This window comes from Rhinoderma darwinii, chromosome 6 (genome assembly GCF_050947455.1).
Source record: "Rhinoderma darwinii isolate aRhiDar2 chromosome 6, aRhiDar2.hap1, whole genome shotgun sequence".
Taxonomy (NCBI): domain Eukaryota; kingdom Metazoa; phylum Chordata; class Amphibia; order Anura; family Rhinodermatidae; genus Rhinoderma; species Rhinoderma darwinii.
In genome coordinates, this window is record NC_134692.1 from 70,715,669 (window position 1) to 70,787,757 (window position 72,089).

The following is a 72,089-nucleotide window of genomic DNA, read 5'->3' on the forward strand; positions in this document are numbered from 1 at the left end:
TATATTTTAGGCACCATGTCAGGTTTGAAGGGCTCTTGTGGTGCCAAAACAGTGAAAATCCCCCAAAAGTGACCCCATCTGGGAAACTACACACCTCAAGGAAATTATCTAGGGGTGTAGTGAGCATTATGACCGCACAGGTTTTTTTTACAGAAATTATTGGAAGTAGGCCGTGAAAATTAAAATCTAAATTTTTTCAAAGAAAATGTAGGTTTAGTGATTTTTTTTCTCATTTCCACAAGTACTAAAGGAGAAAAAGCACTGCAAAATTTGTAAAGCAATTTCTCCCGAGTAAAACAATACCCCACATGTGGTAATAAATGGCTGTTTGGACACACGGCAGGGCTTAGAAGTGAAAGAGCGCTATTTGGCTTTTGGAGCTCAAATTTAGCAGGAATGGTTTGCGGAGGCCATGTCACATTTACAAAGCCCCTGAGGGGACAAAACAGTGGAAACGCCCCACAACTGACCCAATTTTGGAAACTACACCCATTGAGGAAATTATCTAGGGGTTTAGTGAGTGTTTTGACCGCACAGGTTTTTTGCATAAATTATTGGAAGTAGGCCCTGAAAATGACAATCTAAATTTTTTCAAAGAAAATGTAGGTTTAGGTAATTTTTTCTCATTTCCACAAGGACTAAAGGAGAAAAAGCACTGCAAAATTTGTAAAGCAATTTCTCCCGAGTAAAACAATACCCCACATGTGGTAATAAATGGCTGTTTGGACACACGGCAGGGCTTAGAAGTGAAAGAGCGCTATTTGGCTTTTGGAGATCACATTTAGCAGGAATGATTTGCGGAGGCCATGTCACATTTGCAAAGCCCCTGAGGGGACAAAACAATGAAAACGCCCAAAAAGTGACTCCATTTAGGAAACTACACCTCTTGAGGAATTCATCTAGGGGTGTAGTGAGCGTTTTGACCCCACAGATGTTTCATAGAACTTATTAGAATTGGGCAGTGAAAATAAAAACAATCCTTTTTCTTCAATAAGGCGTAGCTTTAGCGCAAATTTTTTCATTTTCTCAACAAATAAAGGAAAAAAAGAAACCAACCTTTGTAAAGCAATTTCTCCCGAGTACGGCAATACCTCATATGTGGTCATAAACTGCTGTTTGGGCAAACGGCAGGGCTCAGAAGGGAAGGACCACCATTTGGAGTGCAGATGTTGCTGGATTGGTTTCTGGGCGCCTGTGGGCCCAAAACAGTGGAAACCCCCCAGAAGTGACCCCATTTTGGAAACGACACCCCTCAATGCATTTACCAAGGGGTGTAGTAAGCATTTTAACCCTGCAGGTGTTTTGTAGAAATTAGTGTGCACTCGATGTTGCAGAGTGAAAATGGGATTTTTTTCCATAGATATGCCAATATGTGGTGCCCGGCTTGTGCCACCATAACAAGATAGCTCTCTAATTATTATGCGGTGTTTCCCGGTTTTAGAAACACCCTACATGTGACCCTAATCTTTTGCCTGGACATATGACAGGGCTCAGGAGTGAAGAGTACCATGCGGAGTGGAGGCCTAATTTGGCGATTTACAAAGTATTGGTTTACAACTGCAGAGGCTCAGATGTGAAATAATAAAAAGAAATCCCTGAGAAGTGACCCCATTATGGAAACTGCACCCCTCAAGGCATTTATTAAGGGGTGTAGTGAGCATTTTCACCCCACAGGTCTTTTCCATAAATGAATGCACTGCGGATGGTGCAAATTAAAAATTTATATTTTTCCCTAGATATGCCATTCAGTGGCAAATATGTCATGCCAAGCTTATGACGCTGGAGACACACACCCCAAAAATTAATAAAAGGGTTCTCCCGGGTATGACGATGCCATATATGTTGAAGGAAACTGCTGTTTGGGCACGCTGTAGGGTTCAGAGCCGAGGGAGCACCATTTGGCTTTTGGAGAGCGGATTTTGCTTGGTACTATATTTGTTTGAGTATTGCTGGTGTTTCCATTTATAATGTGGGGGTACATGTAAGCGGGGCGGAGTATATAAGGGGCATAGTCAGGTGGTATAATAATGGGGTAAAAAAATAAAATAAAATAATCCATAGATGTGTGTTACGCTGTGAAGCAATCTTTTCTGCACAGGCCAGTGTCGCACTGATAAATGGTGTCATTTCTTATCCCCCTTTTGGTTCACACTCCGCACCTTTGTAGTTTGGGGAATTTTGCTGGGAAAGTGTTGTCCTGGTATAATACGGGCACCGTCGCTTCCAGCGGATATGTTTGGACTCTCCCCTTCCTGGTTCCCTAATTTTAGGTCCTTGATAAATCGCCTCTTGAAACAGAAGAAATGTTCCCCTCGGGCACAACTGCATATTTTTTTTATTTCCTGACTTATTGGAGCCATAACTAATTTTATTTTTCATAGACGTAGCGGTATGAGGGCTGGTTTGTTGCGGGACGAGCTGTAGTTATTATTGGTACCATTTTGGGGAACATGCAACTTTTTGATCACCTTTTATCCTATTTTTTGGGATGCCAGGTAAACAAAAAAACGCAATTCTGGCACAGCTTTTTTTTCGTTTTTTTTTATACAGCGTTCACCATGCGTTATAAATTACATGTTAACTTTATTCTGTGGGTCAGTACGATTCCGGCGATACCTAATTTATAGCACTTTTTTATGTTTTCCAACTTTTTGCACAATAAAATTACTTTTGTAAAAAGAATGTATTTTTTCTGTCGCCAAGTTGTGAGAACCATAACTTTTTAATTTTTTTATCGACGGAGGTGTATGAGGGCTTGTTTCTTGCGGGACGAGCTATAGTTTTTATAGGTACCATTTTTGGATACGTGCGACTTTTTGATCACTTTTTATTCTAATATTTGTAGGGCAAAGTGACTAAAAAACAGAAACTCTGGTAAAGTTTTTTACGTTTTTTTTTACGCTGTTCACCGCGTGCAATAAATAATATAATATTTTGATACCTCAGGTCGTTACGGTCCTGGCGATACCAAATACATATGGTTTATTATTAGTTTTCAATAATAAAGGACTTGATAAGAGTAAAAGGGGGATTGTGTTATATTTGATTACTTGAAACTTTTATTGTTTTCAAACTTTTATTTTTTGCACTTTTTTTTACACTTTTTTATACTTTTTTTTACACTTTTTCTCAAGTCCCACTAGGGGACTTGAAGGTCCAATGGTCCGATTTTTTTTTTTCTAATACATTGCACTACCTATGTAGTGCAATGTATTAGATCTGTCAGTCATTCACTGACAGCAAGCCGATTAGGTGACTTCCACCGCTGATGACGCCGGATCAGCTCCTGACCCGGCGCCATCTTGCCGGCAGCTACGGAAGCCGATCAGGCTCCGCCGCCGGCCGGATCTTGACCGGCTTCGGTGCTAGGCAAACCAGGAGGCCAGTATTAGGCCTCCGGTTGCCATTGCAGCCACCGGAACCCCGGCAATTTCATTGCTGGGGTTCCGATGAGCTGCAAACACCTTAAGTGCAGCGATCGCGTTTGAGCGCTGCACTTAAGGGGTTAATGGCGGGGATCGAAGCTAATTTCGGTCCCCGCCATTACAGTCGGATGTCAGCTGTCAGATACAGCTGAGATCCGGTGATTATGGCACCGACTCAGCTTCTGAGCCGGTGCCAAACATTTGGCGTAAGTATACGACATTTTGCGGGAAGCACTGGCTTTCCATGACGTATATTTACTGCAAATGTCGGGAAGGGGTTAACAACTAGGCACTCATGTAACTAACTTATAATAACTTTATCTTGCTCATTGCACTGTCACTTATTAAGCAGGACTAACATGCGATACTTCACCTACAGGCATGCAATAGTGCTGAACCAAGGAAGTCATGACAGAAAAGGTAATTTTTTTTAATATTTTTAAATAAATACTTGCAATTCTAATAACTAATACGCTGGTATAAGTAAACTTACTTTATACCGCAAAATACTATAACCAAAGTAGTAAACCAATAATAAAATAAGTGTATTTGTGGTGGTGAAGTGGGGGGTGGTACTCCATACAGTGCTTGAGGAGGCCACCACAGTGTGGAAACCACACAGTGAGTGAAAACTTAAAGGGGTTTGCGCATCTTGGACATTTATGGCATATCCACAGGCTATGCCAAACACGTCCTATAGATGCGAGTCCCACCTCTGGGACCCGCACCTATCTCTAGAACATGGGCCCCCTAAACCATGTTCTGCCTTTCTCGGCTCCCGACACTTCATTATTAGATGGTCGGGAGTTACGAAAACAGCAAAGCTCGCTGAGCTACGCTGTTTCCGTAACTCCCATAGAAGTGAATAGCAGTTACAGAAGCAGCATAGCTGCCATGCTACTCTGCTTCCTTAACTGCCATTCACTTCTATGGGAGTTACGGAAACAGCGTAGCTCAGCGAGCTTTGCTGCTTATGGATTAAAATATACCACTTTGTCTTTTTCACTTTAATATCCAGGAGTACTGCCTATTTTTTGCATTGTATATGTATATATATATATATATATATATATATTTTTTTTTTTTTCCAGCCTAGAGGATTTACTGATATATTTAGTGTCATTGTCATATTGCAAGGTCCCCTTTCGGTTAAGCTTCAAACTTTTGAAAGATTGTCTCATGATCCTCATGGTTCAAAAATGAATTTATAGTGGATTGTATAAGGGTATGTTCACACGCCCTATTTACGGACGTAATTCAGGCGTTTTACGCCTCGAATTACGGCTGAAAATACGGCTCCAAACCGTCTGCAAACATCTGCCCATATAATTCAATGGGTCTTACGGTGTTCTGTGCAGACAGGCTTTTTTTTTACGCGCCACTGTCAAAAGACGGCGCGTAAAAAGACGCCCGCCTCAAAGAAGTGCATGTCACTTCTTGGGACGTAATTGGAGCCATTTTTCATTGACTCCACTGAAAACCAGCTCCAATTACGTCCATAAAAGACGCCGCGAAAAACGCGTGCACTTGGCAAAACGTCTGAAATTCAGGAGCTGTTTTCGCCTGAAAACAGCTCCGTAATTTCAGACGTAAATGGCGTTGCCGTGTAAACATAACCCTTATGGTGAGCTGCCCAGGACTTTGACTCTTGAATCAAATGCATAGAAAAGGGAAGGTATTGGAACTCTAGATGACAAACTCTCCCTGGTTCGGCAGGCACGGCGCGCGGCAGAATAAAACATTTTTTTTTCATTAATGCAAGCAGTAACATCAGAAACACAGATACCTACCTAGGGGGGGGGGGTCAATCATTTGGTAGCAGAAAAATTACTGACAGGCTCCCTTTAATAAATTATTGCAAAGTAAATTTGTTACTGTTTTTCTTTATATGCACCGCGTTCCAAATTATTATGCAAATGTTATTTTTCGCTGATTTTCCTAAATAGTCGATGCAAATGACAGTCAGTATAATCTCCAAGCCATCAACCGTTGGAGTATCATATTTACAGAAATCAAAAGCTCTTTCAATCAAAAAAAACTTAGCAGGCCAAGTTACATGTTAACATAGGACCCCTTCTTTGATATCACCTTCACAATTCTTGCATCCATTGAATTTGTGAGTATTTGGACAGTTTCTGCTTGAATATCTTTGCAGGATGTCAGAATAGCCTCCCAGAGCTTCTGTTGTGATGTGAACTGCCTCCCACCCTCATAGATATTTTGCTTGAGGATGCTCCAAAGGTTCTCAATAGGGTTGATGTCAGGGGAACATGGGGGCCACACATGAGTTTCTCTCCTTTTATGCCCATAGCAGCCAATGACACAGAGGTATTCTATGCAGCATGAGATGGTGCATTGTCATGCATGAAGATAATTTTGCTACGGAAGGCACGGTTCTTCTTTTTGTACCACGGAAGAAAGTGGTCAGTCATAAACTCTACGTACTTTGCATAGGTCATTTTCACACCGTCAGGGACCCTAAAGGGGCCTACCAGCTCTCTCCCCATGATTCCAGCCCAAAACATGACTCCGCCACCTCCTTGCTGATGTCGCAACCTTGTTGGGATATGGTGGCCATTCACCAACCATCCACTACTCCATCCATCTGGACCATCCAGGGTTGCACGGCACTCATCAGTAAACAACACGGTTTGAAAATTAGTCTTCATGTATTTCTGAGCCCACTGCAACCGCTTCTGCTTGTGGGCATTGTTTAGGGGTGGCCGAATAATAGCTTTATGCACACTTGCAAACCTCTGGAGGATCCTACACCATGAGGTTTGCGGGACTCCAGAGGCACCAGCGGCTTCAAATACCTATTTGCTGTTTTGCAATGGCATTTTAGAAGCTGCTCTCCTAATCCTATTAATTTGTCTGGCAGAAACCTTCCTCGTTATGCCTTTATCTGAACGAACACGTCTGTGCTCTGAATCAGCCACAAATCTTTTCACAGTACGATGATCACGCTTAAGTTTTCTTGAAATATCCAATGTTTTCATACCTTGTCCAAGGTATTGCACTATTTCACGCTTTTCGGCAGCAGAGAGATCCTTTTTCTTTCCCATATTGCTTGAAACCTGTGGCCTGCTTAATAATGTGGAACGTCCTTCTTAAGTAGTTTTCCTTTGATTGGGCACACCTGGCAAACTAATTATCACAGGTGTCTGAGATTGATTACAATGATCCAAAGAGCCCTAAGACACAATACCATCCATGAGTTTAATTAAAAAACTAATAATTAAATGTTTATGACACTTAAATCCAATGTGCATAATAATTTGGAACACGGTGTAGTGTTTGAATGAATATCAAAATTTAATTTGTCCACACACAGTATATTAGAAAACAAAAAAATTTTCACGGGATATCCTTAGTGGGAAATGTGTCAAAAGTGGTGAAAATAAAAAGTTGAGGAGTTGCCCATGCATATCCCTCTTGTGGTGTTTTCTGCACTAAATTTATGTTAGTCATTAGATGCAAAATGTGATTACAAAGTTCTTATTTTTGTATTCTTTTGCAGTTCAATACCTGTATATTTACAATTTAGAGCAAACTAACAGCAATAGTAGATGCTAGTCTTTTGTGCATTTTTGTTTCTTAACTTTCTCAGACATTAAAATAAATAATAAAAATAAGATTAAAAAAAAAGTGGAAAGAAAAAAAATTCTCTTACAAAAGGTATTATTAAAGAAAAAAAAAACCTATAAAACTATACATAATTAGGATCACCGCAGCTGTAACAATCTGTATGGTGGGTGCCGAAGAAAAAACTATCAATACCAGAATTGCTGTTTTTTGTTCACCCCCCCTCACAAAAAGGTAATAAGAAGTAATTCAAAAGTCATACACTACCGTTCAAAAGTTTAGGGTCACTTAGAAATGTCCTTATTTTTTAAAGAAAAGCACAGTTTTTTTCAATGAAGATAGCATTAAATTAATCCGAAGTACACTCTATACATTGTTAATGTGCTAAATGACTATTCTAACTCCAAACGTCTGGTTTTTAATGCAAAATCTACATAGGTGTATAGAGGCCCATTTCCAGCAACCATCACTCCAGTATTCTAATGGTACATTGTGTTTGCTAAGCTAACTGTGTTAGAAGGCTAATGGATTATTAGAAAACCCTTGAAAACCCTTGTGCAATTATGTTTTGCTGTTTAGAGGAGCTATAAAACTGACCTTCCTTTGAGCTAGTTGAGAATCAGGAGCATTACATTTGTGGGTTCGATTAAACTCTCAAAATGGCTAGAAAAAGAGAGCTTTCATGTGAAACTCGACAGTCTATTCTTGTTCTTAGAAATGAAGGCTATTCCATGCGAGAAAATGCCAAGAAACTGAAGATTTCCTACAACAGTGTGTACTACTCCCTTCAGAGGACAGCACAAACAGGCTCTAACCAGAGTAGAAAGAGAAGTGGGAGGCCCCGCTGCACAACTGAGCAACAAGACAAGTACATTAGAGTCTCTAGTTTGAGAAATAGACGCCTCACAGGTCCTCAACTGGCAGCTTCATTAAATAGTACCCGCAAAACGCCAGTGTCAACGTCTACAGTGAAGAGGCGACTCCGGGATGCTGGCCTTCAGGGCAGAGTGGCAAAGAAAAAGCCATATCTGAGACTGGCTAATAAAAGGAAAAGATTAATATGGGCAAAAGCACACAGACATTGGACAGAGGAAGATTGGAAAAAAGTGTTATGGACAGACGAATCGAAGTTTGAGGTGGTTGGATCACACAGAAGAACATTTGTGAGATGCAGAACAACTGAAAAGATGCTGGAAGAGTGCCTGACGACATCTGTCAAGCATGGTGGAGGTAATGTGATGGTCTGGGGGTTGCTTTGGTGCTGGTAAAGTGGGAGATTTGTACAAGGTAAAAGGGATTTTGAATAAGGAAGGCTATCACTCCATTTTGCAACGCCATGCCATACCCTGTGGACAGCGCTTGATTGGATCCAATTTCATCCTACAACAGGACAATGACCCAAAGCACACCTCCAAATTATGCAAGAACTATTTAGGGAAGAAGCAGGCAGCTGGTATTCTATCTGTAATGGAGTGGCCAGCGCAGTCACCAGATCTCAACCCCATAGAGCTGTTGTGGGAGCAGCTTAACCTTATGGTACGCAAGAAGTGCCCATCAAGCCAATCCAACTTGTGGGAGGGGCTTCTGGAAGCATGGGGTGAAATTTCTCCCGATTACCTCAGCAAATTAACAGCTAGAATGCCAAAGGTCTGCAATGCTGTAATTGCTGCAAATGGAGCATTCTTTGACGAAAGCAAAGTTTGAAGGAGAAAATTATTATTTGAAATAAAAATCATTGTTTCTAACCTTGTCAATGTCTTGACTATATTTTCTAGTCATTTTGCAACTCATTTGATAAATATAAGTGTGAGTTTTCATGGAAAACACAAAATTGTCTGGGTGACCAAAAACTTTTGAACGTTAGTGTATGTACCCAAAAATGGTGGCAATAAAAAATACAATAACCCACTAAAAAACAAGTCCTCACAAAGCTCCATCGATGGAAAAATAAAAATGTAATGGTTTTTGTAAAGCAGTTACACCCAAAAAAAAATTGTAAAAGATTTTATTGTGTAAATGTAGTAAAACATACTACAAAAAAACTATATTACTTTGCATCGCAACCTGCAGAATAAGCTTGTTGTGATATATACCACAAAGCACTGGCGTAGCTATAGGGGTCGCAGCGGTCGCAATTGCGACTGGGCCCCGAAGCCATGGGGGCCCACGGCCCCCCGCACCACATCAATAAAAAGTTACTATAGTAACTCGGGCCGCGGGCCCCTGTTACTATAGTAACATACTTTACTTACCTTCCTGGTTCCGGATCGCAGCGGAGGTCCTGACGTCAAGCGCTGTGCGCAGCGCATGACGTCACAGCGCTATGCGCCGCGCACAGCATCGAGACGACAGAACTCCCGCCGCTGCCGAAGAGGAAGGTAAGGTTAGCCCTGACTGGCGGGTTCCGACTCCCGGGACCCACCAATCAGCTGTTTTGAAGGGCCCGCAGCACTCGTACGAGAGCGGCTCCCCTTCTTTCCTGTCACTTCATTCCGGTCACACTGTGAATCCGTGTTGGCGATTCACAGTGTGAGCGAGTAGTGAAATGAAGGGGAAGCAGCTCTCGTACGAGTGCTGCGGCCCCTTCAAAACAGCTGATTTGTGGGTCCCGGGCGACACATCAGCTATTGATGGCCTATCCTGTGGATAGGCCATCAATGTTTAGGGACTGCACAACCCCTAACCTACGAAGTATCAGGCTTAGGGGGCCCATGAGACAGGATCACAGATTGTGTGATCCTGTCTGCTGGGCCCTGTATCTAAGCCAATCACATGGTAGGCTTAGATATATGGCCCATGCGTGATCCTGTCTGCTGGGTCCTGTATATAAGCCTACCACACTGTAGGTTTAGATACAGGGCCCCAGCACACAGTAATCTTATACTGTATAAGATTACTGTCTGCTGGACCCTGTATCTAAGCCTACGTTGTGGTAGGCTTAGATACAGGGTCCCACAGACAGTATCACACATGGGCCCTGTATCTAAGCCTAACACATGTGTTACTAATCGTTTTTCTTGTGTGTTTTCTTACAGGTTCGGTTGTTGGACTACGGCGGATTCCAGGACTACTTCGATGACAGCTTTTTTTTTTATTATCAATAAAATGGTTAATGAGGGCTGTGTGTTTTTTATTTTTATTTCAATAAAATATTTTTTCTATGTCGTTGTGTTTTTTTTAAACTATATTACTACGGCCTTAGTAATGGGTGCCGGCTGATTGACAGCATCCATTGCTAAGGCGGGGCTTAGTGTTAGCCGATGCAGAGGCTAACACTAACCCCCTTTATTACCCATAATACCAGGGGTGCTGGGAAGAGCCGGGTACGATCCAGTACCTGACCATCTGTAGTGATGGTCGGCCACTGGGGTGGCCGCAGGCTGGTATTATCTGGAGGGGAAAGGCCAGATACAGTGGCCCTTCCCACCCTGGTAATACTAGGCTGCTGCTGCTTTATTGTATCTGGCTGGTTATGAAAAATGGGGGGGACCCCACGTCATTTAAAAAAAAATGTAATAAAAAATAATTGGAAAGAACGATGTGGGGTCCCCCCCAATTTTCATAACCAGCCAGATACAACACAGCAGCAGCAGGCAGCATTACAAGGGTGGGAAGGGCCACTGTTTTTGGCCTTCCCCAGCCTAATACTACCAGCCTGCAGCCACCCCGGTGCCTGCCCGTCACTACAGATGGTCGGGTACTGGTTTGTACCCGGCTCTTCCCAGTACTCCTGGTGGCGGTGGGTACCGGGGTAATAATGGGGGTTAGTGTAGCCTCTGTACCGGCTAACATTAAGCCCCGCCTTAGTAAATGGAGGTTGTCAATCAGCCAGCGGCCATTACTAAGGCGGTGATAATAAAGTTTAAAAAGATACAAGCACATAGAAAAAATATTTTATTGAAATAAAAAAACACAACCCTCATTAACCATTTTATTGAGAATAAAAAAAACGCCGTCATTGAAGTCCTCGAATCCGAAGTCCAACAACCGAACCTGTAAAAAAAACACAAACACACAAAAATATTCAGTAACACATAAAGAAGCAAAATTATTATTCTTACCTATCCTGGGTCCAGCGCTGGAGCCGCAATGTCAGCGAGCTGGGCCCTGTATCTAATCCAATCATGTGTGATACTGTCTGCTGAGCTGTGTATCTAATCCAATCATGTGTGATACTGTCTGCTGGGCCCTGTATCTAATCGTATCTTGTGTGATACTGTCTGCTGGGCCCTATATCTAATCCGATTATGTGTGATACTGTCTGCTGAGCCACTGTATCTAATCCTATCATGTGTGATACTGTCTGCTGAGCCACTGTATCTAATCCTATCATGTGTGATACTGTCTGCTGGGCCACTGTATCTAATCCTATCATGTGTGATACTGCCTTCTGAGCCACTGTATCTAATCCTATCATGTGTGATACTGTCTGCTGAGCCACTGTATCTAATCCTATCCATAGTTTATAGGGTCGTAGTGCTATAGATATGCTATGCTGTCTCATATACACACTTTTTTTTGGGCGGACACATATGTATTGGGGCTATTTCCCTGACATGAGAAGTTTGCGGGGGGGCCCAGCAAGAATTTTTGCATCGGGGCGCACAAATGTAACGCTGTCAAAGTAAATCCTAAAAAACAATGGGGGAATTGCTGAGGGTTTTTTTTTTTCCATTCCCGCCACCCATACAATACATTAATAAAAGTTAGTGAATACATTATGTGTATCCTCATATGGCTACATAGACATAAAAATAATAGTTACGGTTTTAGGAATGTGGTTATAATAACACAAAACTTATTAATGCTTACTTATGGCCCAAACTAGGCTGCACCCTAGTCCAAGAGGTTAAACATGTGGTAAAAATACTATGATGTTATAAAAATGTTTTAAAGGACAGCAAAAAATAAATACAAAAATGGCATTACATTCTCAGTTGAAGTTCCAGTACAAGCCAGCAGAGAGCATATAGTCCACATTAAAAGTTTATATAAGAAGGCCATGATACAGTACTAGGGAAGAAACCGTTACGGCAATCAATTCATTATTAAAGCAAAAAATAATTTTCCTTTCTAACAGTTACTTTGCATTACACCTGACAAAATCAAAACTAATGTTGTAAGAAAAAAAATATAACATTTGTGTTTTACTATATTATGCAAACATTTTACTACTATAGAACATTTCCATTGCAGTCAGGGGCGTAACTAAAGGCTCATGGGCCCCAGTGCAAAAGTCCTTCATGCCCCCCCCCCCCCCAGTTCTCTTCATGGCTGACGGCCCACAGCTTTCAGCTGAATCGCTGGGTCTCCTAAGTGACAAAACGATGCAGTACTAGCAGCCAGGGGCGTAGTTAAGGTCTTAAAATATCAGGGGCAATAACCCCAATATATATGCCCCCCGTAAAAAAATTCTGTCTGTGTGTATATACATATACACACACAAATATATAATTCTATATAGGAGACAGCATATCTGTAGCACTATGTTCTATACTATGACCTAGACTATAGCTATGGATAGGATTAGATACAGTGGCTCAGCAGACAGTATCACACATCATAGGATTAGATACAGCAGCTCAGCAGACAGTATCACACATGATAGGATTAGATATCAGTTGTTGGACTACATCGGATTCGAAGGACTACTTCGATGACTGCAGTTTTTTACTCTCAATAAAATGGTTAACAAGGGTTGCGTGTTTTTTTTTTTTTATTTCAATAAAGTAATTTTTCTGTCTTTGTATTTTTTTAAACTTTATTACTATCCCATAGTAATGGCCGCTGGCTGATTGACAGTGTCCATTACTAAGGCGGGGCTTAATGTTAGCCGGTGAAAAGGCTAACACTAACCCACATTATTACCCCGGTATCCTTCGTCACCAGGGATACCCGAAAGATCCGGGTACGATCCAGTACCCGACTATCTGTACTGATGGTTGGGCACTGGGGCGGCTGCAGGCTGGTTTTATTAGGCTTGTAAAGGCCAGAAACAGTGACCCTTCCTACCCTGGTAATGCTAGCCTGCTGCTGCTGTGTTGAATCTGGCTGATTTTGAAAATTGAGGGGGACCCCACGTCGTTTATTTTTTTTTAAATGATGTGCGGTACCCCTCTTTTTTCATAACCAGCCAAATACAACATAGCAGCAGGCTAGTATTACCAAGGTGGGAAGGGCCACGGTTTCTGCCCTTTCCCAGACTAATTGTACCAGCCTGCCCCAGTGCCCGGCCATCACTACAGATGGTCGAGTACTGGATTGTACCAGGCACTTCCCAAAACCCCTGGTGGCGGTGGGTACCGGGGTAATAATGAGGGTTATTGTTAGCCTTTTCACTGGTTAACATTAAGCCCCGCCTTAGTAATGGACACAGTCAGTCATTGGCCATTACTAAGGCGGTAGTAATATCAACATAGAAAAAATATTTTATTGAAATAAAACCCACGCACACAACCCTCGTTAACCATTTTATTGAAAATAAAAAAAGCCATCATTGAAGTAGTCCTCGTATCCGACTTAGTCCAACAAACAAACCTGTAAAATACACAAACACAAAAGAAAACATTAGTAACATTTAAAAAAGTAAAACAATTATTATACTTACCTTCCTGGGTCCCTTAACGAAGCAGTGACAGCTCTAAACTCATTGGTTAGTTTACATCACATGGTCCCAGATTATTAGAGCGGTCACTGCGTAGTTTATTGAGGCTTGTGAGAAGCGCATGATTATCCGACATGCGCCAGAATTTTGCCACATCACGGGCCTGTGCGCCACTAAAACAAAAACCTATTGCGGGGACTCCTTCAGATACAAAGGAGTGCCTGAAATAGAAGTTAATAGCGGTCATTCATCTACTTTCAAAAGTAGGTGAATGATCGCTAGTAACCAGGTAAGGCCCTGTTCACACCTGTGTTCGGCAGAGGAGCAGAACAACGTAAATGCTGGAAGTGCAAAAGACAACCGATGCCCAACGGAACCCGTTGACTTTAATGGGTTTCGTTGCAGTGTCTGTGGTTTTACCCGAAACAGTAGCGCAGCATGCTGCGTTATTGTTTTCAGTATTTTCATCAGAATCTGCGATGGAGGCCCCTAACAAAGCCTCCAATGCAGATGTAAATTAGGCCTGGGACCCTATGAGTGATGGATGCAACTGTATGGCAGCCATCACAGGTATGTTAAACTTATATCTCGGGGAGCTCCCAACATCACTGTCCATATATGGACAGTAATGACAGGAGCAGTGCTGGAGTCCCCGGGCAGAATGCTAGTGCCTAGTGGCAAATACGGGCCTGGATACAGAGCCCAGCCGACAGTATCACACCATATAAGATACTGTCTGCTGGGCCCTGTATCTATGCCTACCACTTGGTAGGCTTAGCTCCAGCAGACAATAATCTTATACTTACCCTCCTCTTCAGCTCTGGGGCAAGTGCAGGTCCTGATGCCATTCAGAGTCATGAGGCTGTGCGCGGCGCACATAGCACTTTGACACTGAAAGACATCCAAAGCAGCGCTGCGCTCAGGAACGAGGAGGGTAAGAATACTGTTACTGTAGTAAAAGATGCCCTTGTAGTTTATTACATAGGCCCCAGTTACTATAGTAACTATGAATAGACGTGGTGCAAGGAGCCTCAGTCCCCGTCACCGTGTGGTATAAATAACACAATAACTTTATTTAGCGGGTTGTTACGATTGCAACGATACCAAATTTGTATAGATTTTGTATGTTTTACTACTTTTACACAGTAAAAACGCTTTTTTTTCAAAATTATTTGTTTTTGTGTCTCCATATTTGAAAAGCCATAACTTTTTTATTGTTCCGCCGATGCAGTTGTAGTTTTTATTGGTACCATTTTGGAGTAGATGCGACTTTTTGATCACTTTTTATCACACAGGATTCACAGAAAACAGCAATTTTTACATTGTTTTTTATTTTATGGAGTTCACCCTGCGGTGAATAATGTAACAGCTTTATAGTCGGAGTCGTTACGGACGCGGCGATACCAAATATGTGTAACATTTTTGCTTTGTTTTTGTTTTTTTTAATAGTAAAGCATTTTGTAAGGGGAAAAAGTGGGTTTTTCATATTTTTTTCTTCACATTTTTTTTAAAATTAACTTTATGAAACTTTTTTTTTACTTTTTTACTAGTCCCACTAGGGGACTTTAATATGCGAACCTCCGATCGCTATTATAATACGCTGCAATACTTTTGTATTGCAGTGTATTAATGCCTGTCCGTTTAAAACGGACAGGCATCTGCTAGGACATGCCTCTGGCATAGCCTAGCAGGCATTCACTACAGGCAGACCTGGTAGCCTTTATTAGGCCCCCGGCTGCCATCGGAGACACAGACACTCAGCGATCTTATGGCCGGGTGTCAGTGGGATGAGAGGGAGCTCCCTCCCTCTCTCCAAAACCACTCATATGCGGCACTCGCTATTGAGCGCCGCATCTGAGGGGGTTAAACGGGTGAGATACTTATATCACCTGTTCGAGCAGGGATGACCCCAGCCCTCAGCTACATCTGGCAGCTTAGAGCAGGGAGATTTAATGTTCACTGCTCTGTTTATTTATTCTGATGCAGCGCCGTAAAAAGGCTTATGCATCAGAATAAAGCCCATTAGTGGCCGCCGTGAAAAGGCGTATTGGCGGTCACTAACAGGTTAATCAAGTAATAATTTAAAGAACTACTGGCTTCATTCTCCAGCGCTGACCATACTTATGTTTTCTTGCTACTTGCGATATTGGGATGTACCGTATTCACAGTGCGGTCAAATTGCGTTTTTTGCCACGGTTTTCACAAAATGATGTGATTTGACTGCACTGTGTGAATTAAGCCTAATGTTTTTATGCGTCTTGTACTACTTTTTTTAAGCAATCTTCGAATTTGTGATGAATGTTGTGGTTTCATCATTGCGCAAAACCGCGCCATTTTTGCCATGATTTTGAAAATCGCGGCACAAATGCACAGTGAATTAAAAAACTTAACAAACCCTACAGGAGTTGGGGTCAGGAGAGACAAGTAAAGAAGAGACAATGGGGGATGGAGGGAGAGAGGGGGTTAAGGAAGCACTCAACAGGACCTGAGAGGTGGACGTGCCTTCTCTTCTGCCGACTCTGCTGCTGCTATACTGTGGTAGAAGGACCTAATCTGTGGGCAGGGCTTCTGTTCCTCAAAGGCCAGTCTGGCCACATGGGCATGACGTCGTTAAAGGTCCTTTAGCAAACTGTCCAAATCTGTCCAGCTTTAATACTGCTTATGCAGCATTTTTACAATAGTAACCTCACGAAAATGTGGTGGGGGGGGGGGCCGTGGGCGCCCCTGGATTCGGGGCCCGGTCGCAATTGGGACCGCTGCGACCCCTATAGCTACGCCACTGATTGCAGACTAAACATGTATTAATCATAAAAATTATTCAGAACATAAGAAAAGCATACATTTTGTAGTAGTTAAAAGAGGTTTGTATTGAATATTGTCAGTGGGGGAAAAATCCATAAATTTACATAATTCTCTACATTTACACAAAGAAGAAAAATATAGTGTATAAAAAATACATACACAATACAGGCAGGCTTGGCTGGGACTAGGCAGCGGGTAGACGTCAGGCGTGGAGTAGCAGGACAGGCGTGGAATACAGCATAGCACGACTACAGCACAGCACGGCACTTGACCAGGATAGCACGGTATACAGGTACGGGGAACACTGGAAACTGGAAAACACTGGAACGCTCAGGCATTGAAGAGAGGGGCTGGGCCCTCCTTATAGTCCAGGGCACTCATGGGCTGATTAAACATTAAAGTCTGGTGCGAGCGCTGCCCTTTTAAGAGCGGCAAAACCTATTGGTACAGACAGGAAGCGATCTTGCTACAAGTGTGACAGACAATGCTATATTAAAGCCAAGATCTATATGTAAAACCAAGTTAACTTGGTGCATTGACCCTCAATGACTAATATATAACCTATAGATTTACGGGTACAATTAACACAACAAAGTGTAACAGAGAAAATGTAAATTTTATTGACGTATATCACAAACAATTAAAAATGAGTCATACAGAGCATGAGAAGTAAAAACGTTCAAAAATCGCAGGGAATGCAGGTGAAAAAGAAAGATGGGGACAAAGTCCAGTGATTGTGGCAACCAGACTGATGGTATTATTTATATGGTCTACACAGAGATCAAAATTGATATATCATAACAAGCAACACTGTGCAATGACACTAGTGTAAAGTAATACACAATGTACAAGTCTGTAGCCAAACTCTAGTCACCCATAAAACTGCTTGACAAGCTGAAAAGTAGGAGTACGCATTACTTGCAGATGAGTGTTATAATAAACACAAGCAGCACAGGAGAAATGAGTTAAATAACATACCCATATTGCTGATAGTATCCCTGCGATGAGAGACCGTCAGCCCGACGCGCGTTTCGGCGGGATGCCTTCGTCCGGGGGTGGCGTCTCTCCAGCTGGGGTCACCCCTTTAAAAGAACCCCTGTCCAATCATGTGCGTTTGCCGGGAAATACAAAATTTATTTATTAGCGGCGTCATACGTCGGGTGTGAAGATGGTCGCTCAGTAACCTCTGACAGAGCGTCATCAGAGTGGGAGTGAGCCCCTAGCGTCTGACGCCGGAGCACCACACCCACCTCGATACAGACGCCCTACCCAGAAGAAGGCGAAACTACTCCCCCCGACGTAAGCGCACACGGCAAAATGCCGGTATGAAGAGAGTGAAAATTGCAAAGGAAAACACATGACTGGGCAGGCTCTCAAAAAGCCCAGAGACCGCACTCCAGCATGAAGCACAGAAACACTGGCTTCATTTATCATTATGGTTAAAGATCAATATCACTAGATATAAAGGATGACTATTTAGAGAATATATATAAGTTACATCAATAAAGAACGGATAGTGAATGGATTGAGTATTTATATTTGTTTAGATAGGAAAAACGCATCAGTGTGAATATTACTCATCATGAAAAAGAACAGAAAGTGACGAAGTGCAAGGGTGTAATAAAGCAAGTAGATAATATTAGTATATAGATCCATAAAAAGATTATGAAATCCAAGATTAAGTGATGAATTAAAGTGAAAAATGAAGAAGAGTATATATAAAAATATATATATATATACATGTAAAAAATTGTGTTAAAAAACTAAGTATGGAAAATATATATATGATAATAATAAAAAGATAATATATATATATGAAAAGTGAAGACAACAATATATTAGATATAATAAATATAATATATTATAATCATTGTGCTATTATACAAATGTGCACTTATATACAAATTTCATTAAATAAACACTCAAATGTGTAAAATATATTAATTGATAAAAACAAAAATAGAGGGTTTCTTTATGTATATAAAAAAAAAAAAAAAAGACTCAATACATATATATATATATAAATATATATCGACAAATATCTGAAATATATCATTATTAAATAGTAAACATTTGAAAAATGAATAAATAATGAGAGTGAAGATAAATGTACAGAACAAGTAAGTTACAATAAATAGTCATATAAAAAATATATATATATATATAGTGTTTCACGAGAGTGCGGATTTCTTCAATTTTTCCTTATATATTCAAATTTCAATTTCATCCGGCTATGGACTAATCAGATGGTTCTATGATTGAAGAGGAGCGAGGGGAGAGAAAGATTTAATTAGAACATATACAAAATAACAAAAGAAGTTAAAACATACTTAAAAATGACCCGCTGGAGGTCAACGGTTAGAGAAACGGAGCAAAGTTTAAATTTTCATTGAGTCCCCTAGGACGCATTGTTCCCAGAGTCCAGATCCATTTTGACTCACATTTCGCTAGGTTTTTTGCTACATCACCCTTCCGAATATTTTGTTTGATACAATCTATCCCTTTAATTTTCAGCTTGGTAGGGTCACACGCGTGGTAAATTTTAAAATGTCTTGCGATAGGTTTTAGAGTCTCAGTCGCTTCGATGTCTTTTGCCATTAGGATATCCCGTACATGCTCCCTTATTCGAATTTTAAATTCCCTCGTGGTCAAACCAACATAAATTTTGGGACAGGGACATGTTGCGTAATAAACAACTGCTCTAGTAGAGCAGGTAATTGGGTGTGTAATGTTGTAAACACGTTTACCTGTTGAGTCAGAAAAAGAGGTAGCTTCCTCGATGTTGGGGCAAGCTACGCAATGACCACAAGCTTTGCATCCCCATTTAGGGCCCTTTGTTCCAAAAGGATATCTTTGGCTCTTGTTCTGATAGTGACTTCGCACTAGGTAATCTTTGAGATTCTTAGACCGTCTCGCTGTAACACAGGGGTATTTAGGGATATATTTTGCAATAGTGGAATCTGTAAGTAGAATGGGCCAAAACTGTTTTAGAATTCCCTTCATCTGATGCCAATGTGAATGATATTCTGTGATAAATCTTACCTGTGTACTAGATTTATTTTTGGGTTTAGGAAACAGAAGAGTCTCTCTAGAGGTATTTTTAGCGCGATGGTAGGCTTTCTTTATTGAGCGTTTGCTGTATCCGCGTGCCAGAAAGCGGCTTGTGAGATCGTATGCCTGTTTTTCAAAACCGTCCAAAGAAGAGCAAATCCGTCTAATTCGCAAGAATTGACCTATAGGTACGGCTTGGACAGTCTGTATGGGATGGGAAGAAGAGGCAAGAAGAAGAGAATTGACTGCAGTGGCCTTGCGAAATACATCAGACTGAAGGAAACCACTTGAATCTCTGGTTAATTTGACATCTAGGAATTCTACCTGGTGTTTGTCGTAGTGGTATGTGAGTTTGATATTCAATTTGTTTTTATTTAGATCACTGGCAAACGTTTCGAAAGACTCAGGCGTACCCTTCCAGATGAGGAGGATGTCGTCTATGTACCGGGCCCAAAAGATGACCCCGTCCATAGATACATCCAACCCCCCCCGGAAGAGGTCTCTTTCCCACAGCCCCAGGAACAAATTGGCATATGACGGGGCACAGGCTGCCCCCATTGCCGTTCCCTGGAGCTGCAAGTAGAAGTTGTCGTTGAAAATGAAAAAATTATGTGTGAGTGCAAACTCTAGTAATGTCAACAAAAAACCAGAGAGTGCACTTTCCACATTCCCTGAGGTCAGGAAAAAGGAAACCGCCTTTAGGCCATCAAAGTGTCGGATGCTGGTATATAATGATTCCACATCGCATGTGACCAACAGCATATCCTCCTCTACACTAATACCATCTATTTTTTGCAGAAGGTCTGCCGTATCCCGAATATAGGATGGTAATAATTCTACTAGACCTTTTAAATGATGGTCAATAAATTTACAGGTCTTCTCAGTTAGGTTGCCCCTACCTGAGATTATGGGTCTTCCTGGTGGAATTTTTGGGTCTTTATGGACCTTCGGAAGTAGGTAGAGTGTAGATATCGTCGGTTCTGTCGGAATCAATATTTCAGCAGTCTCTTTGTTAATGATGTTGTCAAATACAGCTTTTGTCAAGATTTTTTCTAATTCTATTCTATAGGTACAAAGGGGATTGAATGTTAGTTTTTTATAACAATTTTTTTGATGTAATTGTCTATATGCTTCTGTTTCGTACATTGTACAAGGCCAAATTACAATATTACCACCTTTGTCGGCTGCTTTGATTACAATGTCACTTAGTTTGGATAATTTATTTAAACTTTGACGTTGTACTTTTGTTAGATTATCATTCTTGATGTTACTAGAGATTCTCTCAAATTCTTGGCTAACAGCCTTGACAAAAGAGTCCACTGCAGAACACATTGTCATTGCTGGAAATCGTTTAGATTTAGTCTTTAAAGATAAAGGGATTATACCTGTCGAGTCGTGTATTTGCTCATTCAGCAATTCTTCCAAATCACGAAGGGTCTGCTGCTCCACGTCAGTGGGGAAATTTTCATCGTGCTCGGACCTATGGAAGAATTTTTTGTATATCAAGGACCTTCCAAATATATGTAGGTCCTTGATAGCTGAAAATGTATCAAACTTGGCACAGGGGGAAAAAGTCAACCCTTTTTCTAAAACCTCCATATCAGAGACAGAGAGCGTATGCGTGGATAAATTAATTACCTTGAGAGGATTCGATGTTACGTCCATCTCAGGTTTTCTTTTATTAGCCGCTTGTCTATATACTGCTTTTCTTTTCTGCCTAGTTCCGTATGGATGATAAGATCGTTGGTGTGACCCATTTTCTGGTTCGCTTTGGGATGATAGGGATGTTACAGACATGGAACGGTTGTTCTGTGCCAAATGATGACTTTTTCTCCACTTATATACTTTCTTTTGGGCATAGTCATTGGTATCGCGTGAGAATTTTTTGGACTTAATTTCTTTGATTTCTTTTTCCCATTCGCTGAACTGTTCCTCTAGCGTGCGATTAAATGAGGCAAGCCCGTCTGGTGTCATTTTTTGATTGAGTTGACCCTGCACTTCATCGATCTCTATATCCATCTGATCGAGTGTTGTTTGATTCAGATTGACAAGCAACTCCATAAATCTACAGGAACTTTGGTCACAGATATCCTCCCATTGTGTAATGAAAATGATGTCATCTATGGGGAAGGACGGAAAGATCTGGACTCTGAGACCTCTGGGAATCAATTTACGTTGTAAATAATTTTCTAAAAAAATCTTATTCCACCATATTTTCATACGGCGATGGAGTAACATTTTATATTTATTTTGTAATTCGCTCACGTTTCCCTGACCATTAAAAATGCGCTGAGAAGACTCATCACTAAAAACTTGATCCATCTGAGTGCGCCAGATGCGTTCTCTGGCTTTATGGTCCATGGACCCTGTCGTACTCGAATCTGTGAAAAACACACAGTATACATTAACCAACAAAACCTATTGGTACAGACAGGAAGCGATCTTGCTACAAGTGTGACAGACAATGCTATATTAAAGCCAAGATCTATATGTAAAACCAAGTTAACTTGGTGCATTGACCCTCAATGACTAATATATAACCTATAGATTTACGGGTACAATTAACACAACAAAGTGTAACAGAGAAAATGTAAATTTTATTGACGTATATCACAAACAATTAAAAATGAGTCATACAGAGCATGAGAAGTAAAAACGTTCAAAAATCGCAGGGAATGCAGGTGAAAAAGAAAGATGGGGACAAAGTCCAGTGATTGTGGCAACCAGACTGATGGTATTATTTATATGGTCTACACAGAGATCAAAATTGATATATCATAACAAGCAACACTGTGCAATGACACTAGTGTAAAGTAATACACAATGTACAAGTCTGTAGCCAAACTCTAGTCACCCATAAAACTGCTTGACAAGCTGAAAAGTAGGAGTACGCATTACTTGCAGATGAGTGTTATAATAAACACAAGCAGCACAGGAGAAATGAGTTAAATAACATACCCATATTGCTGATAGTATCCCTGCGATGAGAGACCGTCAGCCCGACGCGCGTTTCGGCGGGATGCCTTCGTCCGGGGGTGGCGTCTCTCCAGCTGGGGTCACCCCTTTAAAAGAACCCCTGTCCAATCATGTGCGTTTGCCGGGAAATACAAAATTTATTTATTAGCGGCGTCATACGTCAGGTGTGAAGATGGTCGCTCAGTAACCTCTGACAGAGCGTCATCAGAGTGGGAGTGAGCCCCTAGCGTCTGACGCCGGAGCACCACACCCACCTCGATACAGACGCCCTACCCAGAAGAAGGCGAAACTACTCCCCCCGACGTAAGCGCACACGGCAAAATGCCGGTATGAAGAGAGTGAAAATTGCAAAGGAAAACACATGACTGGGCAGGCTCTCAAAAAGCCCAGAGACCGCACTCCAGCATGAAGCACAGAAACACTGGCTTCATTTATCATTATGGTTAAAGATCAATATCACTAGATATAAAGGATGACTATTTAGAGAATATATATAAGTTACATCAATAAAGAACGGATAGTGAATGGATTGAGTATTTATATTTGTTTAGATAGGAAAAACGCATCAGTGTGAATATTACTCATCATGAAAAAGAACAGAAAGTGACGAAGTGCAAGGGTGTAATAAAGCAAGTAGATAATATTAGTATATAGATCCATAAAAAGATTATGAAATCCAAGATTAAGTGATGAATTAAAGTGAAAAATGAAGAAGAGTATATATAAAAATATATATATATATACATGTAAAAAATTGTGTTAAAAAACTAAGTATGGAAAATATATATATGATAATAATAAAAAGATAATATATATATATGAAAAGTGAAGACAACAATATATTAGATATAATAAATATAATATATTATAATCATTGTGCTATTATACAAATGTGCACTTATATACAAATTTCATTAAATAAACACTCAAATGTGTAAAATATATTAATTGATAAAAACAAAAATAGAGGGTTTCTTTATGTATATAAAAAAAAAAAAAAAAGACTCAATACATATATATATATATAAATATATATCGACAAATATCTGAAATATATCATTATTAAATAGTAAACATTTGAAAAATGAATAAATAATGAGAGTGAAGATAAATGTACAGAACAAGTAAGTTACAATAAATAGTCATATAAAAAATATATATATATATATAGTGTTTCACGAGAGTGCGGATTTCTTCAATTTTTCCTTATATATTCAAATTTCAATTTCATCCGGCTATGGACTAATCAGATGGTTCTATGATTGAAGAGGAGCGAGGGGAGAGAAAGATTTAATTAGAACATATACAAAATAACAAAAGAAGTTAAAACATACTTAAAAATGACCCGCTGGAGGTCAACGGTTAGAGAAACGGAGCAAAGTTTAAATTTTCATTGAGTCCCCTAGGACGCATTGTTCCCAGAGTCCAGATCCATTTTGACTCACATTTCGCTAGGTTTTTTGCTACATCACCCTTCCGAATATTTTGTTTGATACAATCTATCCCTTTAATTTTCAGCTTGGTAGGGTCACACGCGTGGTAAATTTTAAAATGTCTTGCGATAGGTTTTAGAGTCTCAGTCGCTTCGATGTCTTTTGCCATTAGGATATCCCGTACATGCTCCCTTATTCGAATTTTAAATTCCCTCGTGGTCAAACCAACATAAATTTTGGGACAGGGACATGTTGCGTAATAAACAACTGCTCTAGTAGAGCAGGTAATTGGGTGTGTAATGTTGTAAACACGTTTACCTGTTGAGTCAGAAAAAGAGGTAGCTTCCTCGATGTTGGGGCAAGCTACGCAATGACCACAAGCTTTGCATCCCCATTTAGGGCCCTTTGTTCCAAAAGGATATCTTTGGCTCTTGTTCTGATAGTGACTTCGCACTAGGTAATCTTTGAGATTCTTAGACCGTCTCGCTGTAACACAGGGGTATTTAGGGATATATTTTGCAATAGTGGAATCTGTAAGTAGAATGGGCCAAAACTGTTTTAGAATTCCCTTCATCTGATGCCAATGTGAATGATATTCTGTGATAAATCTTACCTGTGTACTAGATTTATTTTTGGGTTTAGGAAACAGAAGAGTCTCTCTAGAGGTATTTTTAGCGCGATGGTAGGCTTTCTTTATTGAGCGTTTGCTGTATCCGCGTGCCAGAAAGCGGCTTGTGAGATCGTATGCCTGTTTTTCAAAACCGTCCAAAGAAGAGCAAATCCGTCTAATTCGCAAGAATTGACCTATAGGTACGGCTTGGACAGTCTGTATGGGATGGGAAGAAGAGGCAAGAAGAAGAGAATTGACTGCAGTGGCCTTGCGAAATACATCAGACTGAAGGAAACCACTTGAATCTCTGGTTAATTTGACATCTAGGAATTCTACCTGGTGTTTGTCGTAGTGGTATGTGAGTTTGATATTCAATTTGTTTTTATTTAGATCACTGGCAAACGTTTCGAAAGACTCAGGCGTACCCTTCCAGATGAGGAGGATGTCGTCTATGTACCGGGCCCAAAAGATGACCCCGTCCATAGATACATCCAACCCCCCCCCGGAAGAGGTCTCTTTCCCACAGCCCCAGGAACAAATTGGCATATGACGGGGCACAGGCTGCCCCCATTGCCGTTCCCTGGAGCTGCAAGTAGAAGTTGTCGTTGAAAATGAAAAAATTATGTGTGAGTGCAAACTCTAGTAATGTCAACAAAAAACCAGAGAGTGCACTTTCCACATTCCCTGAGGTCAGGAAAAAGGAAACCGCCTTTAGGCCATCAAAGTGTCGGATGCTGGTATATAATGATTCCACATCGCATGTGACCAACAGCATATCCTCCTCTACACTAATACCATCTATTTTTTGCAGAAGGTCTGCCGTATCCCGAATATAGGATGGTAATAATTCTACTAGACCTTTTAAATGATGATCAATAAATTTACAGGTCTTCTCAGTTAGGTTGCCCCTACCTGAGATTATGGGTCTTCCTGGTGGAATTTTTGGGTCTTTATGGACCTTCGGAAGTAGGTAGAGTGTAGATATCGTCGGTTCTGTCGGAATCAATATTTCAGCAGTCTCTTTGTTAATGATGTTGTCAAATACAGCTTTTGTCAAGATTTTTTCTAATTCTATTCTATAGGTACAAAGGGGATTGAATGTTAGTTTTTTATAACAATTTTTTTGATGTAATTGTCTATATGCTTCTGTTTCGTACATTGTACAAGGCCAAATTACAATATTACCACCTTTGTCGGCTGCTTTGATTACAATGTCACTTAGTTTGGATAATTTATTTAAACTTTGACGTTGTACTTTTGTTAGATTATCATTCTTGATGTTACTAGAGATTCTCTCAAATTCTTGGCTAACAGCCTTGACAAAAGAGTCCACTGCAGAACACATTGTCATTGCTGGAAATCGTTTAGATTTAGTCTTTAAAGATAAAGGGATTATACCTGTCGAGTCGTGTATTTGCTCATTCAGCAATTCTTCCAAATCACGAAGGGTCTGCTGCTCCACGTCAGTGGGGAAATTTTCATCGTGCTCGGACCTATGGAAGAATTTTTTGTATATTAAGGACCTTCCAAATATATGTAGGTCCTTGATAGCTGAAAATGTATCAAACTTGGCACAGGGGGAAAAAGTCAACCCTTTTTCTAAAACCTCCATATCAGAGACAGAGAGCGTATGCGTGGATAAATTAATTACCTTGAGAGGATTCGATGTTACGTCCATCTCAGGTTTTCTTTTATTAGCCGCTTGTCTATATACTGCTTTTCTTTTCTGCCTAGTTCCGTATGGATGATAAGATCGTTGGTGTGACCCATTTTCTGGTTCGCTTTGGGATGATAGGGATGTTACAGACATGGAACGGTTGTTCTGTGCCAAATGATGACTTTTTCTCCACTTATATACTTTCTTTTGGGCATAGTCATTGGTATCGCGTGAGAATTTTTTGGACTTAATTTCTTTGATTTCTTTTTCCCATTCGCTGAACTGTTCCTCTAGCGTGCGATTAAATGAGGCAAGCCCGTCTGGTGTCATTTTTTGATTGAGTTGACCCTGCACTTCATCGATCTCTATATCCATCTGATCGAGTGTTGTTTGATTCAGATTGACAAGCAACTCCATAAATCTACAGGAACTTTGGTCACAGATATCCTCCCATTGTGTAATGAAAATGATGTCATCTATGGGGAAGGACGGAAAGATCTGGACTCTGAGACCTCTGGGAATCAATTTACGTTGTAAATAATTTTCTAAAAAAATCTTATTCCACCATATTTTCATACGGCGATGGAGTAACATTTTATATTTATTTTGTAATTCGCTCACGTTTCCCTGACCATTAAAAATGCGCTGAGAAGACTCATCACTAAAAACTTGATCCATCTGAGTGCGCCAGATGCGTTCTCTGGCTTTATGGTCCATGGACCCTGTCGTACTCGAATCTGTGAAAAACACACAGTATACATTAACCAACAAAACCTATTGGTACAGACAGGAAGCGATCTTGCTACAAGTGTGACAGACAATGCTATATTAAAGCCAAGATCTATATGTAAAACCAAGTTAACTTGGTGCATTGACCCTCAATGACTAATATATAACCTATAGATTTACGGGTACAATTAACACAACAAAGTGTAACAGAGAAAATGTAAATTTTATTGACGTATATCACAAACAATTAAAAATGAGTCATACAGAGCATGAGAAGTAAAAACGTTCAAAAATCGCAGGGAATGCAGGTGAAAAAGAAAGATGGGGACAAAGTCCAGTGATTGTGGCAACCAGACTGATGGTATTATTTATATGGTCTACACAGAGATCAAAATTGATATATCATAACAAGCAACACTGTGCAATGACACTAGTGTAAAGTAATACACAATGTACAAGTCTGTAGCCAAACTCTAGTCACCCATAAAACTGCTTGACAAGCTGAAAAGTAGGAGTACGCATTACTTGCAGATGAGTGTTATAATAAACACAAGCAGCACAGGAGAAATGAGTTAAATAACATACCCATATTGCTGATAGTATCCCTGCGATGAGAGACCGTCAGCCCGACGCGCGTTTCGGCGGGATGCCTTCGTCCGGGGGTGGCGTCTCTCCAGCTGGGGTCACCCCTTTAAAAGAACCCCTGTCCAATCATGTGCGTTTGCCGGGAAATACAAAATTTATTTATTAGCGGCGTCATACGTCAGGTGTGAAGATGGTCGCTCTCATGGACCATAAAGCCAGAGAACGCATCTGGCGCACTCAGATGGATCAAGTTTTTAGTGATGAGTCTTCTCAGCGCATTTTTAATGGTCAGGGAAACGTGAGCGAATTACAAAATAAATATAAAATGTTACTCCATCGCCGTATGAAAATATGGTGGAATAAGATTTTTTTAGAAAATTATTTACAACGTAAATTGATTCCCAGAGGTCTCAGAGTCCAGATCTTTCCGTCCTTCCCCATAGATGACATCATTTTCATTACACAATGGGAGGATATCTGTGACCAAAGTTCCTGTAGATTTATGGAGTTGCTTGTCAATCTGAATCAAACAACACTCGATCAGATGGATATAGAGATCGATGAAGTGCAGGGTCAACTCAATCAAAAAATGACACCAGACGGGCTTGCCTCATTTAATCGCACGCTAGAGGAACAGTTCAGCGAATGGGAAAAAGAAATCAAAGAAATTAAGTCCAAAAAATTCTCACGCGATACCAATGACTATGCCCAAAAGAAAGTATATAAGTGGAGAAAAAGTCATCATTTGGCACAGAACAACCGTTCCATGTCTGTAACATCCCTATCATCCCAAAGCGAACCAGAAAATGGGTCACACCAACGATCTTATCATCCATACGGAACTAGGCAGAAAAGAAAAGCAGTATATAGACAAGCGGCTAATAAAAGAAAACCTGAGATGGACGTAACATCGAATCCTCTCAAGGTAATTAATTTATCCACGCATACGCTCTCTGTCTCTGATATGGAGGTTTTAGAAAAAGGGTTGACTTTTTCCCCCTGTGCCAAGTTTGATACATTTTCAGCTATCAAGGACCTACATATATTTGGAAGGTCCTTGATATACAAAAAATTCTTCCATAGGTCCGAGCACGATGAAAATTTCCCCACTGACGTGGAGCAGCAGACCCTTCGTGATTTGGAAGAATTGCTGAATGAGCAAATACACGACTCGACAGGTATAATCCCTTTATCTTTAAAGACTAAATCTAAACGATTTCCAGCAATGACAATGTGTTCTGCAGTGGACTCTTTTGTCAAGGCTGTTAGCCAAGAATTTGAGAGAATCTCTAGTAACATCAAGAATGATAATCTAACAAAAGTACAACGTCAAAGTTTAAATAAATTATCCAAACTAAGTGACATTGTAATCAAAGCAGCCGACAAAGGTGGTAATATTGTAATTTGGCCTTGTACAATGTACGAAACAGAAGCATATAGACAATTACATCAAAAAAATTGTTATAAAAAACTAACATTCAATCCCCTTTGTACCTATAGAATAGAATTAGAAAAAATCTTGACAAAAGCTGTATTTGACAACATCATTAACAAAGAGACTGCTGAAATATTGATTCCGACAGAACCGACGATATCTACACTCTACCTACTTCCGAAGGTCCATAAAGACCCAAAAATTCCACCAGGAAGACCCATAATCTCAGGTAGGGGCAACCTAACTGAGAAGACCTGTAAATTTATTGATCATCATTTAAAAGGTCTAGTAGAATTATTACCATCCTATATTCGGGATACGGCAGACCTTCTGCAAAAAATAGATGGTATTAGTGTAGAGGAGGATATGCTGTTGGTCACATGCGATGTGGAATCATTATATACCAGCATCCGACACTTTGATGGCCTAAAGGCGGTTTCCTTTTTCCTGACCTCAGGGAATGTGGAAAGTGCACTCTCTGGTTTTTTGTTGACATTACTAGAGTTTGCACTCACACATAATTTTTTCATTTTCAACGACAACTTCTACTTGCAGCTCCAGGGAACGGCAATGGGGGCAGCCTGTGCCCCGTCATATGCCAATTTGTTCCTGGGGCTGTGGGAAAGAGACCTCTTCCGGGGGGGGTTGGATGTATCTATGGACGGGGTCATCTTTTGGGCCCGGTACATAGACGACATCCTCCTCATCTGGAAGGGTACGCCTGAGTCTTTCGAAACGTTTGCCAGTGATCTAAATAAAAACAAATTGAATATCAAACTCACATACCACTACGACAAACACCAGGTAGAATTCCTAGATGTCAAATTAACCAGAGATTCAAGTGGTTTCCTTCAGTCTGATGTATTTCGCAAGGCCACTGCAGTCAATTCTCTTCTTCTTGCCTCTTCTTCCCATCCCATACAGACTGTCCAAGCCGTACCTATAGGTCAATTCTTGCGAATTAGACGGATTTGCTCTTCTTTGGACGGTTTTGAAAAACAGGCATACGATCTCACAAGCCGCTTTCTGGCACGCGGATACAGCAAACGCTCAATAAAGAAAGCCTACCATCGCGCTAAAAATACCTCTAGAGAGACTCTTCTGTTTCCTAAACCCAAAAATAAATCTAGTACACAGGTAAGATTTATCACAGAATATCATTCACATTGGCATCAGATGAAGGGAATTCTAAAACAGTTTTGGCCCATTCTACTTACAGATTCCACTATTGCAAAATATATCCCTAAATACCCCTGTGTTACAGCGAGACGGTCTAAGAATCTCAAAGATTACCTAGTGCGAAGTCACTATCAGAACAAGAGCCAAAGATATCCTTTTGGAACAAAGGGCCCTAAATGGGGATGCAAAGCTTGTGGTCATTGCTTAGCTTGCCCCAACATCGAGGAAGCTACCTCTTTTTCTGACTCAACAGGTAAACGTGTTTACAACATTACACACCCAATTACCTGCTCTACTAGAGCAGTTGTTTATTACGCAACATGTCCCTGTCCCAAAATTTATGTTGGTTTGACCACGAGGGAATTTAAAATTCGAATAAGGGAGCATGTACGGGATATCCTAATGGCAAAAGACATCGAAGCGACTGAGACTCTAAAACCTATCGCAAGACATTTTAAAATTTACCACGCGTGTGACCCTACCAAGCTGAAAATTAAAGGGATAGATTGTATCAAACAAAATATTCGGAAGGGTGATGTAGCAAAAAACCTAGCGAAATGTGAGTCAAAATGGATCTGGACTCTGGGAACAATGCGTCCTAGGGGACTCAATGAAAATTTAAACTTTGCTCCGTTTCTCTAACCGTTGACCTCCAGCGGGTCATTTTTAAGTATGTTTTAACTTCTTTTGTTATTTTGTATATGTTCTAATTAAATCTTTCTCTCCCCTCGCTCCTCTTCAATCATAGAACCATCTGATTAGTCCATAGCCGGATGAAATTGAAATTTGAATATATAAGGAAAAATTGAAGAAATCCGCACTCTCGTGAAACACTATATATATATATATATTTTTTATATGACTATTTATTGTAACTTACTTGTTCTGTACATTTATCTTCACTCTCATTATTTATTCATTTTTCAAATGTTTACTATTTAATAATGATATATTTCAGATATTTGTCGATATATATTTATATATATATATATGTATTGAGTCTTTTTTTTTTTTTTTTTTTTTTTTTTTTTTTTTTATATACATAAAGAAACCCTCTATTTTTGTTTTTATCAATTAATATATTTTACACATTTGAGTGTTTATTTAATGAAATTTGTATATAAGTGCACATTTGTATAATAGCACAATGATTATAATATATTATATTTATTATATCTAATATATTGTTGTCTTCACTTTTCATATATATATATTATCTTTTTATTATTATCATATATATATTTTCCATACTTAGTTTTTTAACACAATTTTTTACATGTATATATATATATATTTTTATATATACTCTTCTTCATTTTTCACTTTAATTCATCACTTAATCTTGGATTTCATAATCTTTTTATGGATCTATATACTAATATTATCTACTTGCTTTATTACACCCTTGCACTTCGTCACTTTCTGTTCTTTTTCATGATGAGTAATATTCACACTGATGCGTTTTTCCTATCTAAACAAATATAAATACTCAATCCATTCACTATCCGTTCTTTATTGATGTAACTTATATATATTCTCTAAATAGTCATCCTTTATATCTAGTGATATTGATCTTTAACCATAATGATAAATGAAGCCAGTGTTTCTGTGCTTCATGCTGGAGTGCGGTCTCTGGGCTTTTTGAGAGCCTGCCCAGTCATGTGTTTTCCTTTGCAATTTTCACTCTCTTCATACCGGCATTTTGCCGTGTGCGCTTACGTCGGGGGGAGTAGTTTCGCCTTCTTCTGGGTAGGGCGTCTGTATCGAGGTGGGTGTGGTGCTCCGGCGTCAGACGCTAGGGGCTCACTCCCACTCTGATGACGCTCTGTCAGAGGTTACTGAGCGACCATCTTCACACCTGACGTATGACGCCGCTAATAAATAAATTTTGTATTTCCCGGCAAACGCACATGATTGGACAGGGGTTCTTTTAAAGGGGTGACCCCAGCTGGAGAGACGCCACCCCCGGACGAAGGCATCCCGCCGAAACGCGCGTCGGGCTGACGGTCTCTCATCGCAGGGATACTATCAGCAATATGGGTATGTTATTTAACTCATTTCTCCTGTGCTGCTTGTGTTTATTATAACACTCATCTGCAAGTAATGCGTACTCCTACTTTTCAGCTTGTCAAGCAGTTTTATGGGTGACTAGAGTTTGGCTACAGACTTGTACATTGTGTATTACTTTACACTAGTGTCATTGCACAGTGTTGCTTGTTATGATATATCAATTTTGATCTCTGTGTAGACCATATAAATAATACCATCAGTCTGGTTGCCACAATCACTGGACTTTGTCCCCATCTTTCTTTTTCACCTGCATTCCCTGCGATTTTTGAACGTTTTTACTTCTCATGCTCTGTATGACTCATTTTTAATTGTTTGTGATATACGTCAATAAAATTTACATTTTCTCTGTTACACTTTGTTGTGTTAATTGTACCCGTAAATCTATAGGTTATATACCTTTTAAGAGCGGGCACGAGCGTGCGCGCAATATGAAATTGTATTTAATTGTTATGCACAAACTCAGGCCCAAAAGGTTAAAACATGTTAGAAGCACCAAATGATGCATAGTTTATACCTGGGGATACAACACATAATAAGTTGTCCCCTCCTAGAAAACAGGCAATAGATAAAATAAATAGTAAAGTAATAAAACGCATGCAGAAATTTCTATAAATGATCCCCAAGATATTACCAATATGCGTGGAATGTTTGGCCATTTTATATTTGGTTTTATATTTAAATGTTATTAAAATCACCCTTTTACTTCGGTTGACGATTCTGCCTGATGCATTATTGAAAGAGTGAACAAGGGAGTGATATTTAAAGGGTAACTAAACGTTCGACAAACTCCTGACTTGTCATAGTGACATGTCAGAAGTTTTGATTGGTGGGGTCAGAGCACTGAGACCCCCGCCAATCGCTAAAACGAAGATGCAGAAGTGCTCGTGTGAGCGCTCAGCCGCTTAGTTTCTGTTCGGGACCCAGGGCCCTTTTTATAGTCCAGGGAATCATGGGAGCAATCAGTCAATCTAAAACATGTGTGTGCTCTGGCTCATTAAGGCCGGGAATGAGCTCGAGCGCGCACCCTAGTGGTCATTGCAGGACGGTTGCATGTGCTGGCATCTCTGGAGAGGAAGACGTCTGCAGGATGATAGGCGTCTGCATTTTTACAGACGTTTTTGGAGCTGTTTTTCTATTAACCCAATGAAAAACGGCTCCAAAAACGGCGCAAGAAGTGACATGCACTTCATTTTTTACGGAGCGTTTTTTTATTCGCCATTTTTAAAAATAGCTGCGTAAAAAATGCCCCGTTGGAACGGATCGCTGTTTTTCCCATTGAAATCAATGGGCAGATGTTTGGAGGCGTTCAGCCTCTGTATTTTTAGCAGCTTTTCGGGGCATTTACGGCCCAAAAAATTGCTGAAAATAGGCCGTCTGAACATACCCTGACGGTCAATCTTAATTGTAACTGCATTCCTGCCTCTGTAAATGTGTTTGTTTGTGTGTGTGTGTGTGTGTGTGTTTTTATTGACAAATGTAGGGTGACTATGAGACCTTATTCACACGGCCGCAGTAGGAACAATGGACCCCTAATGGGGCTATTTACACGACCGATTTTTTGACGGCCCGGGAAACCCGGCCGTCAAAAAATAGGACATGCCCTATTTTCGGCCGTTCTCCCGGGCACCCGGCTCCCATAGAAGTTTAGGGGGCCGGGTAATACACGGCCATCACTGGAATGTGTCCCGAGTGACGACCGTGTCTCCTGTCGCTCGCTCTCTCTCCTTCTCTTCCTCACGGTGCGAAGTGCATGTGAGGAGGAGGAGGGTATTTGTTTGCTCCCTGTAGAAGCAGAATCCCATTCCCCAGCCACAGCTTCGGCAACGTATGGACATAGTGAAGTCAGGGACTTCTCCTGGAGCGGAAACAACGGCCACGGTCGGGGATATTCTGCTTCAGAAGTCCCTGACGTCACTGGACACAGTGATGTCAGGCACTTCTGCAGCGGAATGCCCGACCCTGTGGCCGGTATTTCCGCTCCACGAGAAGTCCCTGACTTCACTGACACAGTGACGGTAGGCACTTCTGAAGCGGAATCCCCGACCCTGTGGTCGGTATTTCCTCTCCAGGAGAAGTCCGTGACTTCACTGTCCATATATGGACAGTGAAGTCAGGGACTTCTCCTGGAACGGTTGCGCTATATACAGACAGATAGGGGGGTGCCACCTATGGGAGGAGTGCTGTGTAGAACTACCTACAGGGGGCTGTGTGGCATTACCTATGGGGGCTGTGTGGCATTACCTACAGGGGGCTGTGTGGCATTACCTACAGGGGGCTGTGTGGCATTACCTACAGGGGGCTGTGTGCCACTACTACAGGGGGCTGTGTGGCACTACCTACAGGGGCTGTGTGTCATTACTGGGCGCTGTGTGGCATTACATGGGGCTGTGTGGCATTACAGGGGGCTGTGTGGCATTTCAGTGGGCTGTGTGGCATTACAGGGGGCTGTGTGGCATTACAGGGGGCTGTGTGGCACTACCTACAGGGGGCTGTGTGGCACTACCCACAGGGGGTTGTGTGGCACTACCTACAGAAGGCAGAGTGTGGCAAAAAACGACAAATTAAATTCTTCGGATTTTAATACAGACAGGGAATAAAACGGATGCAAAACGGGTCAAAATCGGCTGTTAAAAACAGCAAAACGTCCCGGAACGTAATCGGAACGGATGCAAAACGGATGCAAAACGGCCGGGAAAAACGGTCCAAAACTGCAGTTTTTATCGATATTCCACGATCAACTGTGAGTGATATTATTGCAAAGTGGAAGTGTTTAGGAACCACAGCAACTCAGCCATGAAGTGACAGACCATGTGAAGTTACTGAGCGGGGTCGCGGAGTGCTTTGGCGCATAGTGCATAAAAGTCACCGACAACCTGCTGATTTAATATCTAGAGAGTTCCAAACCTTCCCTGGCATTAAAATCAGCACAAAAACTGTGCGCCGGATGCTTCACGGTATGGGTTTATATGGCCGAGCAGCTGCATGGAAGCCTTACATCTTTAAACACAATGCCAAGCATCAGATGGAGTGGTGTAAAACACGCCGCCACTGTACTCTGGAGCAGTGGAAAAAAAGCAGTGTTCTGTGGAGTGACGAATCACTTTATCTGGCATATCTTCTTATAATATTGGCCCTCTTAAAGATGACCATCGGAATATACTTGTAGAGGACAAAGGGAGTGTAATGGCGGGGTAGGGAGACAGACAGGTGAGCCCTGATCTACCCGCCACTCAGTCCCTGCCTACTTGCAACGACCTGTCCTAGGCGACGGGGTACAACTGGGCGACGGTCCCTATGCTCAGTAAGTGCACGACAGACAAACAGACAAGGGTACACAAAAGCTAGGGAAACGGGGCAGCTGCCCACGGAGAAACCGTGAGCAACGAGAGTAGTGAACGAGCCGAGTCAAACCAGGAGTGCACGAGGTACAAAACGCTGAGCAGGAGAGTGGTCAGTAAGCCAAGGTCAATAGCAAGCAAAGGGTCAGTAGTTCAAGCAGCAGCAGAGCCAGGAAACAAGCAGAGCAGAATCACAGGCAAAGGAGGAACAGGAAAGGCAGGTATAGATAGACAGTGGGCGGGAGCTAGCTCAGTCTGGTCAGACTGTGATAGGCTCTCCCACTCCTAGGCCTGCCATCCTGAGTTGTGGAAGATGGAGTCAGTCTCACAGACATAGGAGCAGGTGCAGACTGATTACCCACGGGCGTCGACACAGAAGCTGTGTCTGGCAGATCCTTTACAGGGAGGATGGGATATTAAACACATACTTTTCCTCTGTGCTCACTAATGAGCTGCCAGTACCAGATATTTAGGGTGACAGTGATAAAGGTTCCCCACCCAAAATTACCTGTTTAACACAAGAGGAAGTTCAGCTGCGCCTGAGCAAATTAAATATTGATACATCCCATGGTCCAGACGAAATTCATCCACGGGTATTAAGGGAATTGAGCTCAGTAATGGACAGACCACTGTATCTCAGCTTCTTTAGATTCTCTTGTAACAGGATCAGTGCCACAGGATTGGAGGACAGCTGATGTTGTACCAATATTTGAGAAGGGTAAGAAGGTGGAACCGAGCAACTACCATCCTGTAAGTTTGACATCTGTGGTATGTAAAGTATTAAAAAAATTGGTTACGGGACAGAAAACAAAAAGTCGTTATAAATAGTACTTACTCAAAATGGGCTGAAGTCAGCAGTGGGGTACCACAAGAATCGAAGTTAGGCCCAATAATTGTAATCTCTTTATTAATGACCTTGTGAATGGGATTGATAGCAATGTGTTGTATTTGCTGATAATACAAAACTTTGTAGGATACTTAAATCTCAGTTTGACTATAAAATATTACAGAAAGACCTAGATAAGCTGGAAGCATGGGCAAAAACATGGCTTATGAAATGTAATCTCGATAAATGTAAAGTAATGCACCTAGGACCCAATATTAGTGTCACGTTGGGTTCGTGGACCCACTGGGCTGTACCGCCTTGGCGGTATGGCAGCTGGCCAACAGGGCGCAGCTCACAGTCTATAGTTCGTATAGGGTACCTGTGGCAGCTCGAACAGTAGCAAGGAAGGCTCGGCTGGGACTAGGCAGCAGGCAGACGTCAGGCGTGGTGTAGCAGGGCAGGCGTGGTATGCAGCACAGCACAACTACAACTCAGCACGGCTCTTGACCAGGATAGCACGGGATACAGGATACAGGATACAGGTACGGGAAATACTGGGAACTGGAGGACACTAGGAGACCATTTGCATAGACAAGCTTAGGGTATGACAACAACGCTCAGGCATGGGAGGAAGGAGCTGGACCCTTCTTATAGACCAGGGTGCTCATGGGCTAATTAAACATAAAAGTCCAGTGCGCGCGCTGCCCCTTTAAGAGCGGGAACGAGCGTGCGTGCGCACCCTACGGGACCCGGCCAAGGTGAGCGGAAGTGAGCGCTTGCATCTCCTGAGTAGGAGACCGGGGCCAGCGCTCGCAGAACCATGGCTGCGGCCGTCAAAAGGTGAGTGAGCCTGACGGCCCGCGGCCATGGACATGACAGTATCCCCCCCCCCTCTTACACCCCTCTTCTTAGGACCAGAGCTAGAGAGAAACTTCTTCAGAAGGATAGGAGCATTGAGGTTCTCCTCTGGCTCCCAGGACCTCCCTTCAGGACCAAACCCCCTCCAATCCACCAAATAAAAAGTCTTTCCTCTTACTTTCTTGGAGTCCAAGGTCTCCTTAACCTCAAAGGTTTCTGAAGGACCGCTGGAGGCAACCGCAGGGCTAGGAGTCTTGGTAAAGCGGTTCAGAACCACCGGTTTCAGGAGGGAGACATGGAAGAAGTTGGGGATCTTGAGGGTAGGAGGCAGCCGAAGCTTGTAGGCGACAGGGTTGATCTGCTGTAGGATCACGAAGGGTCCGAGGAACCTGGGAGCAAATTTGTATGATGGCACCCTCAGTCGAATATTCCTGGAGAACAGCCAGACTTTCATGCCAGGGAGAAACTGAGGGGGTTCTCTTCTCTTAGTGTCTGCCTTCCGTTTCGTGCGGTTGACCGCCAGCAGGATGGATGATCGAGCCTGCTGCCAGATCTGCAGAAAGTCCCTAAAAGCAGTGTCAGAAGCTGGTACCTCGGACGTATCAGGCACCAGGAGAGGAATTAGTTGGTGTTGGCCTATTGTCTATACAATAAAGAACGGTGTCTTCCTTGTGGACTCGCTATTGTGATTATTGTATCAGAATTCAGCCCACGGGAGCAACTGCACCCACTCATCATGCTGCTTGGAGATGAAGTGGCGTAGGTAGTTCTCCAAGTTCTGATTGATCCTCCCATCCTGAACATTGGACTGAGGATGGTAGGCTGAGGAAAAGTCCAACTATACCTAGGAGTCCGCAGAGGGCTCTCCAGAACTTCGAGGTGAACTGAACCCCCCCGATCAGACACAATATGCTGTGGCATGCCGTGCAGGCGGAAGATGTTTTGGATGAAAAGCTTGGCCAGTTGAGGAGCAGAAGGAAGACCGGTCAGAGGAACGAACTGGGCCATCTTCGAAAATCGATCTACCCCCACCCAGACCACACTGCATCCAGCAGACAAAGGCAGGTCAGTGATAAAGTCCATAGCTATATGCTGCCAGGGAGCATCGGGCACAGACAATGGCTGGAGCAGGCCAGCAGGTCTGGAGTGAGCGACCTTGTTAGCTGCATACACTGAACAGGAAGAAACAAAGTCCATAATGTCTTTAGGCAGCGTGGGCCACCAGAAATGACGGGCAATCAGATCTCGGGTCTTACAGGTACCCGCGTGACCTGCCTGTCTAGAGGAGTGTCCCAAGCGGAGGATTCTCCCTCTGTCAGCCAGGCGCGCAAAAGTCCTCCCTGGAGGAATGTCCCCAACTTGCAGGGGATTGACAGAGACAATGCAAGACGGATCAATAATGTTCTGTGGAATCTCCATGGAGTCTTCTGTCTCATCCCCAATCGAGTAGTTGCATTCTGTGGAAGAGAAGAGCTTAGAGAAATATCAACATACCATTGACTTGCCCTTGGAACCTCTCTGGAACAGGAGTGCACCAGCAATGACAGAGGAGGCGTCCACCTCCAACGAGAACTGTAGAGAAACATCTGGATGATGGAGGATAGAGGCTGACGTGAAGGCACTCTTCAGGCTATTGAATGCGGACTCTGCCTCAGGAGTCCACACCTTGGCGTTCATGCCCTTCTTGGTGAGGTTAGAGATAGGAGAAGTCAGTGAGGAGAAGTTTGGGATGAACTGTCTGTAAAAATTGGCGAATCCCAGAAAGAGTTGTATGGCCCTCAAGCCTTAAGGGCATGGCTATTCCAGGACGGACTTTACCTTTTCAGGATCCATCTCGAGGCCTCGATTCGAGATGATGTAGTCCAGGAAGGGTAGAGCATTCTTCTCAAATACGCACTTCTCCAACTTAGCGTACAGACGATTCTCCCTTAACTGCAGCAAAACTTGACGGACATGTCTCTGATGAGTCATAGGATCTGGAGAAAAAATCAAGATGTCATCAAGATAGACTACTACACAAACATAGAGGAGGTCACGGAAGATGTCATTAACGAACTCCTGGAAGACCGCGGGAGCATTACATAGACCGAAGGGCATTACTAGATATTCATAGTGTCCATCACGGGTGTTAAATGCAATCTTCCATTCATCACTCTTGCGAATTCGGATTAAGTTGTAAGCCCCACGCAGGTCTAGTTTGGGAAAAATCTTGGCACCACGTATATGATCAAACAGTTCTGAGGTCAATTGTATAGGATACTTATTTTTCACCGTGATCTGGTGGAGACCCCAGTAGTCGATACAGGGATGCAGAGAACCATCCTTTGTCTTGACGAAGAAGAATCCGGCTCCTGCCGGAGAGGACAGAGTCTTTGGTAAGGAGAGAGAATATACCCTACCATGTTGAAGGGATGCACAAGGACTCAGCTCGATAGGACAGTCATATTCCGGGGTGGGGGCAGCGTCTCCGCCTTCCTCTTGCTGAAGACATCCGAAAATGCAGCATAATGACCAGGCAATCCTGCCAATGACTGAGGCAGAGGAGGCTGAGCTGAACGAATCTGTCCCAGGCAACGGTTGTGACACTCGGGACCCTACTGGAGAACCTCTCCAGAGTTCCAGTCCAGTACTGGGGCATGTAATTGGAGCCAAGGCAGGCCCAGCAGCACGGGGTTAACGGCCTTGGACAAGACAAAGAACGATAACAGCTCGGAGTGGAGAGCTCCCACTTGGAGCCTCAGCGGCTTGGTGACAGCTATAACTGGGTGTGGCAGAGGTAGTCCATTTATCGATGCAACCGTTAACAGCCTCTCCAGAGGGGTAGTGGGTAATTAAAGAAGATCCAACAGGTATCTACAAATGAAATTAGCAGCGGATCCAGAGTCCAGATACGCAGAGACCTGATGCGTTTTATGCAATTTAGACGGAAGTCCTTTTTTACCCAAGGTTGTCTCTCCTAGCAACCCCAGGCTTCGGGAATTTTGGAGACAAAGACGCACATGATGGGCTCCGGAGGCAGCAATATAGACAGAGTCCCGAAGTGCATCTGCGTTATTTCTCCTGGGTGGATAGCTGACACTGGTCCATCCTCACAGACTCCTTAGGAGGATCTGGAGAAAGGTAGAAAAAAAAAAAGGTAGAAAAAACACAAAGCGCACAATAGTGCGTGACACTGTGATTTTACACGTGTGAACAAGGTTCTAAATACGCTCACCTGGTGGGGTTATGCTGGGAGCATAACATCCAGTGTAACAAATTCCACTTAGGTAGCCTCCACGGTAGATTGGTGGCAGGATCAGCTTGCAGCATAGGACCCGGTTTGAGAACTTGAAGTACAAAGTCTCAATAATGAATGAAGGAATAAAAGCAAAAAAGCCAAAAAAACGGGTGTCTTCTATGCGCTATTGATCAATAGGATCTTCCAAAGGACGTGTATTCCAAGTTCCTCAAGGATAACGGTATAATCGGTATTGAAAGGATTTATTGATACAAGAAGATATAAAAACACAACTGTTTAACAATGAACAGTTTCGAAACCGGACCGGTTTCTTCCTCAGGTAGTATGTAAATGAAAGGGTGGGGTGTCGGTTAAATAACCGAGTGAAAGGTCAATTAAAAACAAGAACTACCGGGTCAGATACACAAATAAAAACACCAACTCAAATTACATATCAGAGTGTACATATGATTACAGTCAAAGTAAAAAAATATAAAATATATGATATATATGAACTATGTACAAATGTCCAATGAAAGATGATTCATTTCTGTGTGTTATGCTTGGAATATGTCCAGCTGTTGAAAACATCCTGTATTAAACGGGATTGAACGTATACATATATACCAAAAAAATGCATATACATAATTGTATTATTTTAAAAATGTATATATTATAAATAAGTTTAAAATTTAATAGGGTTAAAAGGATATTAATAAAAAGAAGAATGATTTAAAAAGGGGAAAGCTTAAAACATAGCTTCCTTTCTGACTATTTTAGAGTCTATGTTAGTTCATTTCCTGAATATAATTGTCCTAAAGAAAACTCGGGCTACAGGTGGAGTACCATTCTAGTAGTCGTTATTTCTGGACGTAATATTAAAGATAGATTCTCATTTTGCTCATTTTATTCAGTTTGTCTATTTTGCTATACAGATTCGTAAATACCAAACTGAGATAGTTTTTGTGCAGATTCTATATTGGTACATATATATATATATATATATATATATATATATATTTTTATAAATGATGTGCGCATAACTATACTATTTTCGTCAAAAGTTATAATAGTGCCAGTTTTATCATTGTACTGATCTTAGTGTTACTCACAAATGATCAAAGTTTGGTGGTTTTGATTTTTAATGTCAAACAGATTATTTCTTTCGATACGATTTTTAGTATCAAACAGATTATTTCTTTCGATACGATATTTACCACTTGTTGAGGAACTTTGTATATGTATACACATATATAATTACATATAACGAATTTCCCATTTATTTCCATATAATGGGATTCATCTAAAGTAAATTCGTTATATTAAATTATCATCTCTGTCATTTCATTCAAACCTGCAGGTTTTAGGGTCTTCAATTTGTATATCCAAAAGATTTCTCTCTTGCACAGTGAATCATATCTGTCCGCTCGGTTGTCATTTATATGTTCAATTGGTGTAATATGGAAACAACTAAAGTCATTATTATGAAACAAAGTACAGTGTTTGGAGACACTGTGCAAGAGGAATTTTTTCTTACAGTTAGAACGATGTTTATTTAGCCGACAATGCAAGAATTGGATTGTTCTTCCTACATATTGTAGACCGCAGACACAGTCAATGAGGTAGATAACGTAATTTGACTGGCAATTTAACTGTGTTTCGATTTGGTACTCGTTTTTTGTTTGGTTTGATTTAAAAGAATCTGTGGTGCGTATACTAAGACAACATAAACATTTCTTTTTCCTGCATTTGGAGCTCCCCTTTAAATATGCCCCAACAAAATACTATGTCCTCAAGTGCATATTTAAAGGGGAGCTCCAAATGCAGGAAAAAGAAATGTTTATGTTGTCTTAGTATACGCACCACAGATTCTTTTAAATCAAACCAAACAAAAAACGAGTACCAAATCGAAACACAGTTAAATTGCCAGTCAAATTACGTTAAGCCCTTGAAGTCACGGGTCTCTGGTCCTTGTCTCTCCCAGATAGGATTCGTCCATGCAACAGCCTTGCCAGTGAGGAGAGAGATGATGAAAGCGACCTTTGCGCCATCAGACGAAAATGACCTTGCATACAGGCTGAAGTGTATCTGGCACTGGTTCAAAAATCCATGACAGGTACCTGCGTCTTCATCATAGCGGTCAGGAAGTGACAAAGAAAAACGGGGATCAACACTGCCAGGAGGTGTAGTCTGAGGATCAACACTGCCAGGAGGTGTAGTAGGAGGAACGGCAGCTTGTGCCTCCTGCCGACGTGCAAGAATGTTCAAGGCCTGGAGGAGTTGGTCCTGTCGAGACCAGAGATCCAGCATATCCGCCCGCATCTCTTGTGACATCATCTTGGTCTTGGATCGACCAGCGGGGTCCATGGCCTGAGCGTACTGTCACATTGGGTTCATGGACCCACTGGGCCTTACCGCCTTGGCGGTATGGCAGCTGGCCAACAGGACGCAGGTCACAGTCTATAGTTCGTATAGGGTACCTGTGGCAGCTCAGACAGTAGCAAGGCAGGCTCGGCTGGGACTAGGCAGCAGGCAGACGTCAAGTGTGGTGTAGCAGGACAGGCGTGGTATGCAGCACAGCATAACTACAGCTCAGCACGGCTCCTGACCAGGATAGCACAGGATACAGGATACAGGTAAGGGAAACACTGGGAACTGGAAGACACTAGGAGACCATTTGCATAGACAAACTTAGGGTACGACAACAACACTCAGGCATGGGAGGAAGGGGCTGGGCCCTTCTTATAGTCCAGGGTGCTCATGGGCTAATTAAACATAAAAGTCCAGTGCGCACGCTGCCCCTTTAAGAAAGGCTAGAGAAATTGGGCTAGTTCGGCTTGGAAACAAAGACACATTAGAGGTGATCTTTTTAACATGTATAAATATATGTGTGGTCAATACAAAGAACTAGCACATGATCTGTTTTTTCCAAGGAATTTACAAAGGACCAGGGGACATCCATTGCATGTGGTTGAAAGACGTTTCAGACATTAATATAGGGCAGGGATATTTACAGTTAGAGTGGTCAAGTTACGGAATGCCCTACCCCAAGCGGTAGTAATGGCAGATACTATGTCAGCATTTAAAAAAGGTCTAGATGATTATTTACTGAAAAATGGCATTGAGGGTTATAATTAATCAAGCAATGAATGATGTGTAATTTATTGAGAAATGTTGAACTTGATGGACTTATGTCTTTTTTCAACCTATGTAACTATGCAATCTGATGGACGAGTCTAGGTTTGGCAAACACCAGAAGATCGTTACCAGCCTGACTGCATTGTGCCAACTGTAAAGTTTTATAGAGGAGGTATAATGCTATGGGGTTGTTTTTCAGGGTTTGGTTTAGTTCCAGTGAAGGGAAATCTTAATACTTTAGCATACCAAGACATTTTAGACAATTGTTTGCTTTCAACTTTGTGGGAACCGTTTGGGGAAGGCCCTTTTATGTCCCATTATGACTGTGCCACAGTGCACAAAGCAAGGTCCATGGTTGGTTGAGTTTGGTGTGGTAGAACTTTACTTGCATGTACAGAGCCTTGACCTCAACCCCATCGAGCACCTTTGGGATAAAATGGAATGGAGATTGCAATCCAGGCCCGCTTGTCCAACAGCAGTGTCTGACCTCACAAACGCTCCCACAGACCCACTCCAAAATCTCGTAAAAAGTAAAAAGTCTTCCCAGAAGAGTGGAAGCTGTTTGAGCTGCAAAGGGGGGACCAAGTCCATATTTATGCCTATTGGCTGCATCACACTGAATCTTTTCCCCGGGTGATGGGAAGCCTAGCTACACATCTGCTCAGTTTCAAGGGCTATGACTTTTTATTTTTTAATTGTGTAAGTATTCTTTTACCACAGAGAACCTTAGTTATATTTTATCATGACTGTGACTAAGGATCCCTATCCAAAACATGATGAAGGCTTTTAGTGTGGGTTGATGCTACTCCTGCTTGTACACATCTGGTAGTCTCCTAGAGAAGACTGTACAAGATATACTACTAGAGGTAAAATGGTTTTGATGCTGATCATGTATTTTAAAGTAACAATTTACCTGCTGACCTATATGACCAAAAAACTAGAAGGTAGCACCAATTCTGTGCAATGTTCACTTTTAAGAAGATGCTGTGTACAACTTGGTAGATAAACCTGCAGTTTTAATATAATCTAAATGATCATTATAATTTTTTTCATGATTCTGTTTTACATGTTACATGTGAATACTGTGATATATTGTATTTAAGTGGCAAAATCGATCCGTAGTAATTGGGTAAATAGTAGACAGGATGGGGGGATGCAGCCGCAGTTTCTCCCTTTTTCTGTGTTTCAGTGGAACTGCATGAGGTGAGAGGGGAGTGGGAACAGACGTAGGGAAACATCGGATTTATTCAGAATACTGTGCATAGCACTATGGGACGTGTGGGCAGATGGAAACTCCACCAAAGTAAGGGCAACCATCTCTCAAAGTAAGGGGAACCACAGCTGTAGATTGTATATTATACAGTATAATTTAGATGTATTGCAGCCAGCAATGGTGTATTAAAACTGATGTAGAGGAGTTATCTTAAGAAGAGAAAGCATGCAAGTGAAGGTAATACAATTACAGGAGCCATAAAAAAGGGATCAAATAAAAGACCCAAAATACAGTGAAACCCTTGCAAAATATCAATTCCTTGAAAACCCCACTTCTCTACATCAGTTTCAACAAAAAAATTCTGCCTGTGATACATCTAAATTATACAATATAATATACTGCTGACTAAGAAGTGATTGTCATTATTCTTTTATAATAATAGCTACACTTAAAAGGTGGTAAATTAGTCCATATTGCTCATGAAATAGATGTTATTACACACAAAGTTTCGGCTGGGCACAGTTTGCAAAGCTTTGTGGGCACAGTCATACAGAAAATCGGACATATTTAATATGTTTAAAAATTGCCACTGTGCTTTTAAACAGTTATTGCTCTGGTTTATCATTGTGTTAGTTGACGATTATAATACTCTGCAATACTGGTGAATTCAAGCTGTTCTTAATGTGAGCATTTTACATTAAAACGGTATTCGAGCCATTTCTAAATATACATATAAAATCTACATTAAAAAAAACATTCTTAAATCCCACCGATTAAAAGCTGTTACATAGTTATCAATTTGGCTCCCATTTTCTAAATCTTCATACATGTTTGTTAATAGACATGACTATCTCCGAACTGCTCCATCCCTGCTGCTCTCTTTGTCTCCCAGTCATTTTTGCAAAAGTGACAGTAAGTGAAGCCCTATTGGTTGTCACTATGTCAGCATGTTCAATCAACAACAAAGTAACAATTTTATCATTAGTTGCAAAACAAATAATTGAGAGGTGACAACCAATATGGCTGAATAGAAAAATATCAATATCTGTGCAAGTAAGAGAGACAGAATTACAAACATTTGTATATTGCTCTGACGTCTGATTAACAAATTGATGGCCATTTATACATTTTGGGTTAATGTACTTTGAAGGGGTTGTCTCATGAAGACAACCCCTTTTGAAACTTAAGCCGTCCTGATGATCATCTGATCGCCACAGGTCCGGCTTCAGAAACCCCTGGAGATCAGGCAGTGCTGCAGACAGCCATACATTTTCCCTGCAGTGGCCACTGCAGGTGAAATGTAGTATTACATGCCAGCCATTTAAATTAATCGCTGGCCAAATAATACATGTATGGGTTTGGTCTGCCAGAGCCGCTCTTCGTAAGTGACACTCTGCTCTGGCTCATAGATGGGGGTCCTCAGCAGAGAGTACCTCTTCTGTGATGTCCATGTGCCCTAATAGGGTGTTTGGAAAGGGGTTGTCTTTATGAGGACATGAAGGAGGCCTTTATGCATAGAAGAAGGATAATAATAAGTCCATTGAGGAATTACATTAGACTGGGGTTGATAGAGAAAGCATAATTGTGCACATTAGCACAATTACGTGTGTGCGTGTGTGTATATATATATATATATATATATATATATGCGGGGAGGAGACAACCATCATACATAATCTTTGAAGAGAAAAGCTAGTTAAAATTTACTCAGAAACGTAACATTCAGCGTTATCTCTTCTTAAGAATCAAATTTTAGCAAAGATATGCTGTTTGCTTGAATTGTTACATTGTTACAGACCATCCAAATATATGAATTTATCCAACAGCAGATACATTTATTTTACATTTTAAAACATTTATGTTAGACCTGAAAGTTCTTTTTTAGTTAAATGCCTTGAAACAAAATTTTAATTCTAGAAAAGATGAGAATTTGTCCCTAGAGTTTTGTCCTGTGTCATATAAAAGTATATAAAATGAAAATTAATTTATAGTTACAAAGAGGCCTGTTCACATTTCCTATAATAAAACCTGCTACATGTAATAGCATGAGCTTAACAGGCAACATTACAAGTCAGTTAAATCACTTTAAATATATATGGATTTACATGATCTGTTTGGTAGAGCTGTTATACCATTATATGTATAGCTCATGATTTCAATCTGTGTTTTTTTTTTTAAATATTCCTAAAACGACATATACAAAAACTAATAATTTTCAAGATAATAAGGGAAAAAAAAGAGTTATAGAATGTTCTAATATGGGAAGAAATAGTGCTGATATAATAACACAATTAAATAATCATTTGCATTCAGAGCTCATATAAAAGCACAAAACCTTCCATGAAAAGCTCCGTATTTTATGTGTTCAGTATGATGAAGTCATTCTATGCTGTACTGAATACCCGTCCACTGACAGCAAGACTCCAACTCCTGCCAGTTAGATTCATTGTCTGTGTAACAGCCAATCACTAGCTCTGATGACAAAATCATAGCCCAAGTTGGAGTATAAAAGTACACCTAAGAAATGCTTGATTTAACATTGCAGATTTTTTTTTATTTCACTGAATTCTTAATTTTCTTAGGACCATTTATTTTTATAATATATAAACTAAACGTATATAAGAAAAATAAGAGTACATCATTTGGTTTTAAGGGAAGATGATAAAGGTACGGGCTTGTAGTTATATTTACCTATGTATTCTGGCAGTACTTACTCCAGTGGATCTGAACAACAGCAATCAAGCAACAGAAAAGGACACCCTGTGCAGTTCTTGTACCTGGCGGCAGAACAGCAAATCTTCAAGAATAGAAGCGATAAAAATACAGATACTAAGCAAACTGCGACTGGAACAAGCACCTAATATCAGTAAGGATGCAATAAAACATCTTTTGCCTAAAGCTCCACCGTTAAATGAGCTAATTGACCAGTATGATGTCCAAAGTGATGACAGCAGTGAAGGATCTTTGGAAGAAGATGATTATCATGCCACCACTGAAACCATTATCACCATGCCCACAGAGCGTAAGTAAAGAATGCCAGTAACTCTATCAAGAAAACTTCCAGTTCTTTCATTCATTCGACAAGGCAAATGCTGTGTTTTTCCGCACTGTATACAACCCAACACTGCACGACTTCAGTGCTGGGAAAGTAATACTTTTTTTGTGGATTGTATTACATATGTGGAACTAGCTCTAAATGCCCATGTAAAATTTCTAAAATCACATGGGAAAAGGTTTAGACGTAAGAGGATATGATATTTAAGTTGCAGACTATTTTTAGTTTTTTCTAGCAGCTGGCTCATTTGAGAAAAAGGCTATGCAGTTATTCTCCTATTAGTTACGTTTGTAGCAAGCTTTCATGCTATTTCTTGCATAATCTTCAAATTAATTCAATTAGATTAATTAAAAAAAAAAAAATTGACTTTTGTTAGTCAAATAAGCGTGCTTGTATGAATGGAACGTGTGCTGAATATAAATAGAGCACTTGAATGACTGAAAATACTACAACGGCTTTTATTTTAGGTCAATTTTGTGACGTATGACCCCTTATTACAATGCAATACGTCCTTGAGAATTTTCATGAAATAATGTACAATAGACAGTAATATTTTATTAAATGATCTGATTTTCAGACAGATTCCGAGACACTGTTGGACATAATTTGCAAAAAAGCTAAGGGCATGTTCAGACGTGGCAGAGTTTTTCCGCTGCAAATGTTGGCGCAGATTTGGGGCAATTACGCAACGAATCTGCACCAACATTTGCATATTTGACAGGTAATTCAGAAGTTGCAGAAAACGCAGCGGACTTGCCACAGATTTCAGTTTTTGCATTGCAAAGGGTGAACTATGCAGTGAACTTCCGCTTCTTCTTCGCAACAGACAGTGCATGCTGCGGACTGAAAATTCCGCACCGCAGCCTATGGTCCGCAGCAGAGTTTTCCCGCAACGTCTGAACTAACTTGCCTAAAAATGTCTAGAAACAAATGTAAAAAACGTCCGATGGAGAATTCCACTGCGTACTGACCGCAGCGGAATTCCACAGCAATTCCGCCACGTGTGAATATGCCCTAAGAATTTTAAGTCATTTTGTGCAACTTACTACATTCAAAAGAAGGTTATTGGCCTATTGAACATAAATGTCCTAAGTGACAGTTCTGTGGCTGGAATCTATCTTACATTTTAAAAGCAAAACTTGTAAAAGATGTCTTTGCCTTGTCAATAAATGTCTGCTGTTTAAAGAAATAAACAGTTTTTTGTGCAAGCCATTGGGAAAACAGAATGATGCAAAAGACACAAGTTTATTATTATTTTAATAGTTTTGTATTATTATTTCTACTTCTTTGTAGATGGGGAAAACAGACAACGATGCAAAAGACATACATTTTTATGATTATTATTATTATCATTATTATTATTGTTTATATTATTATATCTTCTCTGTAGATGTTTTGGAAATATATTTTATTCAAACAAAACTAAAGGAAAATGGTTACTGTGAAGTTCAATTACTAGATAAAGATAGGCATATACATATAAATTTCAAGAGCATCAATTGTATTGTAGCGAAATAATATAGAATCCCTGTTCTCTCAGGGGAACAACATCTCTTTGCTCTTTTCTTTTAAGACAATTATAAAAAAATAATTACAGATTGGTATTTACAGCCTATTCCTGGATAGTTATCCGATTAACTCCATTCATTCATTTATCCGTCCATTCATTCATTTATTTGTTCATTCAGTTCAGACTTCTTTGTCTCCATAGATGACATTACGCATAGTAACATAGTATCAATCTCTAGACAATATTATCTGTTTTTGTAGCAATCTGCTATCGTCAACACCTGCTTGTAATAGTTATGATACACTGTACATCATGTAGCATACTTTGATATAAAATAACTACTGCACGGTTGAATTATTGTCACTTTGGCCAGTCATATTAGTTGTTCATAGTGATAAACTAGAGTACCGTGATGTCTACTTTGATGTGTAGGGTTAGATTTTAGCTTTAAGCAATGTATATAAACGTTAGTGTGCATATGATATGTCTGGGTGGATCTTGAAGACTGTTTACAAGTGCAGTTAATCAGTAAATAAAATAGGTTAAGTTTTTCAATTCATGTAACCTATGTCTATACCTTCTTTTTTTTTTTATTATTATTATTATTATTATTATTTTTATTATTATTATTATTATTATTATTATTATTATTATTTTTATTATTTATTTGAAAGTTTTCCATGCATAACTGAGGAGAAAAACAAAACTTCTGCTCATAAATAGTAACATATGGAAAATGCAGAGATTATGTGTTTGCTATCTGTTTATTTTTTATTATTATTTGTTGCCTCTGACACATTAAATTTTATCATCTAATAAAAAATAAGTCCAGAGATTATATTGCAGAGTTTAAATGAAGGAAATCACATTCAGTTTGAGTTAAGACTTTTGAGAAAATCTGTCAAAATATTTCTCGCCCGTTACTCTCACAAATGAGAGGACCATTTTTGCAGTGAGGGTACGTTCAGAAAAACTCAGCTCCAGATTTCGCTGCAGATTTGCCATGGATTTGTGGCAATGCCGTGACTTAATAGGCACGTTGTGGATTTGTGAATTCCTGCCCTCCTTTACTCATTGATTTTGCTGCTACTTGTGGACGGGGCTTTGAAAATTTTTCTGTAGCAGATTTTGGGTGCTGAACATCTGGACGTGTCCTGAAATTCTGGGCAGAAACTTAAAAATCAGCCTCTGCCTAGAATTCAGCAGCCCTACTCACCTCCCAAATTAGGCCCTACTCACATCAAGTTTGCGTCGTACGTTTAGCATGCACACCAGGAAAACTCCAGTAGTACATACCAAACATGTATTCCTTTATTTAGGCACAGAATAGCATAGTAGGCAACGCTATTCCATACAAGGTGATCGGGCAAAAATAATTTATACCGCGTGGTATATGTCGCAAGCATCAGTTAAATGTTTACATAACAAACTTTTTCAATAGCTTTTCATGACATAAATATTAAACAGAATGATAATAGCCTATTGGTGATGGATGTCTAACAGTGTTGTCCGTCACCCTTAAGCTATTATGGCATCTGTTTAAGGTATACATCATAAAAAGATCATGAAAGTTCATGACATTTTCATTAAACATATCCTATAATCGTCTATAGGTGACAGATGCCACTGCTAGGCATCAATCACAGCCTATGTTTAATGTATACATCAGGAGCTTTTAAAAAACTTGATGTATGGAGAGTTATTTCTCATTCAGATTCCCAGGTGGCCTGGGAACTTATAGAGCAGGTTTTAAGGAGAGAACTGCAAAAGACCATGAGGATCTAAGGAGCCTTGAGTGGGCATTAATAACGGCGGGAGTAGTAGTCCTAAACTCCGCCAAAATCAGAATTTTCCGTTTTTGCCTTGAGTTTCGTTTAGTCTAGCTTCTATGCTGAGATATGGTCATTTGAATTGACATGCGGAAAGCCCCATGGAACCCTGTATGGATCCAAATCACCGAATATATCCCACATACACACGCAAAAAAACTAGCACTATGGTATGTCAATAGGATCTCTCTTCAGGCGTTAGACCTGTCATTTCATACAATCATAAATCAGCATGAATCAGTATACTAAAGGGCCAATTTAAGTTTTCTTCTCGTAGATCTCCTTTAATGTATGTTCACTTGCACATGAACATATTTGTCCTCCAGATGTATCTACACTGTATATAAACCTGTAATGAATGAACTGGAGAGCTGATAAAGTATATTACTGACAATAATCCTATGCAATTTTTCCTATGTTTTTTGATGAATATTTGATCCTCTCTTGTTTTACAGCTGACTTTCTGACACATGAGAAGCAAAAATGCTGCTACTTCAAGTTCAGCTCTATAATACAATACAATAAGATAGCAAAGGCTCAGCTATGGATATATTTGAAACCTGTCCAAAAACGCACCACAGTTTTTGTACAGACTTTCAGATTACCCAGATATTTTAATGATGGTTCACGGTCTACTGGAATCAGAGCACTAAAGCTTGAAATGAACCCTGGGCCTGGGATTTGGAAAAGCATTGATGTGAAAACTGCACTCCAAAATTGGCTTAAATTACCTGAATCCAATATTGGTATTGAAATCAAAGCTACTGATGAAAACGGAAGAGATATTCCAGTTGGTCATCGTGGTTCAAATGAAGATGGACTGGTAAGTCGTGGAAAAATGAATATTTATGTCTGTTACTGTTTGACAACCGGAATATACAATACTATGATAGTAGCATAGTCAGAGGTGGATAAAGCACATGGAAACAAGACAAATGTATAGGTTACTGTGCAGGTGGGTTTAGGCACTCCATCATACGCAACAATGTCTGAACTTTTTTATTAAGAATAAATAAGCAGTGATTTGGGGGAGGCTTGTGCAATTAAAAGCATTGACTACTCTGGAGTCAGTGGAGGTCCACCTTGGCAGTTGCCCAGAGTCCAAACCCCAGAGGGGCCCAAATACTCCAGCATCAGATTGTAACAGTATTAGACAGTAAGGTGCCTGCTGGAAGTGCTCGGCTTTGGCTCTGCTCAATCTCTGTAGGGTCCTGTGGATTGCAACATGCTTTGAAATGAAAGTGAGTTTAGTATACGCTATGGGCCTTGAGTCTTGGCTGACTGTGTAGTCAGTGCTTTTTCTCCAGCATTCATGTAGATAAATCCCCATAAAAAAAAGTTAAAAGGAGGCAACACACAGCGGCATTCAGCTTTCAGGTAACTTAAAGCCCCTTTACATGGGATGACTTTTTAAACCGCTGCCAAATGATTGGTGGTTTAAAATGTCATTCAAGAGGATCGGAAGGTCATTTCCATCAGGACGATCCTTGCTTGCTGGGAAAGGAAAATCATCAAGAGTTGGGATGAAAGGGGGCAGTGGACGATTAAAACTTAAAATCTTAAGTGTGAATTTATTATGAATAATACAAAAACATCATAACTAAATGTTTATCATAACTGTTAAGTGGGGCAACAGAACGTTGGCAAAGTTTCTTCTTGATATAGCAAATTATAAAAAAAATAAAAATGTTCTCCAGAGAAACTCTTCAAAATCTTTAAAAATATAATTTACTTCCTTTGTTTATCCCCTATTTTATATGAACATCACTTTAAAATTACCAAATTGAGCATGCTCATGATGAAGTTTTTTAGTGACGCTAAGGCCGGGTTCCCACGGGTTGGATACGCTGAGTAAAAACTGTGCAGCATATCCGACTTGGAACCCGCAGTACATGCCGTCTGAAAAATTGAACAGAATTTCCGCTGCGGAAAGCAGCGCTTGAAAAAAATAAACATTGATACTTACCCGCTCCTTCTTCTCTGCGCATAGTCTGGCCTACAATGATGCTGCAGGCCATGTGATGCTGCAGCCTGTGATTGGCTGCAGCAGTCACATGGGATGCAACGTCATGACAGGAGGCCGGACTGCAGGAAGAGCGTTCTGGGTAAGTATTATTTTTTTTTGTTTTCAGTAGTTGCGATTTTTGCGGCGTAATCACTGCAAATACGCCGCAAAAGTCGCAACAGAAAATTGGGAAAACCCGCAACAGAAAATCAACTAAAATGCAGCATAATTGACATTCTGTGGAATTAAATTCCGCACCGCAGGTCAATTTATTAATGTTTATGCTGCGTGGGCATGAGATTTTCTAAATCTCATCCACTTTGCTGCTACTGTAAATGCTGCGGGATTCCTTCACAGAATTCCGTTGTGGAAATTCTGCAGCGTTTACGCTACGTGGGAACCCAGCCTAATAGTGAAGGTTGGGCCATGGCCTGAGGCCTCCTGCACATGGGAAGGAAATGCGGTGAAATTTCTGTACAGAAAATCCGCGGCATATTAATGTAGCAGCAAAGTGGATGAGATTTGAAGAAATCTCATCCACACATGCAGAATTTGACCTGTGGTGCAGGTTTTTTAAATCTGAAGCATATCGATTTATCTTGCAGAAAGGCTGCGAAAATTCCGCAGCATTTTTGATCCATGTGTAGGGGGCCTGATACATGTGTAAGGCTAGGTTCACACAGAGTTTCTTGCAGGCAGAAAATCTGTCTTAAAATTCCGTTTGGAATTTTGAGGCAGATTTTGCTCTGCCTGCACGCTGATTTTGGCGGAGTTTTTTGTGGCGTTTTTCACCCGCGGCCATTGAGCGTCGTGGGCAAAAAATGCTGCGAAATACGCTTCTTCTGACTCCCATTGATGTCAATGGGAGGTCAGAAGCGTAAACGTCCGAAGTTAGGGCATGTCCTTTCTTTTTCCCGCGAGCCGGTTTTTCCGTTCGTGGGAAAAAAACGCCTCCGCCTCCCATTGAAATCAATAGCTGAGGCTGGTCTTACATGTAGTATTTTAGTGTGGTTTTGATTTGCAAACTTCTAAAGTAAAAGGTGAACAGATGCCAAAAAGAGAAGGACAAATAAATGCTAAAACTATGGTTTGTTAGTCCAGTCTAATGAGTAATTGTTTATATTATTCTTTTATGTATTTGTGATCACATCCATTTATGAACTAGTAGGGACTATGATATGAGACATTGTTAACACATCAAAGCTCGTCAGAGAGATATTTCACAATATGTTATAAACAAATATATACTTAAATATTTTATTGATGAGTGTATTGTAATGAATGAATTATTTCATATGTAGTCAACATTTCTATAGAAATGCATTTTCGACTTTGTAGATTTATTTTTTTACTGGCATTTAATTTATTGTAATTAGTATTTTATTTTTTGGTTTTCTAACAGAATCCATTCATAGAGGTCAAGGTTATGGACACTCCGAAAAGATCCCGTAGAGATTTTGGCCTAGACTGTGATGAGTACTCCACAGAGTCTCGGTGCTGTCGATATCCACTGACGGTAGATTTTGAAGCCTTCGGATGGGACTGGATTATTGCACCAAAAAGATATAAAGCAAATTACTGCTCAGGGGAATGTGGAGTTGTATTTTTGCAAAAATATCCGCATACTCATCTAGTTCAGCAAGCAAACCCTAGGGGCTCTGCAGGCCCCTGCTGTACGCCAACAAAAATGTCCCCAATCAATATGTTGTATTTCAATGAAAATGAACAAATTATCTATGGGAAAATTCCTGCAATGGTGGTAGATCGATGTGGTTGTTCATGAGCATTTTATTGAGCCCTTAATTGATGGGGGTCTATTTTTTTATTTGCTTCAAAGGTTAGGTACTGTGACAATCTGTAAATTAAGTCAGGAACAGTGGAGGATCTAAACTTTACATGGAGGGGGGGGGGGGATTACAAAAAGTGCATCAAGCTTAGTATACCATTACACATTTTTTAGACCCCTGACCAAACCCCACCTTTCTAAATCCATTGGCCAAAACCATCCCATAAAATATATATGTGCATATATCATGGCATACATTAACCACATGGTAACACCCACATCATACAGTGCTCAAGAGATAGTACTGTAACATAGTGACCATATAATAGTACCAGCTATATTAATATACTTACAACAGTGCCATCCATAGTGCTTATATGTATATTAGTGGCAGTTATGATGCCTATATAATACTGGCAATAATATTGTCCATATACCAGTATCAGACATAATGCCCGTATAACAGTTGCAGGCATATTATCCACATCATAGTATCAGCAATAGCGATCCTACAGTACGTATAACAATACTGCCCTCCTCATCTAGTGGAAAAAAAGGTCACGTGAAGAATATGAGTTGCTGTTCTCATGTAATTTCCTCTGCCAGAGTTTGTCTCTGATATTAAAGATTGGCACAGGACAAATAGCATTTTACTTTTTAACAGCAGTCTATTATTAACCCCTCCCACCTGGCAGGACCAAACCTATGTTGGATGTTGTCCTGTGGGTTAACTTCTTTTGGTACTACCCTTCCCCCATGGTGTTTTGTCATACAGTGTACAATTAACCACAGCAAACAGTGCCTAATTACAAGTACAATACAGTGCCATATGTTGGGCAAATAACACTTCAATACAATTGCTTATATAATAATGCGATACAATGCCACCACCACTATACACTTAAAAAATAATACTGAACAGTGCTTATGCAGATGCGCCACACAATGATTAAGTAAATGCCTCTAAAGAAACAACTTTCACAGGTTGCTCACCTTTAAGGCCGCCCATGCTACCTGGACAGGTGTGTGGAGTCCCAAGACAGTGCTTCTTTGAAAGTTGGGAGGTAACGATTATACCAAATTCTAGAAACTTCAGAGCTAGGAGGGAAAGGGAACTACTTATATGCATCATTGGTCAGCAAGTATTCTAGGACTAAGTTCAGATAGCTCAGCATTTAGAAAAAGAAGATATTCTCATGCTTACCTACAAAGATTACTGCTCAGGTGCTGAAAAGGTTTTTGAGATTGTTAAATGACCCTGCAAAAATTTGGTGCTTAAAGGGGTATTGCTATTGCAGCGGAAAACATTTATTTAATATTAGATTGTGAGGGTCCGAGCACTGGGACTCCTCTCAATAGCCAGAACGGGGAAACAAGATCCATGTCCTCCCTAATATGAGAAGGTGTTTGTACAGTATGTAGTGGTGGTTGAGCATGTGCACTACCGCTCGATACAACTCCATTAGAAACAGCTGGATGAGAGACCGGTCAGAACCCCACTGATAAATATTTTCCACTAGAATACCCCCTTTAATAAGATGTTGTTTTTTTTTCTGGCTTAGGAACCGGGACGTAACTATAAGGGATGAAGAGATTGCGGTCTCACCCAGGCCCTAGTCTGTATACGTAGATAAGTACGATGAAAGATTTGTGATAGTTGGGGGCCCTGTTACAAGTTATGCATTAAGGCAGATGAGCTTAAAGTTATGCCTCTGCTTAGGAACAGAGTTATAGTATAATTATATTATGTTAATACCCTGGAATATCTTTCATTAGAAAGCAGCATTAGGCAGAGATGTCCCCCATTCTCTTAAATTTAAATTTGCTTTGAAATATCTAAGTATATTCAATCTAAAGATAAGATACAGGAGATAAAATGTAGTCCCAGTTTCAGGGAGGTAATGTTATATATGGATGTTCTGCTGTTGTTCTTAGAATGCCCTGACAAATCCTGTTTTGATTTTCTCTGTGGGACATTTTCATGTTTAAAAAAATATAATGGAAAAATATACATTTTATGATGTGTTTAAAGTACATCAAATAAATCCATTTTAGGGTAATGGCATTTATTTGAATCTGTTCTAGTCAGAGTTCAAAATAGAAAAGAAACCTCCTAAACCTTATATTCTTTAAACTATGATGCATTATTTATATAGACTATTAACAAACTGCAAATATATGAAGGCCTTCCCTTATCTGCTTCTTCCTGATAAAGAAGTAATGCCTCTGAAACAAAATTACCTTTCGTATTTTGTACCATGGGAGGTAGAAAGAATGCAAAATGAATTAAGTATATTAAAACATTTATAGGCAAAAAAAGTGGAAAACAGAAGAGAATACGACGCTAAAATGAAGATTGGTACTGAGATGAAGATTGGTAGTGCATCCAAGTTGCTGCATGCAAAACAACATTTATGTTTGAGAGTTGTATATTCTATTTTACAGCCTCACTTGAGCACTGTTTCTCAATGTAAATATTCAGCAAAATCTCAAGTCAAAATCTTAATTCAATCTTAGATCGTAATTGTAGGCACTGCTCCCTGGGAACGTATGAAAATAACGAACTTCTCCAGAAGGAAAAGATAAACAAACAGACAGTAGTGCCAGCTTTAGGTGGCTACCATGCAAGTCAATGTCCAACACATTACAAAGCCTTCCTAGCGTATACTTTAAAAATCAAGAGTATATTAAGCCAGCTAAGGAAAATAGAAAATATTAACATATTTAAAAATGACAATAGCTCAATGTTACTAATTCACATTTTATTGTTTGATTACTTTTGTAAATAAAATAAATAATGCTAAAGTAATATTATTGTATGGTAATATTTTAATCCAATTTTCTTTCAACTGTACATTGACAGGTTTTATATGCACGTCTCAAGAATATGAATATATTTATATGCACATACAGTACCGTGCAAATGTTTTAGGCAGTTGTGGAAAAATGCTGCAAAGTAAGAATCCTTTCAAAAATAGAAGTGTTAATAGTTTTTTTAATTAATTAACAAAATACAAACTGAACGATCAGAAGAAAAACCTAAATCAAATCAATATTTGGTGTGACCACCCTTTGCCTTCAAAAAAGCATAAATTCTTCTAGGTACACTTGCACAAAGTCATCGACTTTGTAGCATTATAGTTAGGTGTATGATTAACCAATTATACCAAACAGGTAATAATGATCATCATATTTATATTTAGGTTGAAGCACAGTCATTAACTGTAACAGAAACAGCTGTGTAGGAGGCTTAAAACTGGGTGAGGAACAGCCAAACTCAGTTACAAAGGTGAGGTTGTGGAAGACAGTTTCATGTCACAGGTCCACCATGGTAAGACAGAGCACAGCAACAAAACACAAGGTAGTTATACTGCATCAGCAAGGCCTCTCCAGGCAAAGATATTAAAGCAGACAGGGGTTTAAAGATGTTCTGTTCAAGCTCTTTTGAATAAACACAAAGAAACGGGCAAAGTTGAGAACCGTGGTCGGCCAAGGAAACAGTGCAGCAGCTCAAAGACCCATCATGCTTACTTCCCTTCTAAATCAGATGTCCAACAGTGTTATCCGCTCAGAACTGGCAGAAACCAGTGGGACCCAGGTACACCCACCTACTGTTTAGAAAAGTCTGGCCAGTAGTGGTCTTCATGAATGAATTGTGGCCAAAAAGCCATACGTTGGACATGGAAACAAAGCCAAGCGACTCAACTATGCACAAAAACATAGGAACTGGGGTGCAGAAAAATTACAGCAGGTGCTCTGGACTGATGAGTCAAATGTTTGAATATTTGGCTGTAACAGAAGACAGTTTGTTCGCCTAAGGGCTGTAGAGATGTACAATAATGAGTGTCTGCTGGCAACAGTGAAGCATGGTGAACGTTCCTTACAAGTTTGGGGCTGCATTTCAGCAAATGGAGTTGGTGATTTGGTCAGGATTATTGGTGTCCTCAATGCTGATAAATACAGGCAGATACTTATCCAGTATGCAATACCATCAGAGAGGTGTCTGATTGGCTCCAAATTTATTCTGCAGCAGGACAACAACCCCAAACATATAGCAATGTCATTAAAAACTATCTTCAGCGTAAAGAAGATCAAGGAGCTCTGATCGTGATGATATGGCCTCCATCATCGAGTCTGTCTGGGATTAGATGAAGGGACAGAACAATTTGAGGAAGCCTACATAAAGAAGATCTGTGGTTAGTTCTCCAGGATGTTTGGAACAACGTCCCTGCCGAGTTCCTTCAAAAACTGTGTGCAAGTGTACCTACAAGAATTGATGCTGTTTTATGGCAAAGAGTGGCCACACCAAATATTGATTTGATTTAGATTTATCTTCTGTTCATTCACTTTGCAATGTAGTATTTTCAGAAATACTGCCCGTACCATATGCCACACCAGAGAGACAGTGGAAGATTAGGGAGGTAAATAAGTGGCTAAAAAATTGGTGTAGGAAGGAGGGGTTTGGGTTCTTGGAGAAGTGGGCTGACTTCAATGTTGGCTACAGACTCTACAGTAGGGATGGGCTGCACCTAAATGGGGAGGGTGCAGCTGTCTTGAGGGAAAAGATGGCTAGAAGGTTGGAGGAGTGTTTAAACTAGGGAATGGGTGGACGGCACTTACTGTATAGAAGGGGAGGACAGCGTAGCCAGTGAGCTGGGGCTGAGAAATGAACATGGGGTGGAATAGAGGAATGGGTTAGAACAGTTAATAGCAATAAGAAGAAAAGTGGCACGGATAAACATATAAACATATAAAGTGCATGTATACTAATGCCAGAAGCCTCAATAACAAGATTGAGGAATTAGAGTTGATAATGCTGGAGGAGAATTGTGACTTAGTAGGGATAAGTGAGACTTTGTATTATGTTAATTGAAGAGAAAAAAAACTATTTTTGAAAGCATTCTTACTTTGCAGCATTTTTCCACAACTGCCTAAAACATTTGAACACTACAGTATATACAGCAAAAATATTATATAGCACTTTACAATCAGGGGAAGCAATTAACACACCAAATGACAAATGATAATCCCAAATGAAAATGAATAAACAATAAGAAAAATACCCAAACATTTTTTTAGGCCATTGTCATTTGACAGTAGGAAGTCCCTCATTCATAACCTTCATCATAACTATCAATTCGTTTAAGAGCTGCTGAGAAAGTATGGCACTCTTTCTAAGGGATTCCGCACATCTATGTGTCTAAAGGAATGTCCAAGGTGAACAGCAGAGTTAAGTGAAGAGATATCTATGACCAGATAAGAAAACTTTCTACAAATATGAGCACTCATAGACATTTGAACATATGGCATCCAATGGAGCATGCCATGATTTTATGGAATCCAATAGACAGAAACTTTCTTATACTTCTGTATGAAATTGAAGTCTTCAATGCAAAGTGCAAGTTACATGCAGGGATATATAATAAAGGGTCTGGCTTTTGGGGATCCGGTGACACTGTGTCGAGTCCAGACCCCTAAATACATTCAAACACTAAAAATAATCAGACCCAAGATTACACTAAAAAAATTATCTCAAACCCCAAAACAGACCTCTAAATGAATTCAGACCCCAGACAAGACACCTAAAATATTTCCAAACCCAGCACAGACCCATAAATATATTTAGACTCCAGACACCTAAATTAATCAGACCGCAGACCGGACCCCTTCATTAACTCAAACCCCAAAATTATCAGACCCAAGATTAGACTAAAAATAAACTTAGACCTCTCAATTAAATCAGACCACAAAACAGACCACTAAATTAATTCAGACCCCCAGACCAGACCACTAAATTCATTCAGACCCCAGACTAGACCCCTAAATTTATTTAGAGCCCAGACCAGATCCCTAAGTTAATCAGACCCGAGGTCAAACTAAAAAATACAAATAGGTTTAAACCCCAGATCAGGTCCCTAACTTAATTCAGACCCCATACCAGACCCCTACTTAATTCAGACCAATGGATCCCTGAATATAGTTAGAACCCAGACCAGACCCCTAAATATATTCAGACCCCGACCCCTAAATGAGTCATACCCCAGACAAGACCCTCAAATCATACCTCAGACAAGACCCCTAATTCATACCCCAGATGAGAACCAAGACTCCTTAATTAATCAGACCCCAGACTAGACCCCAAAATGAATCAGTCCCCAAATCAGACTAAAAAAAATAAACTCTGGTATTACCTCTCCTTGCTCATGGCTTCTCTTCTCTTTTTTGTATGTGCCGCCGCACACAAGGTCCTGAAGCTGGCCAGTGTCAGAACTTCATGTGCCTGCTCCCTGAAGGGCCTAAAGTAGCAGGGCGCCTGTGAGCCACCTCCGCTGTAGTGCCCTTTTGTAACTGCAACTGCTGTAGTTATTCTACTGCCCACCCATCTCTTTTTCAATCCAGATACAAAGGCCCCCTCCGGCTGGACTAGGAAAGCACACCGATTTTTATTCTATATACAAACACAACAATTGAAGCTTTGAGACTCTGTTTCCATTATACCATCAATTCCATTATACCACTGGGTTAGGGATGAAAGCAGAGTCAAATTCCAACTGACCTACTGTAAATATTCTATACTAGAAGTGGTGAAGAGGAAGAAAGCAAGTTCGTGTTACCACTTTCAAACCCCTGATCTGCAAGGCAACACCTCCCGTCACATCGGAAGCTGTCCTAAGTATAGGTTATCGATTTAAAAAACCCAGATAACCCCTTTAAAGCAGAATTAGGCCCTGTTCACACAGAGCATTTTGACAAGCTTTTTGGAGCGGAAACCGCACCGCAAAACTCATCAAAAACGGCCCTAAAATGCCTCCCATTGGTTTCAATGGGAGGCGGGGGCAGTTTTCTCCCACGAGCGGCAAAACCGCCTCACGGGAGAAAGAAGGGACATGCCCTATCTTCGGGCGTTTATGCCTCTGACCTCCCATTGACATCAATGGGATGTAGAGAAAGCGTATTTCACGGCATTGTATGCCCGCATCGCTCAATTGCCGCGGGCGAAAAATGCAGCAAACTTCAAACTACTTTAACTGGTTCCCGACCGCTGGCTGTGTTTTTACGGCCAGCGGTCGGGATCTTTGATGTCCGACGTATAGACTAATTATAGCGGCATTTCAGAGAGTGTGAATGCGCGATCACATGCACATAGCCCTGTGCCCGGCTGTTACCAACAGCCTTGGGCACTGGGCAGAAGATCAGTGACCAATCTGTTGGTCCCTAATTATGTAATCGCTGTGAGAACCTATCACAGTGATCACATTTGTGTTTATTTTGAAAACCTCTGGCAGCGAATCTCCTGCCTCTTTTCTTCTCCTCACATTGTTTCAGTGTGAGGAGAAGAGAGATTCGCTGTCAGAAGTATACAGTGGCTCAAAAAATATACAGCGTTAGCCTACACTACATTTTTTGTAAGATAGATTATATATCAGTCAGTTAGCTTGTATGTGTATACATATATATATATATATACACACAACAAGAGCAAGTAAACACAGCACTCCACGAATCTGGAAAATCAGGCCATGTGCTCGTCACCAGAGGATGAATCAATTCCTCTTCTTTTTAGACAGAAACCAGCATACAATATAGTAACGGCACCAGGACTTCAAGGCAGATGAAAAACAGGGTGGATTTATTTACCTCAAACACAGCAACGTTTCGGTTCAACAGGAACCTTTCTCAAGCCATCACAAACTAACAACGGTGTCAAGTATAAGTAGAGGGAACATACATCAATTAGCAAACAAATCATTAAATGTACAATACCCAATAGAAATGTGTACAATACAAAAAAGCATTATAAACTTTGGTATGAAAGTGAATGTCTTTGAATTTTTAAAAAGAAGGCAATAATACAAAGTGGAACATATATGTAAAGTCATGTGAAATATCATAAACAGTGATAATGAGAGTAATTAGGGTAATATGGAAGGAGGCAGGGGCCAATTAAATCCAGGTGAAAGTTAATAAACTAAATAAACTTACAGTTAACAGTCTGCATGTAATGTCCACATAGCCAGCGTGTTGATTCCGCGCGCATCAAGTGCGCATGCTCCAAGATGGCGTCCAAACCGGATGTAAAGTCCGGTGGAACGCATCAGACAGAGCAGTTGCTACTGCGCACGCGCGAACACGGAACTTGCGTTCCAGTGTCAATGCGCAGGCGTCAAAGTCAGCCGGAATACTAGGTAGATGAAGGAACAAATATAGTATATAATATCTATAGAAAGATGTCGTTCACATAGTTAGATGAGTGCTGCAGTGCATCCACCACCCAAATTGGTGGAATTTGCAGAGCAGCACTCAAAACACAGCAGACCATGTATAGTGGTCTTAATACAACAGCAATCAATCCAGTTAGGGGACATCGCAAACCCCCTCCGCAAATGTGGCACTAGTCACTATGGGAGCATTTAAAGGGACCCCAATTGGTTAAGTAAACATCATCCCATCCAGGGATGTGAAAATGTATCGGACAAGAAACTGTCCCGCCAAAGGAGACCATAGGATCCACCTATGTTTTGATTGCATGTTTAATGCTGGTATAGTGAACAGTTTATAGAATCATAGAAAAAACAAAAAATGTCGAAAAAGAACTTTTTATTTTTATTTTGTTGATATATATAACCTGGGTTGCAATTTAATATTGTAAAGCAGCCCAGTCACACAATAATTGTATCGCAAAAAGCCATGTTGGACATTACATAGAAGCTTATACTTGAGTAACTGAAAGCTGGATTGATGATCCCGATGGATGGGCCTCCGCTACCTTCCAATACCATTCAGTGTTTGACAACATACTGTGTATCTAAAAATACAAGGAAAAGACAAATAAACAAAAAAAGTTACCAAACAATGTTTGTAAAAACAGACAAAGTACAATAAAAAGTGAAATTAAAAGGGAATACATATATATAAATATAGAGTCAAAATTAGACTCCAAAAAGATTTATTTCCATAATATATATATAAAAAACACCAACTACACCAAAAAGGACGCAGACCGTTCAGAAAATCCCCCAGGATCACGGGAAAGCTACCCCCAATTTATATTATATATGTGGGCCACAGGGATATTCTATGTTCAATCCCTTGGGGGACATGGTATCCAACCTATAGATCCACTCTAGCTCTTTTCTTTTAAGAGCCAGACCTCTATCTCCACCACGTCTCAACTGAGGCACAGAATCAATGATTCTGAATCTCAATTGCGAGAGACCATGACCCTTCTCCACAAAGTGTCTTGACACCGGCAAATCCTGTCTCTTAGTTTTGATATTTGATTTCTCAACCTGAGACGCAATTCAGTTGTGGTCTCACCAACATAGTGTAGACCACAGGGACAGCTCAGGAGATAAATCACATAGGATGATTGACATGTAAAAAAAACTCTAATATTTATTATTTTATCAGTTTGGGGATGTTTAAAGAAGCCACCCTTAATCATGTTGTCACAGATGTTACACCCAAGGCATGGATAGCAGCCATTTTTGGGGGGTGCTAAGAAAGTCTGACTCTTACGATTGGACCCAATGTCCGCTTTGACAATATTATTTTTAATTGTTTTGCCTCTTCTGTAGGCCATCATAGGCCTCTCCTGAAATTCAACGATATCAGGAAAGGCTCTGCTCAAGACCCTCCAATCCTTCCTCAGGATGTCACCAATTGAAGAGCTGAGATGTGAGAAAGTCGAAATAAAAGGCAAACGAACCTTCTTTACCTTGGTCAATTTCCCATCTAAGAGGTCCTGTCTATCCAATACGTCCACCTTCCGTCTATTGGACTCCAAAATGTGCTTAGGATAACCCCGGTCAGAAATTTTTTTGCACATTTGATCAAGGCGTGAGGGAAGTCTGTCAGCCTGACTTACCACCCTCTTGACTCTGATCAATTGGCTATAGGGCAATGATTTTAACATCGCCCTTGGATGCTCACTAGTGTAGTATAAAAGATTATTTCTATCCGTTTGCTTGGAAAACAGATCAGAAATTAGTCTGTTGCCACTAATTGAAATTCGAGTATCCAAAAAATCTATGGCAGCAGTGGAGTAAGACATAGTAAATAGAATTGTAGAATTGAGATTATTGAGAAAGCTAAGAAAATCCTGTAATTGACTGATAGAGCCCGTCCAGATGAGGAAGACATCATCTATGTATCGCCACCACCGCAGAACCTGACTGAAGTGGTGGGACACATAGATAAGGTCCTCCTCCATCCGTCACATAAAAATATTAGCATAAGTGGGGGCCATATTGGACCCCATAGCCGTTCCTCTCTTCTGCAAATAAAAGTTATCTCCTACCAAAAAATAATTCTTTGTAAGAATGAATTCAAGAAGTGATCTGATGAACTCAATTTTGTCTTCAGAAAAGCCTGAACTTCTCCTGCCTCTTTTCTTCTCCTCACATTGTTTCAGTGTGAGAAGAGAGATTCGCTGTCAGAAGTATACAGTGGCTCAAAAAAAATACAGCGTTAGCCTACACTACATTTTTTGTAAGATAGATTATATATCAGTCAGTTAGCTTGTATGTGTATACATATATATATATATATATATATATATATATATATATATATGTTAGATGCTTTATATATATATATATATATATATACACATATACATACACATATATATATGTATATACAGTATACATCTATATAATCTGTTTTGTTCTAAAAAAATATATATAATTTTGGTTAGTTAATGTTAGTGACTATAACATCCGCAGCCGCAGACTCCTTTCATCCTGCTGACGCCTTCCTTCTTGGAGATGCCAGCACATTCGACCATCCTGGCCTGCAGTGACCACTAGGGTGCATGCGCGAGCTCAATGCAAGCCTTAAAGGGCCAGCGTGCACACATGTTTAGAATTGTCTAATCACCCTGGACTATGAAAAGGGCCCTGCCCCATCATTCATTGCCTGAGCATTGTTGTGTTTTACCGTGTCAGTCTAGCAAATGGTCCCTTAGTGTTTTCCTGTTCCCAGTGTTCCCGTTCCTGCTACCTGTATCCTGTGCTACCTTGTTCCTGTGCCTTAAAAGAGTTGGAGTCGTGTTGTGTTACACCACGCCTGGTGTCTGCTGCCAAGGTCCCATCTGAGCCTAGCCACCGCTACTGTCTGTACTACCACAAGTACCCTTGCTCGGACTATAGACTTTACTTGGTACACTATTTGGCCAGCTGCTATCCGAATACAGAGGTACGGCCCAGCGGGTCCACATACCCACAGATCGTGGCAGTGATATTATGGCGAGGAGGTTATATAGCGCTGAGGAGGCATATGCCATGCTGTGGTCAGCATCTGAGACAGCATCAGAAATGGTGTCAGAGATGGAACCTGTTTTAGGCAGCGACAATGTTAGTGTCACGTCGGGTTCATCTTCAGGGAACATTATCCCTGACGAAGTTGACACTGCAGAGCATGGAAGCACAGGGCCTAGTAGCACTGTAGCACTGGACAGCATAGTCCCTCCAGTTCAGGCTCTTGTATGGACATCTGCTAAATCCTTTGGCCCTTGAATCCACCCATCTACTGCCACTCCTGGCATAACAGTGAACGATTCAAATTTTGCCCAAATGGACTACTTTAGCTTATTTATTACAGACGACCAAACTAATTTATATGCCACGCAGTATATAAGGCAGAATATTGGGATTCATTATACTGTATGGGGCAGCTATGGGGGGCACTATACTGCATGGGGCCATTATACTGTATGTGGCAGCTATGGAGAGCATTATAATGTATGGGAGGCATTATACTGTATGGGGCAGCTGTGGGGGCATTATACTGTATAGGACAGCTATGGTGGGCTTTATACTGTATGGGGGGCATTATACTTTATGGGGCAGCTATGTGGGGACATTATACTGTATGGGGCATTATAGTGTATGGGACAGCTATGGGGGCATTACACTGTATGTGACAGCTATGGGGGTGTTATACTGTATGGGGGGCATTATATTGTATGGGGGGCATTATATTGTATGGGGTGCTTTGTACTGTATGGGGAATCTATGCATGGCAATATACTGTGGGGCAGATATGGGGGCATTATACTGTGGGGGCAGCTATGGGGGCATTATACTGTCTGGGGGCTGCTATGGGGGCATTATACTGTGTGTGGGGCAGTTCTGGGGGGCATTGTACTGTGGTGGCAGCTATGGGTGGCAATATATTATGGGGGCAGCAAAGGGTGCCAATATCCTGTGGGGGCAGCTATGTGGGCATTATACAGTGGGGGCAGCTATGGGGAGCATTATACTGTATGGGGCAGCTATGGGGGACATTATACTGTGTGGGGCAGCTATGGGGTGGAATTAAATCTATGTGAAAAATAAGGCACACATCTTTGGTATCCCCATACACAGGAGAAGTGGCAGAACGTGAAATGAGATGAATTTTGTCCAGGTTTGATACTGTGTGTTAAAAATGCTTGTGTAAACTGACGCATTTGCCAAAAAAATGCTCATTTTATTTATTTGGACTTTCTAAAAACATGATAAACCCCTTGAAGAAAACTTTGGGGGGGTCTACTTTTGTGAACGATGTCATTTATGGCGTATTTGTAATGTTTCAGGGGCATCAGGCCCCCCAGAAAACAGTATGCTGCTATAAAATCAAGTGCAGAATTGCTGGACCCAAAAAAGCCTCCTTTTATGCCAAGCCCTGCCACATGCCTTGTACAGTGAATAAAGCACACATATTGGGTATCTCTATGCATGGGAGAAGAGGCAGAACGCAGAGGCTTAACTACCGCGGTAGCAGCTGTATCAGCTGCTACAGGGCCCGCGGCTTGAAGGGGCCCGTGATGGCAGCCGATATGCCCCCCCATATGCCAGGTGGCGCCGCTAGCAACCATTATTGCTGCTACAGCGGTAGCGCCGCTACTATGGGGCTCGCGCCGCCGAGCCTCCAACAAGTATGGGCCGGGCGACACAGGCCCTCTCATGCCCATAGGTGTCGCTAGCACCGGAGGGGGCCCCGGTGCTAGCAACAGCCAAATACATGCATTAGCGCTGAATGGCCGACCATTCAGCACCTTACAATGATGCTGATTGGCTAGCGGCATGATGACATCATCTTCCGTGCTTGAAAGATGTTGATTGACGGGGCAAGTCATTCTGCCCCACCAATCAGCGTCATTGAACGACGCGTCATTCAGTTCCAGCAGACCTGCTCAGAAGAGAGTAGGTCTGCATTGCCAGCGGACAGTGTGGGAACGGGATCATGTGAGTATGTAACGTTTTTTGTTTTTTTCTCATAAAACTGTGAGTGGCATTATCTATAGAGGGGGTTCTATCTAAAGGGGGGAGTCGTCTATATGTGGGCCACTACATTAAGAGGAGTCTATATGTGGGGATGTGGGGCACTAGCTACAGGGGTGGTCTGTATGTGGGGATGTGGGGCACAATCTACAGTGGTGGGCTATATGTGGGACACTATATACAGGGGTGGGTTACCTGTGGGGCACTAGCTACAGGGCGGCTATATTTAGGGCACTGTCTACAGGGGTGGGCTATATGTGGGACACTATATACAGGGGGAACTATATGTGAGACTATCTACAGAGGTGGCCTATACGTGGAGCAGTGACTATAGGGGAAGCTATATGTAGGGCAGCACGGTGGCTCAGTGGTTAGCACTATTGCCTATTGCCTTGCAGCTCTGGAGTCCATATGTGGGCACCATCTACAGAGGTGTCATGTCCGTGGCTGTGGGCTGTCAGCTCCGTTCTTCCCCTGACAGCCGCAGCCACGAGTCGGCAAGCGGTGGCCCCGGTCTCCTCTGTAATGGCAGGAAGGAGGTGAAGGGAAAGTGAGCCCTAATCTACCCACCGCCCTGTCCCTGCCTACTTGCAACGACCCGCCCTAGGCGACGAGGTACAACTGGGTGGCGGTCCCTACGCTGGCTAAGTGCACAGGAAGACAAACAGGGAACACGCAAGGGAAGGGGCAGTAGCCACGGAACGCCACGAGGAAACGGGGCGGCGAACGAACAGTCAGGACCAGGACGAAGTGAGTACACCCGAGCGGGCACGGAGACAGAAGCAAGCCAGGGGCAAAGCAAAGCAGGTCAAGCAGAACTGCAGCAAGGCAGAAGCACGGCAGAAGCAGGCTGGAGCAAGCAGCAGTGGGGCCAGGAATCCAAAAGAATTACAAGCACTGAGGGAGAGCACAGGGCAGGTAATAAAGGGCAGGGGGCGGAGCTAACTCCGACAGACCAGGCCGCGATAGGCTCTTCCACTCCTGAGCCTGCCACCCTGGTTGGTGGGAGATGGTGTCAGTCGAACAGGTCTGGCCTCAGGTGTGGATTGATTAATCCCAGGAGTATAGCAAGATGAAGTACCTGGCAGATCCCTAACATCCTCCTCAGGAGAAGCCAGCACTCGCGCCTACTCACCACTGCCGAATCCTGTAGGGCTTAAAGGGGCAGTACGCGCACCGGACCTCGTTCCTGAACTTTGACCCGTGAGTACTCTGGACTATAAGAGGGGTCCAGCCCCCTAGTTCTATGCCTGAGCTTTGTTGTGTATTCCTAGTCTGTCTTGCATATGGCCCCCTAGTGTTTCCTGCTCCCAGTGTTCCTGTTCCCGTATCCTATACTTGTATCCTGATCTAGTGCCGTGCTGAGCTGTAGCCGTGCTGTGCTGTATTCCACGCCTGTCGTCCATCTGCTGCCAAGTTCCTGCCTTGCTACTGTCCGAGCTGCACAACTTGGTTGTGGTACTATATATATGTCAGAGCTTGGTTCTGGATCTGTAATTCTATAGGATATATTTATAATAACAAAATTGAAGGGCAGATGGAATTGTTCTCAATTCATTGTATATTTAATCAGAATCTGTCAGGTAGTTTTAACCCCTTGAACCGCCACCATGCGGTGATACATGACCTGTCAATATTTCCAAACATTCCCTTGTATGTTTTTTTTCAGATGCAGCAAAATCCTTAAAATACACTTTTAAAACGATGCACACTATATGCTAAATACTCATTAGAGGGTCATGGGGCGGTGCCGCTATCCTGAAGAGTCACATAGTCCTGCCTCCAAACCCACCTTTCCACGTTTGAGTGACATCTCCCTGGCTGATACAACTTTTTCAGATGCGCCATTGCCTTGTGGCACTATACACAAGGAAGGGGGCTGTGTGGCACTATACACAAAGGGGCCTGTGTGGCACTATACACAAGGGGGAGCTGTGTGGCACTATACACAAGGGGGAGCTGTGTGGCACTATACACATGGGAGAACTGTATGGCACTATTTACAAGGGGGAGGGCTGTGGCTCTATCTACAGGTGGCTAAGTGCAGCGCAATCTACAGGGGTCTGTGTGTGGCACTTTCTACTAAGGGGGGGCTGTGCTGCACTTTCTACTAAGGGGGGGGGGGCTGTGTGGCACTATATACAAAGGAGGGGGGCTGTGTGGCACTATATATAGTGGGAGCTGTATAGCGCTATATATACAGTGGGGCCTTTATGGTGATATCTACAGGGGGGCTGTATGGCACTATCTACAAGGGGAGGTGGGGGTGCTACCTACAAATGGGGTGTGACACTGTCTATATACGGGGCCATATAAGACTGTCTACAGGGGGGTTGTATGGCAGGGGGCACTATTTATAAGTGGGCTGCTTGTGGCACTCGGGGGGGGGGGGGCCCGGTCAAGAGTTTGTTATGGGGCCCAGTCTTTCCTAGTTACGCCCCTGGCAGAACGTGAAATTAGATGAATTTTGCCTGTGGTCAATACAGGTTTTTATCTCTCTTTTTCTACACCCTAAAATCCTATTTGCTTTTGCAGCTGCTGCCTGACATTGAGTGCTGCTTAGCTTATTTGTAACCAGAATACCCAGGTCCTTCTCTTGTTCCATTATCCCCAGTTTTATTGAATTTAATGTATAGGCACTAATACTATTATTGCCTCTGAAATGTATTACTTTACATTTATCGACATTCGATTTCATCTTCCATGTTTTTGCCCATGCTGCCAACTTATCTAGGTATTTCTGTAATATTTTATAGTCAAGCTGAGTTTAAAGAGACTCTGTCACCACATTATAAGTGCCCTATCTCCTATATAAGGAGATGGGCGCTGTAATGTAGGTGACAGTAATGCTTTTTATTTAAAAAAAAATATTTTTTCACAAAGTTAGGAGCGATTTAAGTTTATGCTAATGAGCTTTCTTAATGCCCAAGTGGGCGTACTTTTACTTTCGACCAAGTGGGCATTGTACAGAGGAGTGCATGACGCTGACCAATCGGCATCATGCACTCCTCTACATTCATTTACACTGCACTAGCGATATAGTTATGTGCAGCTACATACACAAACCCTAACATTACTACAGTGTCCTGATAATGAATACACATGAAATCCAGACTGGACGTCATGTGTACTCAGAATCCTGACACTTCTGACTCTTTTTTGTGAGATTTCAGCAACGGATACGAAATCTCGCGAGATCTCGGAGCTAAACGAGATTTGGTTTCACTTGCCGGAATCTCACAAAAAAAGATTCAGAAGTGTCAGGATTCTGAGTACACATGACGTCGAGGCTGGATTTCATGTGTATTCATTATCAGGGCACTAGTAATGTTAGGGCTTGTGTATGAGGCTGCACATAGCGATATATCTATATCGCTAGTGCAGTGTAAATGAATGGAGAGGAGTGCATGATGCCGATTGGTCAGCGTCATGCACTCCTCTGTACAACGCCCACTTGGTCGAAAGTAAAAGTACGCCCACTTGGGCATTAAGAAAGCTCATTAGCATAAACTTAAATCGCTCCTAACTTTGTGAAAAAAGATCGTTTTTTTAAATAAAAAGCATTACTGTCACCTACATTACAGCGCCCATCTCCTTATATAGGAGATAGGGCACTTATAATGTGGTGACAGAGTCTCTTTAAACTATCCTACAAAGTTTTGTATCTTCAGCAAAAACTGACCCTTTGCTATCAATCCCACCCACAAGATCATTAATAAAGATAATTGGGCCTAACACCGATCCTTGTGGTACCCCACTGCTGACTTTAGCCCATATTGAGTAAGTACCATTTATAACGATCCCTTGATTTAACAATATCTCTAACACTTCATGCAGTGGGTCATGCTGCATTATGTTTCTTCCCCAATTTTGTATATATGATGGCTGGACCATAGTACAAATCA

General features: G+C 41.1%; 1 protein-coding gene across 2 annotated transcripts; it reads left to right on the forward strand.

Moving 5' to 3' along the window:
- Window positions 1-42,201: 42,201 nt before the first annotated feature.
- On the forward strand, window positions 42,202-55,091 carry LOC142656356 (growth/differentiation factor 8-like). Of its 2 annotated transcripts, XM_075831264.1 has the most exons (4): window positions 42,202-42,224; window positions 47,413-47,753; window positions 51,581-51,948; window positions 54,533-55,091. In XM_075831264.1, the coding sequence occupies exons 1-4, from the start codon at window positions 42,202-42,204 to the stop codon at window positions 54,911-54,913; spliced, it is 1,113 nt and encodes a 370-aa protein (XP_075687379.1). In that variant the 3' UTR covers window positions 54,914-55,091. The 2 variants fall into 2 exon arrangements, with proteins under 2 accessions (XP_075687379.1, XP_075687378.1); XM_075831263.1 differs by lacking the exon at window positions 42,202-42,224 and having other exon boundaries at window positions 47,390-47,753.
- Window positions 55,092-72,089: the final 16,998 nt, after the last annotated feature.

Bases quoted from the DNA above. Each gene is read 5' to 3' on its own strand.
- LOC142656356 (XM_075831264.1), top strand. From the start codon at position 42,202: ATGCAGGAAAAAGAAATGTTTAT. The intron at 47,754-51,580 runs GTAAGTAAAGAA...CTTGTTTTACAG, and splicing joins TATCACCATGCCCACAGAGC to CTGACTTTCTGACACATGAG. The intron at 51,949-54,532 runs GTAAGTCGTGGA...GTTTTCTAACAG, and splicing joins GTTCAAATGAAGATGGACTG to AATCCATTCATAGAGGTCAA.